The sequence below is a fragment of the Lactuca serriola genome, chromosome 5 (genome assembly GCF_051521515.1).
Source record: "Lactuca serriola cultivar US96UC23 chromosome 5, Lser_US96UC23_V15, whole genome shotgun sequence".
Taxonomy (NCBI): domain Eukaryota; kingdom Viridiplantae; phylum Streptophyta; class Magnoliopsida; order Asterales; family Asteraceae; genus Lactuca; species Lactuca serriola.
The window spans coordinates 192,787,797-192,859,885 of NC_136412.1; the positions used below are offsets into that span (position 1 = coordinate 192,787,797).

At 35.7% G+C, this 72,089-nt stretch overlaps 2 protein-coding genes and 1 long non-coding RNA gene across 5 annotated transcripts; 2 read left to right on the plus strand and 1 right to left on the minus strand.

Annotated features, from left to right (window-relative positions):
• Window positions 1-23,213: 23,213 nt before the first annotated feature.
• On the minus strand, window positions 23,214-26,078 carry LOC145051388 (uncharacterized). Its single transcript, XR_013683590.1, has 5 exons — window positions 25,980-26,078; window positions 25,441-25,551; window positions 25,231-25,358; window positions 24,464-24,768; window positions 23,214-23,462 (listed from the first exon to the last, which is right to left on the minus strand). It is a non-coding gene; the product is annotated as an uncharacterized LOC145051388 (long non-coding RNA).
• Window positions 26,079-35,633: 9,555 nt separating this feature from the next.
• Window positions 35,634-37,713, plus strand: LOC145053422 (ARM repeat superfamily protein). 2 transcript variants are annotated; one of them, XM_079001466.1, is made up of 7 exons: window positions 35,634-35,792; window positions 36,486-36,568; window positions 36,731-36,767; window positions 36,926-36,999; window positions 37,089-37,182; window positions 37,266-37,348; window positions 37,447-37,713. In XM_079001466.1, the coding sequence occupies exons 2-7, from the start codon at window positions 36,497-36,499 to the stop codon at window positions 37,621-37,623; spliced, it is 537 nt and encodes a 178-aa protein (XP_078857592.1). In that variant the 5' UTR covers window positions 35,634-35,792; window positions 36,486-36,496; the 3' UTR covers window positions 37,624-37,713. The 2 variants fall into 2 exon arrangements, with proteins under 2 accessions (XP_078857592.1, XP_078857591.1); XM_079001465.1 differs by having other exon boundaries at window positions 36,489-36,568.
• Window positions 37,714-39,178: 1,465 nt separating this feature from the next.
• LOC145053423 (sterile alpha motif (SAM) domain-containing protein) lies at window positions 39,179-42,566 on the plus strand. 2 transcript variants are annotated; one of them, XM_079001468.1, is made up of 11 exons: window positions 39,179-39,998; window positions 40,079-40,312; window positions 40,397-40,717; window positions 40,810-40,873; window positions 40,970-41,187; window positions 41,269-41,379; window positions 41,450-41,555; window positions 41,641-41,852; window positions 41,948-42,051; window positions 42,123-42,293; window positions 42,408-42,566. In XM_079001468.1, the coding sequence occupies exons 1-10, from the start codon at window positions 39,294-39,296 to the stop codon at window positions 42,265-42,267; spliced, it is 2,220 nt and encodes a 739-aa protein (XP_078857594.1). In that variant the 5' UTR covers window positions 39,179-39,293; the 3' UTR covers window positions 42,268-42,293; window positions 42,408-42,566. The 2 variants fall into 2 exon arrangements, with proteins under 2 accessions (XP_078857594.1, XP_078857593.1); XM_079001467.1 differs by having other exon boundaries at window positions 42,123-42,286.
• The last annotated feature ends 29,523 nt before the right edge of the window (window positions 42,567-72,089 follow it).

Sequence of the window (72,089 nt, forward strand, 5' to 3'; positions counted from 1 at the left end):
CAAAACTTTTCATTTAAATTCCATAAACTCATACTTGGGCCGAAAACCCCTTAATTGGGCTAATACCCTTCCTAGAATACTATTAGGCCGAAAACTCCTTAGACCAATTCAAGTTCGAAGCCCATAAACATTTATTGGGCCAACCTTGAGCCGAGACCCCCCTTGGCCGGTTAGGGTTTGGTTATAAAAAAAGAAAGAAAAGAAAAGGCTAAGAGAAATTATCTAAACATCCCACCTCAATATTGCACGGAAAATAACAATGCATTTACCATCCATTAAACTAAGCAACCCCACATCAACCATAGCTAAAGTCAACCCCTATCACCCCCTTCTTTTTGGATCAGCCGACTTCTGCCCCCATCCCCTCTCCACTTTTCACTTCCAACTTTCAATCTTATCTCATATTCTCTCTCAAGCACCCAAGAACTCTCTCATCTTCTTCCTTTGAAATTCGTAGGTTGTGTGTGTATTCTTCCAAGAAGTTTTCTTCAAAGACCATAAGTTTGGTAAGTGATAAGTTGAACTCCCTTGTTTTGTTTCAAGTTTGTGTAAGATCTTTCCCTTACTCTCTTGTTTTCGTGAATATGGATCTTAGCTAGAACAACCATCATTTCAAAATCTCTTCAAGGCACAAGCTAGGATTCGAAAATCCTTCATCTTCTTTCCTCTACCCTTCGAAAAATCCCCAAGGTGAGCTTTATACCCCTTATTTTTGAGTTTTTTTTCATTGGGGGAAGATACAAGTGTAGTATTGTGTAGAATCTTTGTATACTTGCTTGCATGTGTATGTTTTATATGTTTATGTGTGTTGAAATGTTGTAATCTTATGCTAAAAGTCCATGAACTTGAGATTTGTACAAATCTTAAGTTGTTGGAAACAAGTTATCTTGTGTAGCACATGTTAGTTGTTATGTTAAAATAATGTTTTCTTTATTGTGTGATAAAAATCACCATAATATCAAGGAAAATATTAAAACAAATTTTTGGTCATGAAAGCTTGAAACATGGAAAAATATGGAAATTTACACTTATAATGGTAAATTTGTGAATATATAAAATTTTACCACAACATTTGTAAACATGAGTTATTTGTGAGAAATTTTTGGTAAAATGGGCTATTTTGACAATTATGGTACAAATGGGCTATTTTTTACAAATATGGTAAAAATGGGCTATTTTTTACAATATGGTAAAAATGGGCTTTTTGACAATTATGGTAAGAATGGGCTATTTTCGACAATTATGGTAAAAGTGTGCTATTTTTTAAAATTGCGGTAAAAATGAACTAATTATGACAAAAGTAGTAAAAATGGGACAAACTCACTTTTCCACTAAAACTTGTGTGTCATAAATTGTGCGTCAGTAATGGCTTTTAAACACTCCTAGTAAACTGTGTAAACTTATGATAGAAATCATTGCATGTCATAAACCGCGGTTATAAAACTTACCATAAGAACTTCGTATACATTATTCTATAAATTCGCGTAAATTATATTGAGGCTTTTGTGAGACACTCCTTCGTCGTACCTACCTTGCGTACATCATAAGTCTTGTAGTTATAACCAGAGTCTCCTGGAAGGAGAGCGAGGTAATTATGTATAGATCTATATGGGGTTGACACCACCACACCTGAGTTGTTCGCTACAGCTAGACGGGCCAGTCTAGGGTAACAAATATCTTTAGAAACCGACACCTGAAGAACGTCAAGACAGGCGCATTAGTCATATTAGTATGGTTATAACGACTCACATGCAGAATAATAACATTAATTGAATTTACGAAGAATACGCACTCTACTAGTTTTATTAAAATGCACAATTATGTTTCGTCTATTTTGTAAACTAATTTCACCACTCTGGTCTTAGGGTTTTAAGACCACAACTTCTCGTATAATAGAAAATAGAGGATTTTCTAAGAACACTCTCTATACAATTTCAAACAAGGAAACAAAAGAACATGCATGCAATTACACATGATTTGAAACGAGACTCACAACTTTTTTTATACATAAAATATTGGGTTTTCTTGAAGTTATCAAACTATTACAAAGTTTTATGATAAATATGCTTATGAACTCACTAACATTCTATGTTGACTCTTTTCAAAACGAATTGTATTCTCAGAGACTCAGTAAGCATGTTTTGCAGCTATGGATTTTTGGATAATTGTTGTATTTTTGAAATATCATACATTGTGTTATTTTGGATGTAATTTCATGAACAAACACAGAGTTGTAAACAATGCATATTGGTATCTGAATGTATGATGTTTAGTTGCTATGTCTCATTTATAATCAACTGTTATGATATTACAAGATGAAGTCACCTGCCCCCGGACGTTTCCGCTATCCCGGTTCGGGGGTGTGAAAGATTTCCCTCTGTAACGACATAAATTCTCAAATCAAAATTTTCATTTTCAAACACATAATAACACATGTCACATTTCTCAAAAATCTCAAGTATCAAACATTAACACATTTTGTTTTTCAAAAATTGTTTATCACAAATGCAGGATCCTTCAAAAACATATCTCCAATACGGGGGTTTGCACAATCAAGTCGAGGCCTTCCCGCGATCCTCAGAAGTGCCTGAAACACATAACACGTAACACGGTAAGCACGAAGTTTACTGAGTTCTCCAAGATACCACACACATCTCATTAGCCATTCTAGGTTATAACTCAATAAGACCCTCCAGTCAATCTGTCTCAGTGGGACCCTCCGGTCCCAACTCAATAAGCTCATAATACAATACTCAACATAAATCACAAAGACATGATGCAGAATATTAAGATACACAGGTAAGCACAATAAACATCTCAATCACACAAAGGTACCACTCATGGTAAGTATAGTGAGAAGACTCACCTTGTAAGCTAGCAAGCAACAACTTCACACACGGAATCTCGAACTAGCCCCTGCCTAACACATAGAATAATTGTCTCTTATTAATATTCCACTCACACTTAAAATGTACCAAGTGTTGATCTCTCTCTCTCTCTCTCTCTTTCTAACTATTGGAATGGGTGAAAGACCATTTTACCCTTCCATGGTCTCTATTGCCCATGTCGACCAAAACCCTAAAGTCCACAGAAGTCAAACTCGAGTCAACAGTCCATGTTTGACCCGACTCGCTGAGTGCACCCATGTGACTAGTCAAGTCCACTCGTTTTCCTAAGAAGTCTATGGAAGGTCCAACTCAGCTCGTCAAGTTGACCCTAACTTGTCGAGCTTCCGCATGTTCAAGCTCATCGGGACAACCCTAACCGACTCGTCAAGTCGGCTCATCGACTCGGTGAGTCCATTCAGACTCATTCCTCATTTAGACGATTTAAAGGCAGATAACCATCCCCAACTCTAGATCTAAACTCTAAAGGCTCGTTTATCACAGAAAGCCATGAGCTTTACGTCCATGCATGTCACTTTGGGCTTGAAATGCCAAGAACATGCTCTAATAAGGGTTTTTCACTCAAGATCTCTATCAAGGCTGAATAAATCAGGGACCTTTGGACTCTAGGGACCTCACAAGGTCCAGATCTAAAGTCCAAACCTCCATATGAAGTCAATACCCTCAAAGTCCCAATATTAGATACAAAAGAAGCCCTAATTTCCAATAATATGAGATCTACCCAAACTAATGAGAAAGGTATAAACTTTATACCTCTTATAGAAGCTCTTGGATGAATAGCAACAAATCTGACAGCCTCCTCTTGTTCCTTGCTTGAAATCCTTATCTTCTCTTCCAAAGATGCACCAAGATACTCAATATTAGCTCACACTCTCTCTATTAGCTCAAAGGGTGAATAGTGTTTCCCTCGGTGAATGTAAGCAGTTGATGAGCCGCAAATGAGGCTATAAGTGCCCTTAAATCGGCCCCAAACCTGAGGATTTAGGGTTTCACGACACAGTGTCTACTCGGCGAGTCCACTCTTAGACTCGTCGAGTAGATCATTAATCCCATGTGGCATAACGTGACTCTACTCGGCGAGTTGTAGCACCAACTCGTTAAGTTGCTCAATAGCCCTCAAAAATAAATAAATAATCAATATACCTGAAAGTCTGGATGTTACACCCTCAAGAAGCGGTTCTAATGTGTTTTCACTGCATCCAAGTGGGCCACAAGAAGGCCGGATGTCTGGAGTTGATGAGAGGAGCAGTGAGGGCACCTGCTCTAGCCACTGTGAGGAGTACTGATGGTCGCAAGGGCAGGCTGGAGGTTCCTGTGGTGAGGAGCCAAGCATTGTAGTCCCAGGCCAAGGGGATCTGAGTTCCATCAGTTGGTATCGCAGTTATGTGATGTAAATACTTCTTTCGTGCTCTTAATAAATGTGTTCAGTAGGTAGGCATGTGGGGTTTGCATAACAGGATCGATAGGGGTTTTCATGGTTTCGAAGTAGTAAGGAATTGGTTCAATCATGGGTGTAAGATCCATAGTTTTCAAGTTCACACATTTGAAAACGGGGTCAGTTGCAAGTTCGCATGGGAATTGCTCTAAGTGCAAGTGGGTCGTGGAGTCGGTTGGGTAACTGCTTTGATATTTGAGATGTTGTTCTTTGTTATCTGACCAGACGCCAAGGACTTGTTGTGGATTCAGAAGAAGGTTCTTAAGGATCATGGATTCATTGAGGTATTGGGAATGATTCCCGGATCTTGGAATGTATAAGCGTTAGGCTTGGCTAGTCAAGGAAATCTAGGTATTGTAAGGCACGGGTTGTCGACTGATACCATCGGTAGGGATTGAGCAATGGTAACATATCACTCTTAAGTAATGGGGAAGTGTTGTTCGCATACCACTGGCATACATTACTAGCTTAAACTCAACATGCAAATAACTACTAGGATATCAAATCCAATGGGCTGGCCTTAGTGCCTTAGACCCCTTAGTATAGTGAGGGTAACTCACCTCGCAAGTAGCTCGGAAGATAGTGTCAAACTCCTCCAAATGTAACTCTAACTCCAACACCTATATTTACCAATGTCCCTTGCTATAATATCCAATTTACCAAAATTACCCTCAAAAGTCAACTGGTCAACCCTTGGTCCAAGTCAAAGTCAAAGTCAAATGCCAAGGTCAACAGTCCATGTTGACCTCAACTCGTCGAGTACCCTCAGCTACTCGCCGAGTTCCTTTCATAACTTGCCAATTCGCTGAGTCACTCATCTGACATGCCGATCCCAAGGCAATCTTCATTGGACTTGCCGAGTCACTCTACTGACTCGTCAGGTCTACGATAATCTTCATCGGACTCGCCGAGTCGACCATGCCACTTGTCAAGTCCCTTCGGTCCTTCATCCATACAGATGCTTTTTAAGCCATGCTAAGGCTCCATAATACAGATCCAACCTCCCAAGGCATGCTTATCACGTAAAGCTGCAAACTTTACGTGCATGCAAGGCTCTAATGACTCAAAATGCCAAAACCAAACTTGAAATGGGGTCTAACTCAAATGGAAGGTTTCATACATGACAAGGCTGGAAACTTTATGAACCTAGATCCCAAGGAAGGTTCATATCTGAAGTTGCAACTTCAGATCCAGCTCATACTCAACAATAGATTCATAATCAAGCCAAAAAGCCCTAAACTTCATCCAAATAGATATAGAAAGAAAAGAGGCCAAGATCATGAATTGATACCTCAAATGAAACTAAGTGATATAGATTTTGTAGATCCACACGATTCCCTTGCTGCTAGGTACTTGACCTTTAAGCTCCCTTCACAAGTTCCACGTTCCAAAGTTCAAAAACACACTCAAATGAAGCTCTCGCACGAAATAGGGTTTGCTGGACTCTCTAGAGGCTGTAAGGGACTTAGTGAGGCTAATGATTCCTTAAATAGGGTGCAAAACCCTAGAAATTAAGGTTTCATTCTCCAGCTCCAACTCGTCGAGTCACTCTTCCAACTCGACGAGTTGGTCACTGAACATGGCCCCAAATCCGCTGCTACTCGATGATTCAGGGCATCCAATTCGTCGAGTAGACCTTGAAACTTGAAAATTAAAGCTAATATTAATACCTGAGAATCGGGGCATTACAATTCTCCCCCAATTGAACTAGACTTCATCCTCGAAGTCTGCTACGATGAACACCTCCGGATAGTGCTCCCGCATCTCAGCCTCCGGCTCCCAAGTCCACTAGGAACCCCTCCGATGTTCCTTTGTACCTTTACCAAAGGTATCTCGTTGTTCCGTAGAAATTTCATCTTCCTCTCCAGTATAGCCACAAGCCTCTCCACGTAATTCAGGCATTCATCGGCCTGAATATCGTCCAATGACACCACTTCCTCCTGATCCATAATGCACTTTCGGAATTGCAAAATGTGGAAAGTGTTGTGGATCCGACTAAGCTCCTCCGGTAACTCTAGCCTGTATGCCACCTTTCTAACTTTGGAAATGATCTTGAACAGCCCAATGAAATGGGGACCCAATTTCCCCCTCTACCTGAAGCGGATCACACCCTTCCAGGGTGAGACCTTCAAGAGTACCATATCACCCACCTGAATCTCTAACTCGGATCGGCGTCTGTCAGTGTAACTCTTCTGCTGACTTTGAGCGGTCTGCATTCGCTGCCTAATCTTATGAATCTTCTCGGTAGTCTGCAAGACTACCTCCGTCCGTCTCATCACCCTGTGTCCGACCTCACCCCAGCAAACCGGGGTTCGGCATCTCCGCCCATACAACAACTCGAAAGGCGGGGCGCCAATGCTGGAATGATAGTTGTTGTTATAGGCAAACTCTACAAGGGGTAGGTGGGAATCCCAGCTCCCACCGAAGTCAAAGACACACACCTTCAACATATATTCGAGGGTCTGAATGGTCCGCTCGCTCTGACCATCGGTTTACGGATGGAATGTTGTGCTAAAGTGCAACCGCATGCCCAGTTCCTCATGGTACTTCTGCCAGAAATGGGAGGTAAATCTAACATCCCGTTCGAAGACAATGGAGACCGAAACCCCATGGCGAACCACGATCTCGCGGACATACACGTCGGTCAACATCTCAACCGATGAACTCTCCCGTATGGCCAAGAAATGGGCGCTCTTGGTCAACCGATCCACTTTAACCCATATAACGTCAAACCCTTTCACAGTCCTCGATAACTTGGTAATAAAGTCCATCGTTATTTGTTCCCATTTCCACATGGGAATCTCCGGGGGCTGCAGCTTGCCATGTGGCCTCTGATGCTCGGCCTTGACCATCCTACAGGTCAAGCACCTCTCGACGTACCAAGAGATTTCACGCTTCATGCACGGCCACAAATAGCTCAAACTCAAATCCCGGTACATCTTGGTGGCCCCTGAGTGAATAGAGAAGTGAGAATTATGAGCCTCCTCCATCACTATCTATCTGACCCCACAAGACATTGGAACCCATACCCGAATGCATCGGGTCAATAAGCCTCGGCTATCCTGCACGAACCGAGTGTTCTCACACCTAATCCTTTCCAGTTTCTAGATCTTTATTCGCATGCCCTCCACCTGAGCATCCCTGATCAAACTCACAACCGGAGAATCCACCGGTATCCTCATACATACCGTTGCCTAACAGACTTATGGCTCAGAGAGTCCGCCACCACATTCGCTTTACCGGGGTGGTAAAGGATCTCGTAATCGTAATCCTTGACTACATCCAGCCACCTACGCTGCCTCATATTCAGGTTCGGCTGATCCATGATGTGTCTCAAACTCTTGTGATTCGTGTATATGGTACAAGGGACCCCATATAAGTAATGTCTCCATATCTTGAGAGCGAACACCACCGCTTCCAACTCTAAATCATGAGTAGGATATCTCATCTCATGCGGCTTCAGCTGCCACGACGTGTACGCTATCACCCGTCCTCTCTAGATGAGGACCGCCCCAAACCTGTGATGGATGCATCACAGAACACCACAAATCCTTCACTCCCTCCGGGAGTGTCAAGACTGGAGCCTCGCACAAACGCTGAGGGAGGGTCTCAAACGCCCTTTGCTGCTCATGACCCCACCGGAAATCCACCCCTTCCTCATCAGACGAGTGAGGGTAACTGCAATCTTAGAGAAATACCGAATAAACCTCTAGTAGTACCCTGCTAAACCTAGAAAACTCCTGATGTCCGAAGGTGACCTCGGCAACTCCCACTGCATAACTGCCTTGATTTTGGCCAGGTCGACCAAAATCCCCTCCTGGTTAATGAGATGTCCTAAGAACTGGACCTCTTTCAACCAAAACTCGCACTTCGAGAACTTGGCATACAGCCATTCTCGTCTCAGAATTCCCAACAACTCCTTGAGGTGCTCCTCGTGCTGCTCTCGGGTCTTGAAATACACCAAGATATCATCTATGAACACGATGACCGAGCGATCAAGCATAGGTCTGCAAACCCGATTCATCAAGTCCATGAATACCGCTCGCGCGTTGGTGAGCCCAAATGGCATCACGACAAACTCGTAATGACCATAACGAGTCCGAAATGCGATCTTTTCCACGTCCTCCTCTCTGACCCGATCCTGATGATATCCTGACCTCAAATCAATCTTGGAGAACCAAGATACACCTTGCAACTGATCGAAAAGATCATCTATCCTCGGAAGTGGATAACGGTTCTTCACCGTCAACTTGTTTACCTCCCTATAATCAATGCACATCCGGTGCGAACCGTCCTTATTCCTGGCGAAAAGGATCGGTGCTCCCCATGGTGAACTGCTAGGTCAAATGAGCTGCTTGCCTAGTAGTTCCTATAGCTGTGAAGACAACTCCTGCATCTCGGGTGGCTCCAACCGGTACTGCGCCTTGGCGATAGGAGCCGCACCCGACACCAGGTCGATCCGGAACTCGACCTGCCTCTCCGGAGGTATCCCTGGCAACTCCTCCGGGAACACGTTGGCAAACTCCCTAACCACTAGAACCTCTACAACTAAAATCTGATCCCTGACCCGTGTATCTACCACATACGCTAGATAACCCGCACACCTATGTTGAATATACTATCCAGGCATGGCAGCCGAACGAAACCCTGATCCCACTCTGGTGCCCTCACCATATACAATCAATTCTCCCCCACTTGGGGTTCGAACTACCATTCGTTGGCCCTCACAGTCAATCATGGCACCGAACCGACTAAGCCAATCTATCCCTACTATCACACACACCTCCCACATGGGGATCATAATCAAATCTATTGGAAATGGCACCTTGAAAATCTCCAACTCACACCCTCGGTAGACCGAAGAAGCAAAAACCCCGTGTTCTTTGGCGATAGAGACTCGCAACGAACACTCTAACTCGCCTATTGGCATACTGAACTCCCTACTAAACAACTGAGATACGAAAGACCGACTCGCCCCCGAGTCAAATAAAACCAAAGCAGGAAAAGAGTTCACTAAAAACATACCTAATCACAGGTACAACAGATAAGCATAAAACAAATATAATAAAAGATATAAAGGATAGAAACATACCGACAACCACATCTGGTGCTGCCCTGGCCTCCTCCGCTGTAAGCTGGAAGGCACATCCCTGAGCCTTCGGAGGCTCTACCTTAACTGGCCTCCCATCAGAAATCCTCAATGTAGCTAGCGAGGGAACCTGCGTCGGCTTAGCGGCAAGCAACGGGCAGTTGGCCTTCATGTGGAAAACCTGATCACAGTGATAACATAACCTCAAAATCGGAACCGGGGTGGCCTGGAAATAGTCCTTCGCATAATGCCCCTCCTTTCCACACCTGTGGCACCCACTACCAGCTCGACAAACCCCAGAATGACTCCTACCGCACTTTCCACAAGGGCAGCTCTGCTGACCCCCCGGTCCTAGAATCAGCGGTCTTAGACCGCTTAGGTGCCGGTTGCGACTGTGTCGGGGTCTGCCGCTGCTCCCTCAACTGCAGCTCAATCTCCAACTCACGCCGCCTAGCGGCCTCCTACAACTCCAAAAGAGTATCATATCGCTGGGTAGACATAAACCGACGAATGTCAGCCTTGAGCATTCTTAGATAATGGGTCATCTGAGCCTGCTCAGAAGCAAACTCTGGGCAGAACATCACTCTCTCTGTGAACATGCGAGGGATCTCCGTCACCGACTCCCCTCCTGTCTCAAACTCAAAAATTCCTGAGCCAATCATTCCCGCTCGACCCGTGGGATGTATCAGGCGTGAAACATATCCTTGAACTGTTCCCAAGTAATAGGAGCTCTCTGCTCATCAGTGTACAACCCTGTCGTCAACCTCTACCGGTCCTTTGCCCCGAGCCTCAACATGTTCAGGACACACCTGACCTTCTGGTCAGCAGGACATGAACACGTGAAGAAATAGCCCTCCACGTCAGATAACCACCTCATAACCACCTCATGGCTCTAATCGAATCCTAGGTACCCTCGAATGTCGAGGGCTTCATGTTATTGAAGTCCCAGTACTGGAAGCCCCGATTGGCTCCACCTTCTCCTTCCGCTAATACGGCCGAGGCAGCTGCAGCGGCAGCCGTATCTGCAAGGCATGCATAACGCTCGTCGAAGTACTCAACCATAGCGATCTTAATAGACCCAAACATCCCCGTCAGTTGTGCCTGGAACATAGCAACAACCTCATCATGCAGGATCTCCCGAATCCTGGCATCCAACTCCTCTGTACCCATTTGCATCACAGGCTCAGGTGTTGTTGGCCCCTCCTAGCCTCTGTCTCCTGATCCTGACCTTGAACCGGATCCAGTCGCAAAGTGTCTCGTCATCACCATTCTGAAACATACCACAAGATATCAGATAATCCACATAAATAACTGGGAACCAACTCGCGACTAAACCCCAGGGGTTGTGACTTCCTTGATACGCTTATGGGTCTTGTGCTTTCAATAGTACGGGCCCATACAACCTTCCACACCTACCCATATTTGTCTCAAGTATCACCACAAAACCCTAAAAATATACATAAGCATAGCGAGCACTCGATCCTCACCCCTAGAGGAAGGCTAACTGCCTCACAACTGACCTACCGGTCCCACACAACTCACTCATCCATGAAACTTCCACTAACCCTGTAGCACTAGCGTATGCTAGCCATACATAACGATGGACCCTATAGACTTTCAAATATTCGATCCTACCCTAAGCCCTAATCAATAAGAACAGAACATAAGGTCAAATCAAACATTCTCGGGCTATAAGATCTTAATTATGTACAACCGTGATACATACACAAGTAACTACAATAATGATGTCAATCTCATATAAAGAAACCCTAGGCTAGTAGGCATCACATAATCAGACAATTCTATCATGAAATTCTCAAGGATCTCTAGCCTAGTACTAGCATGTTGTTCTATTATATCATAATATCAAATAAATGTATGGTATTTTGGGGTCTACTTACTGGCTCCGACTGATCGTACACTCTGCATCCTCCTTTACTTATTTTGAAAACAATTTAAAATTATTTCGAAAATCTTTTTCCTTAGTTTGAGACTAGATTCACACGAATGTTCCTCCAATTCACTCAAACCAAGGCTCTGATACCAACTTGTAACACCCAAAAATTTCAAGACAAATTTGAACTTTTCAAAACATTTAAAACCCACAGTTATTACAGACTTGTTTTCAAAATAGTCTATATCAGAGTTTTTCCCAGAAACATAAATAAAACATGAGGAGTTGTACGATCATGCCTTCGCCTTGTCGTGATCCCCCGATGTACCTGAAACAATAAACTAAAATTGTAAGCCCAAAAGCTTAGTGAGTTCCCCCAAAATACCGATACACTGAACATAACACATACAAATAACAACATATACTGGGTCCACAACTTTACAGACTGGGTTACCCCCTAGGCCCACATTGTGAGTCTGGATTGCCTTACAGACCCACAAGTCACATCTGGTTTTCCACCGAGCCCACAGTATGAGTCTCCCTCAGCTCGTATCTAGAATGTTCCCGGGTTTTCTGGTTACCGCACAGAGTAGTATCACCTCAACCCATCTCACATAATATGTCAACATATAACATAACTAATGCACATATAGACAATCATACATAATCACAGGTAGTCCTACAGATCTACTAGACTAGCATACCACTGACATACATTACTAGCTCAAACTCGAAATGTCAATAACTACTAGGATATCAAATCCAATGGGCCGGACTTGGTGCCTTAGACCCCTTAGTATAGTGAGGGTAACTCACATCACAAGTAGCTCAGAAGATAGTGCCAAACTCCTCCAAATGTAACTCCAACTCCAACACCTATATTTCCCAATGTCCTTTGCTATAATATCCAATTTACCAAAAATTACCCTCAGAAGTCAACTGGTCAACCCTTGGTCAAAGTCAAATGCCAAGGTCAACAGTCCATGTTCATCTCAACTCATCGAGTACCCTCAGCTACTCGCCGAGTTCCTTGCATAACTTGCCAACTCGTCGAGTTACTCGTCTGACACGTCGAGCCCAAGACAATCTTCATCGGACTCGCTGAGTCAGTCTACGACATCTTCATCGGACTCGCCGTGCCGACCATGCCACTCGCCGAGTCCCTTCGGTCCTTCATCCATACAGATGTTTTTTAAGCCATGCTAAGGCTCCATACTGCAGATCCAACCTCCTAAGGCATGCTTATCACATAAATTTGCAAACTTTATGTGCATGCAAGGCTCTAATGACTCAAAATGCCAAAACCAAACTTGAAATGGGGTCTAACTCAAATGGAAGGTTTCATACATGACAAGGCTAGAAACTTTATGAACCTAGATCCCAAGGAGGGTTTAGATATGAAGTTGCAACTTCAGATGCATCTCATACTCAACAATAGATTCATAATCAAGCCATAAAGCCCTACACTTCATCCAAAGAGATCTAGAAAGAAAAGAGGCCAAGATCATGAATTGATACCTCAAATAAAGCTAACTAAGATAGATTTTGTAGATCCACATGAGTCCCTTGCTGCTAGCTACTTGACCTTCAAGCTCCCTTTACAAGTTCCACCTTCCAAAGTTCAAAAACACACTCAAATGAAGCTCTTGCATGAAATAGGGTTTGCTGGACTCTCAAGAGGCTGTAAGGGACTAAGGGAGTCTAATGATTCCTTAAATAGGGTGCAAAACCCTAGAAATTAGGGTTTCATTCTTCATCTCCAACTCGTCGAGTCACTCTTCCGACTTGGCGAGTTGGTCACTTAAACACGTGGCCCCAAACCCGCTGCTACTCGACGAGTCAGGGCATCCACCTCATCGAGTAGACCTTGAAACTTGAAAATTAAAGCCAATATTAATAACTGAGAATCGGGGCGTTACGGTCGTGTTAGAGCCTCATTGCCTGTTCTGTTCTGATGAAGGCTTTGGGGATTCGAAGCATAATCCGAACACCTGGTTGAGATTTAGTCGATCTATTTTTGACTCGTGTTTGATAATAGTTGGTATGGTAGTAGGACAGTATTACCATGGGTTGGGTCCATGGCGGTTTGGAAGTGTTTTAAGACTGCGGGGGTGGCCGTAGCATTCACTGGATTGGCATCTAGAGGTAGAGGTGTTGTAATACTTCGAAGGTGGTCGTATAATTCACTAGGTTGGCAGGTAGTGTAGTAGTGATGTAAGACCACGGGGTGGTCCGTAGCATACACCTGGTTCTTGAGTGTAACAATTGGTAAAAGTTGGTCAGAGTTCGACGATCAAACCACAGCGAACTGCTATGTATTAAGGACTAAATATGTGTAATTTTATGTTTATAATCTATAGTAAAAATATTATATTCATAATAACCTTTAGAACGTCAAAAATTGCTCAACCAACCGTCTATTGTTAACGACCAAATCAAAAATCACCAAAAATTAATTTTATTTGTGATGATAAAAATAAAATTTTGCATTAAGTATACTTGAGAGACATGGATAGAATTTTTGAATAGATTACGTTATCCTAATTTCGTGGATATAAAGAACGTCCAAAATGGAGATCGTATGAGAATGTTACGCCTCTTTTAGGTTATAAAATTAATATTTATCTGATTTTCCTGAAACGAAGTGTGCACTGCTTTGTTTGAAATAGCTACGAACCTTGTAAATCACTTTTGAGAACGCTTTTGAGCACAAATTATGGTCTATTATTTTATCACATTTTTTATCTCGACCAAAATCAGATTCGTAAAATCTGTCGAATTCATATCTAATTAATCGCGAAATTTTAAATGCCATTTCATGAACTTCAGTAAATTAGAATTGAATTTTGTATGTGTTTCTAGAATCACCACAACCGGAACAATATGCAGGCATGATCTTAAAATTTTTATAAGACGATATGATGGCACGAGGATCAATGCGTCAGGTAATGACGTCAAGATGATGTTACCAATCATGGAGGATCTTTGATTTGTACTTATAAATCTTGATTTAATCTTCCAAAATGTATACAAAGATCAGATTTTGTACATCCGATGCATCTCCACTCTCAAAATTTTATTTCCCTATTTAGTTCTTTTTCTCTGTATCATCACTATATTTCCGGCGAGGAAGGACCGCCGACCGCCATCTTCACAACCCATCTCCACCCTTTTTGTTGCCATTAGAAACCTTACCCTCCATCTCCCCTGCGATTAGCTGAGGAACACCACCCAAACACCCTTGGTTCCTTCAATACCAGGGATGAGAAAGGAAGCCATGATGGGCTCGTCGGAGACGCCGACTGCAACCCCTCCCGTCGAAGAAGCATCACCCGAATGCCTCCTTTGCCCAAATGCTATTGCCAATCGATGCTAACAACCTATGATGAGGTGTTGTTGTCGAGTAAATCATTCCGGAAAACCAACCCCCTCCTTTCCTCGTTAACCAAGCAATTGATGGCAGCCTTCTGCCTTCCTTCTATTGTTGCAGGCCCCTGTTTTACACAACAAGAAACAAAGAAAAAACGGAGAGGGTATTTTTGGGGCAATTTTTTGATTATTCTTCACATCTAAAACTGGAACGTTACATGCTACATAACCTACTATTCAGCTAGAAATGTGGAAACATAAAACCACTTGATTACTACTTCCTAAAGAAAAGGGGAAATGGCCAACATGGCCTTTAACAACTTCCTACGTGAATAAACTGAAATTAACACAAATGGAAATAAACATAAATGGTCCCCAAACTTTCTGGATTACACCAACAAATTCCCCCCTAATCCAGAATGCTAGATGCTCTTCATTCCAAGCATGTTCCTCATCTCCTTGAACTTGTTCTTTGCCAGAGGCTTAGTGAGAATATCAGCTTATTGTTCCACACTTGCAACAAACTTAGCAATGACGTCTCCTCGTTCAACGCAGTCTCTAATGAAGTGAAAGCGAGTGTCTATATGTTTTCTGCGTCCATGGAAGACTGGATGTTTGACCAATTCGAGTGTGGACTTGTTATCAATGAGTATTGTCAGTGGACCCAACTTTTCACCTGTTATTTCTTGAACAAGTCTATAGACCCATATGCCTTGGCATGTTGCCAAGTTTGCAGCCATGAATTCCGCCTCGCATGATAAAAGTGCAACATACTGTTGCGTTTGAGAGCTCCATGTCACCAAATTTTTGTTCAAGTAAAATACCATGCTACCTGTGCTTCGCCTATCATTCACGTCCCTTGCATGGTTTCTATCAGATTATGTAACTACGGGCTTCTATTCCTTGCTTTGTGTGTATACTAAACCAAGGTTGAAGGTTCCCTTTATATACCTTAGGATTCTTTTCACTGCTTGATTTTGTTGTTCGGTGGGCCTTTCTAGGAAACGACTTACAACTCCAACAACATAGGAGATGTCAGGTCGTGTGTGGCATAGATATCTCAACCCTCCCACTATGCTTCTGTATTCAGTGGCATTCACGGGTTTTCCAGTCTCATCTTTGGTGAGCTCCATGTTATTCTCCATTGGGGCCTCTGTTGGGTTGCAATCTAGCATGACTGGCTTTTACAATAGTTTTCTTGCATACCCGTCTTGTTTTAAGCTTATTCCACACAGTTCTTGTGATACTTTAATTCCCAGGTAATATGACAGCAACCCCAAGTCACTCATTTCAAACTCTTGATTCATCTCCTTCTTCAAGAGTTCAACTTCTTCCTTGCTTCCTCCCGTAACAATAAGGTCATCAACGTAGACCCCTACAATCAATAAGTTATTACCTACTTTCCTTGTGTACACTGCATATTCATGAGCACATCTTACGAACCCAAGTAACTTTAGGTGTTTATCTAGACGTGCGTTCCATGTCCGGGGGGCTTGACGGAGGCCATACAGGGCTTTAGATAGCTTATACACCATTTCCGGTTTGTTTTTCTGCACAAATCCTTCAGGTTGGGATACAAACACTTCCTCATCTAACTTGCCATGCAGGAAGGCTGATTTCACATCCAGGTGATGAACAAGCCACCCATTGATACCTACGAGAGCCAAGATTATTCTCATTGTCTCCAAACGAGCCACAGGAGCGAATACCTCGTCAAAATCAACGCCTTGCTTTTGAACGTAAACCTTAGCCACTAACCTGGACTTGTGCTTCAGAATATTACCAAGAGGGTCTCGTTTCACTTTGAAGACCCATTTGAGACCAATCGGTCTTCGATCACGTGGTAGTTTAACTAATTCCCATGTGTTGTTTCTTTCTACTGTAGACAATTCTTCTTCCATTGCTTTCACCCACTTGCCTTCTTTTCTGCCTTGAGTGTATGATTCTGGTTCCTCATGGTCAGTTGCAAGTAACAGCTCATCTTCCTGTCTATAAATGTCTGACATCCTCATGTATCTTTTTGGATCTTCGCCTCTTGTTGATTCCGATGAAGTGGTTTTTGAACCCATTGAGTTGTTGGGTATGGTAGGGCTTTCTTATGTCGATGGTAATGGGCTGTTATGGGGATTATCTTGTGCTAGGTCCACTGAGTCATAATATTCTTCATCATGGGCTTGTTGAATTGGGCTCTATTGTGAGATATCTTCGTAGGTTACATCTCTCAAGTGGATGCTACCTTCCCCAATAAAAGATCCATTGTTTTGTTCTTGGCTTATAAAATCATCACCATACCCTTCTATCACAAACGGTATACCCAGGTTATCTTTGAACTTGACTGAGTTGCTCCATGACCATTCTCTATCCTCCTCAAAGCAGACATCACGGCTTACACAAATTCTTCCGGTGTTGGGGTCAATTAAACGATAGGCTTTGCTTCCAAGCTCCGTTCCTAAGTACACCAATGGTTTTCTTCTGTTTTCAAGTTTCCTTAAATGCCCTCTTACAACTTTTGTGTGAGTCGTGCAACCAAATACCTTTAGGTGTTCCATATTAGGTTTTCTTCCAGACCATGCCTCATACAGTGGTTTTTCTTTCAATGCTTTGGTTGTCACACGGTTCAGTACATAGACCGTGTGCCTCACAGCTTCCCCCACAAAGTTTCAGGAACTTTCTTGTGTTTCAACATAGTTCTTTCCATTTCAACCACCGTCCTGTTTCTTCTCTCTACAACCCCGTTTTGTTGCAGAGGGGAGGGTGCTGTGAGATGTCGCTTCAAGCCAGTTGCCTCACAGTACATAGTGAAGTCTCTAGACGTAAACTCACCACCACGATTTGTTCTAAACGTCTTGATTCTTTCACCTGTTTCATTTTCTACTAGAGAACGAAATTTCTTGAAGACATCAAAGGTTTCATCCTTTGTCTTCATTAGGTATATCCACATCACACGACTAAAATCTTCGACAAGAAGCATAAAATACCTATTCCCTGATGGCGTTGCAGGTGTTATGGGGCCACAAAGATTTTCGTGAACCAGCTCAAGTTTCTTTCTTGCTTTGTACGTGGCTTGCAGGGGGTATGTCGTCCGTATTTGTTTTCCAGCCAAGCACCATTCGCACGGACGAGATGAATTGATGATTTGGGGCAACCCATGGGCCACTTCATCCTCTAACATCAGTTTAAGAGCAGTGAAATTCACGTACCTAAGCCTTGCATGCCATAGCCAATCTTCCTTCCTTCATTCTCCTAACAAGCATGCTGCTTTTACCTCTTCCAGTGCAATCTTGTACAACCTGTTTTCTGATCTCTTTACTTTCATTAGTAATCTACCAGTTTGATCACGGATCCATAAGAATGACCCAAGCATCACGATCCTGTCATCGATTTCTGCCAGTTGACCCAAGCTTATGATATTGTTGCATAGGCTTGGGATATAGTATACTTCACTCAACAACATTTGTTCTCCCTTCTTGCATTAGAAGAAAATCGACCCTTTTCCTTTGATCCTCACCTTGGAGCCATATCTAAAACGAACGTACCCTTTTATTGTCTTGTTTATCTCACGAAACGTTTCTTCCTCCCCTGTCATGTGGTTGTTGGCCCCATTATCCAAGTACCATATCTTGGATTTTGTAGCTTCATCGCCATTTAATCTCAGTTTTGGAGTCACCCGTTTTTCATTTAAGTATACTTCCTCATGTTCTTCACCCTTACTGTACGAGGATAGCAAAAGTGCAGGTTTATGATTATCATTTCCCTGCATCAGATTGGCTTCTTGGCATCTCTCTTTACATGGGTTTTTGCACTCAGAAGCATAGTGGCCTTGTTCTTGACAGTTGTAGCACGTCACTGTACTCTTGTCTCGACTAGTCGTGTTACGCCCTCCATCGCAACTTGACTGAAAACCTCCACCACGATGACCTCCACGGTTTGAATTACTTCTTCCCCGGCCTCTCCCACATCCACGTGAACTGAGATTATGTTGTTTGGTGTCTCGCTGTGAAGATTTCGAGCCTTTATCCTTCTTTTTCTTTGTTTTTTCTAGCCACGCCTAATGTGTCAGGAGTAACTTTCCTTCGTTAGAGTCGCTTTGACCTCGCACCCATTCCTCATGTGCTTTTAGTCTCCCTATGACTTCTTCAACTTCCATAGTTTCTAGATCAGCAAATTGCTCTATGGTGGATGCGATTTGCACAAACTTTTTAGGTACTGCCCGAAGCAATTTATTGACCACGTATGCCTCTCCTATTGTCTCTCCTAAATCACGAATGTTGCTGACTATGTTCGTGACTTTGGTAACAAACTCGTCTACTGTTTCTGACTCCTTCATGCTCATCATTTCAATTTCAGTCTTCAACGTCTGAACCCTAGCCATCTTCACCCGATCAACCCCTAGATACATCGTTTTCAGGGTTTCCCATGCCTCCTTCGTTGTTTGCTTTTCTGCCAACGATAAGAGCATATCTTCTAGAATACCCTGGTAGATAACCGCCAATGCCATCTTGTCTTTCCAGACTTCAACAACTGTATTGGTTGTTCTTGGTTCTACTGCCTCCCAAACACCTTGGGCCTGCATGAAAAACTTTCATTTTGATTGCCCAAGCAGCATAATTACTTCTCGAGAGCATGGGGTAGTGTAAAGTGATAGAACTATCTTTGTCATTATTGTTTCCTGTTATTTCTATCACTCGTGGTTGATACTTTGGCATATACAAGATTTGCTCTGATACCAAGTATTGTTGTAAAAATCCTATTTTACACAACAAGAAACAAAGAAAAAATGGAGAGGGTATTTTTGGGGCAATTTTCTGATTATTCTTCACATCTAAAACTGGAACGATACATGCTACTTAACCTACTTTTCAGCTAGAAATGTGGAAACATAAAACCACTTGATCACTACTTCCTAAAGAAAAGGGAAAATGGCCAACATGGCCTTTGACAGCTTCCTATGTGAATAAATTGAAATGAACACAAATGGAAATAAACATAAATGGTCCCCAAACTTTCTGGATTACACTAACACCTTCATCACTTTCTTCGAATTGATCAGGTTCCTGAGGTGCTTCCAATGTTCTATTTCCGTTTTATTTTCTCTTCTCTAATCAGACAAAAAATGGAGAATCCCGTTCCCTTCCTTCCCCTTTTGTGATGAAGTCGATCAGACCAGAAGAAAAAGGAAGCCACTAGAGCAACCCTATGCTTTCGACCCCCCTCCTCACGATCTCCCAGCCACCTTCGGACCTCCCCACCGACTTCCATTGTCCCTTCCTTTCCTGGTCGTTGAAGACGGAGACTTGTTACCTCTTCGTATGGTTTTGACCAAAAACAACCCCTCAACTGTTTATGATGTTACCAAATCAGTCCCTTCATTGCTTTAGTTTGACCAAGTCAGCCCTTGTTTTCATTATTCAATCAAACCAGACCCCAATGAATTAGGTTATTACCAAAAGTGGTCCCTTTTGGATATAATTTATCACAAACAGTCCCTTGTGTTAGATAAATTACAAACCAACCCTTTTTTAAATATAAAGTATTTCAAAACAAGTCAATTTGATTTAAAATATTATAAAAATAGTCCTGAGCTTTGTTTTAGCTCAAAAGGTGTTGATTTCGATCTCTCACGCAAAACTTCACATGAATGAACCAGACAAGTTGAACTCACGCTTCAATGGTGAGTTTCTACGGTCCCTATTTTATGGTTTTCATATTTGGGGGAGAAATACATGCGTAGTTATCAAGTCTTGATGTTTTAGAAATTTTTATACATAAAAATGCATTGCAGTTTATTATTGTTTGAAAGTTGGGAAATAACAATCTAAAAATGTGATAAATCACCAATAAATATATTAAGTTAAATTAGATTGTTGAAAGAGGATATATTGATACCTTACGTGAAATATGAATACAATTATTAAGAAAAATCACAAGATTATAAGTAGATTGCTATAATAACACAAGTTGATATTATAAGTCACAAAAATGATGATTTTATATGTATAAGTTAAAGTATCTCATGGAAGCATGGAAAGATAAAAAAAAATGACCAAAAATATTATTCGTGTATAAAAATGAAAGTACATTGCCATATTTAATGGAAAAGACAAAGATTATGAAATTATATAATTAATAGTTAAATTATCAAAAATTAAATTTTAATATAAATAAGTTATGTAAAAATAAATGTAAAATTTATTAATATATTTTTATATTAAATATAAAAATATAACTCATTTTATTAAGTTATAGATTTTTATTGCAATAAATAACATGATCAACTTCAGGACTTAAGAGTCGTTATTTTGCGAAATATTATACTACATTAATCACATGAATTATAAAATATCCTGGAAATTGTTGGTTTCACGTTGGTTGAAACCTGAAAAATGTTATAAAAGCAGCCGTTATGTTGCCCAAATTTCGTCATAACAGACAATAGAAATTTGGAAATCCATTAATTCTTACAAATCTCAAATACTAAATGAATTCAATCAAATATTATTCCTAAACAACAAAATTATAAGTATTCAACAATCTTATAATGAGAAGTTTAGGACTAGGATGCCTAGACACATTGTTAGGATCCAACACTCTAGGATCTCCCTGTATTTTTATAATCGTTAATTCGTGAGTTAGGTTCGTTTCCAAAGCCATTTGAGCTATGTTGTTTGGTATACTAAGACTGTGTGTCTTGGTGAAAACCGTGTATTTTTATAATTATTAATCCGTGAGGAACAAAGAACGACATGTATAAGATTCATATTATTGGACTTATATAGTTCGATCGCCCACCTAAAGTTGCTAGCTACAACCTCGTCTGACGAGATGAATTAGGCGTTGACATTCAGTCTTTATTTATTCCACTACGTATTAAAACATTGGGGATGACTAACAGTACACTCAATTATGAAGCTAGTGACGTAGTGTAGTGTCATATTCGGTTATGGGCTGACGTTCAATCTTTAGTTATTCCACTACGTATAAAATTCAAATTTCCAAGGATAGACCATATCATTATGTAAACCAATCCATATATTTTATCCTTATAGATAAATTCAATATCTATCACATCCTAGAAGATTCTGCAATATTATAATTAGTTACGAACGAAGTGATCAATATTCAACCTATTTAATTAATTAAAACTATTTAACTAATTTCAAAATAAAATTCAATTAGTTTATTAATTCATAATAAATTGATAACTTATTTTCTCTTAATTGTTCATTGCTTAATTGGGTCATGAGGGCAACCCAAATGGATTCTGCTATTATTAGAAATATTATTTATTAGTTAATGCTATTAGATACCATTTCCAACATTTAGGTGAACCATGTATGATGTCTTGTCATTATGGTAACTTGCTAAACCGGAAAAAATGATCATGGTATAATTAGTAGGTGAACCGTAAGTTTAATGTTCTATCTATAAGAAAAAATGATTAGAAACCAAATGAGTAAAAATATGGTGGTTGCTTTTTATTATTATTATGTGACATTGACCCTTAAAAAATAATAACTTTAGCAACATGCATTTTTGGGTGATAATGTGTTTGGAAAACATTAGATCAAGACCGATTTCAATGGTAATGTGTTCTACCCAAAAAGTTAGGGCAAATACTCATTTTTGATTTTTTGTCTTTACAAAAGGCATAAATTTCCTCATCCTCAACAACAAATATATCCCTAGAAAACTTGTCCAATCACGTCAAACATAACAAACTCGACCCTTAAAAACTCTAAATCAATTCAATTGTTGTTACATTTGGATCACTATATATGATATACGACATTAATAACATCTAATCTCGAATTTAAAGCATCTACTTTCATATTTTATCATCACTTTATATTTAAGAGATAAGATTATATGGACATGGAAGACAAATGTAAAACAACTTGTGCTACCAATCCTTCACTATAAGAAAAATCCAATTTAGCTACGGAAAATTCCGTAGGAAAAAGATGAAATTCCGTAGTTAAAGTTGAATAACTACGAAATTCGTTACACAAATTTTCAATTAGACTCCGTAGCTATATTTCTTGTAGCAAATTGTTTAGCTACGGAATTATAATTTCGTAGCAATTTTGTTATGTCTGTTTCTACGACATCTATTTCGTTGCAATTTGAGTTTCATAGCACATTCGTAGCAATTTTTCCGTAATCAATTCCATAGCAATGTTTCCGTAGGAAATTCCGTTGCGATTTTTCCATAGCAAATGTTATAGCAATTTTTCCGTAACCAATTATGTAGCAATGTTTCCGTAGCAAATTTCATAGTGATTTTTCCGTAACAAATTTCATAGCGATTTTTCCATAGCCAATTGCGTAGCAATTTTTCCGTAACCAATTTCATAACAATATTTTCTTACCATTATTCAATAAAATCCGTTTATTCAATTCAACTATTTATATCAATTTATAAAAATACAATTAATATAACACAAAAAGTAGCATAGTATTTCTATAGAAACTAAGAGAAATATCCAACACATCAAAAGATACATACAACAAAATCAAAAGTCACTACAAATTAAACATAAAACGTTGTTCGATACATAATATTTTATCATTGATTAATAAAGGTTTTGACCAGTTAGCTCAAAGTATTAATTACAGTCATTGTTCATTGTTCGTGCAAGTTGTTATTCAAAATTTGCTTGAACATCCACATTTTTCTGTTGAATCTTCATATTCTTTTGTTGAGCATCCTCGTATTTTTGTTGAGCATCCTCATACTTTTGTTGAACAATGCATTAAGCATCTTAGAATCTGCAATCTTAGACAAAAAATTGAAGACAATAAACAAAAATGTATAAATCTATAAATAATATAAATAATATATATTGTAAGATAGATTTTGAAAGATTACAAATATCAATAACATGTCAAAACTAAAATACTAAAATACATGATCACTAAATGTGCTTTAGAGTCAAATTGTTTATATGAAACATTTTTTTAGTCTATAAACTCACTATTAGTTTGTACTTAGTCCACACTGTGAAAGCCATAAATCGCTTGTAAATCAAAATTACAAAACTACCCTTTAATGAGCTTTAATGACAACATGTCAACTAAACCAAGTCTTAACACTTTCTTGATAAAAAAGAATAAAAAAAGTAGTGTCAATCTACAAGTTCAGAAAACAATAGACATTGTATTGTTTTGATAATAAGTTGTTCAAGCCTTCAAGGACCAGAAAGCTTTTAACCCACAAAAGATCGTGAATTTTTTTCTAAAAATATATTTTGAAGAAACAATTATTAATGATATAATTTTACTACCTTCAGATAACTCTTTATCTTTGGTTTGTACATGCTATTTGTTCTATATTTTTGAAATCAAAGCAACAGAAAAACATCAAATATGAAGTTTGACTCTGGTGGTCAAACCGACTATTTTTAACACCTTTATCCTAAAATGTCAACATGTCACAGGCTAATATTTCATTTTTAAGGGTTGTTTATGAGTAATGATGTTAGTTTGGATAAAGCATTGTATACATAAAGTTTGAATCTTTTTGTCAGAATGAGACTAATTGACCATTTTACCCCTACGTTTTAGAGACAAATTTCACAATAGTCATCAATTCCAACATGAGTGGAGTTAAAGGGATAAAAAAGGACGGTTAGTTAAAGGGTAGTGTCTTAATACATTAAACCAAGTATTTTCCAACTTAACCATTAAGTCATTGTCCAACTTGAGTAAAAAAGAAACAACCATAAATAATTATCCAAATTAAGTTCTTAACCAATCAATTGCTCACATACCTGCAGATGACTTTTCACATGATAAATTGTAAAACTTTCAATATTCATGAGCTTCAAAACTCCTTTTGGTATAGCTCCTTCAAGGTCAAAGACAAAAGTCAGCCAAAATTATAAACATACACTCATAACTCCTTAATAACAATATTTTTAAAACTTATATGTAAATTAAATACTAAAACAAAACCATTAATACACACTTTCATTACCACCAAGTTGGTTGACTCCTTCCACAAAGAATTCATGGAGTTCTGTTGTCCAAATCATGCACTCCTATTGCAAAACCAAGATACTTGGCACATGCACTCCTATTACAAAACCATATGTATACACAATATATAAAAAATGTAAAAACTTATATTCTATTTATAAATCCATATTTAGCTAAAATTTTTACACATGGATAACAAATTTGTGAAGTCATAAGTGTTACCCGTAGCTAAATTCCAAATAAAGAAGCTAAATTTTCAACTTCATGATAACCAACCCAAGAACCATCATGTCTTTCAGGGTAAAGCAAATTATAGGACCAAGTCCACTATACAGTGCTTGAAAATCATATAGTTTAATTTAATAAAACAATCCTAAAAATCTTATTGGTACGCGTTACTAATACTCCCACTAACTTTTAAATAATGCATGTCATATAGAGTATATTGAAAACCTTCTCCCCGATTACAAGTGACAATCAATGTATGCCTAAAGAAAATATACAAACTTTTGTTACAATAGATAAATGCATGAATGAAAAATCTTGTATGTGTTAGTACCTTAATATGGTTGATGTGATGCTATATTCAAGAATGATAGTGTTCCATCTTCCAATGATTCCTGGAGACCTTCTTTTCTTTTCACAAAGTCAATGGCTCAATGACATCAATTGATGCATCCACTCTGCCTGTAATTATTTTTAGAGGTAAGCCAATTTTTATTTTTATGAGAATTTCAGAGAAACTGAATTTTTGGTTGATAAAACGAACCTCTGCTAAAGTAGGTCTTTAGTAGCTTTGCAGCTTCTTCTTTAGCCATAACAGTAGCACTATCTTATTAAACAAAGTGAATCACTCCTTTCAACATTATCACCAACCGAACTGAAAATTGAAAAAAGAAGAAATTGATGGTTAATTATAAGGTAATTTACTTTGCCAGCTACTGTAACAACTAGATCAATCTACACACAATGATTGCAAACCAAAAACAAGATGAATTGAAACAAAATTCATAGAAACTCAAAATTATCATGAAAAGAGATGATATGAGCAAAGAAATTGCATCTGAAGTTGAACCTTACAGTACAATTAGCTTAACAATGTTTTACTGTCACAAATCAGATAAGCAACATCTTGAGCTTCAAACTTAGAGGTTTAGTGATCACTGTTATGCATCCATTATGAAACATTGATACAGATCATCATAGCCTGATAAAAAAACGAAAGTTACCGCTAACAAAAATGAAATTCAATATAGTATCGATTCAGAATATATTACCTAGCGATTGACGAAGAATCAAGAAACGTACCTACTGATTCCAGAGCAGGCGGCGCATGGCGGAGTAGACAAGAAGAGTGAGAGGACCGCAAAATATGTCGAAGCACACAGAGCACACACGGAGCACGTCAATTATCTGAAAAATGGTAAAAGTCCTACGACTATGACGGAAGTGGGGGAACTGGGTAACGAAGATGATTTGGGGAAACTAGCTTAGGTCAAAAAAGTTAATAAGAGTTAATTAATTTTTTTCTAAAAGTATTATATAAATTAATTATTCATTATTACTAAATATATGTAGTTTTTATTAATATAAGTTACAAATAATATATATATATATATATATATATATATATATATATATAGGGGATAAGGAATATACATTACAACCCCACCTAAGCTTAGATACTAAACCTCTAAAATAAGTCGTTTTAACATGCTAAATATACCCGGTTTGGTTTCACTTGGTAAATATATCATTCTCCATAACATTTCTTTTTTTCATTATCATTTTATCATCTCCGTTTTCTTTCCTCAGTTATCGTTTATTACTTCATCCAAGTGAACATTACTAAACCCTAAACCTAAACCTAAAACCTAAACACTAAAGCTAAACCCTAAACCCTAAATCTAAACACTAAACCCTAAACCCTAAACCCTAACCCTAAACCCTAAACCTTAACCCTAAACCCTAAACCCTAAACATAAACCTAAACCCTAAAACCTAAACTCTAAACCCTAAACCCTATTGTGTCGATCTTGAATTTACATCTTGAAGTATTAATCGTGAATCCATTAACCGTAATCTTTATATAGCAAAACAATGTATTTTCAAGAGGTTTAGTACCCAAGCTTAGGTGGGGCTGTAATGTATATTCCTTTTTCCCATATATATATATATATATATATATATATATATATATATATATATATATATATATATATATATCCATTAACCGTAATCTTTATATAGCAAAACAATGTATTTTCAAGAGGTTTAGTACCTAAGCTTAGATGGGGCTGTAATGTATATTCCTTTTTCCCACATATATATATATATATATATATATATATATATATATATATATATATGGGTAAAGTGAATATACCTAACAACCTTATATAAGCTTAGGTACCTAACCACATTATAGTACATTGTTTTGCATTATATTTTCATTGTAATTGTCTAAGGTTCTTAAACTTCAACCCTTAACTTGATTTACTTCCAAAATTTTCAGACATTCACCATTATATTCCTCTTACATCATTTGATTTGTAACGGTAGTATATGAAGCCCACCAGAGGGTCTCCGACAGAAAGACGTCATTTGAAGGAAAATAATGGTGAAAGTCCAAAGATTTTGAAAGCAATAAAGTTACGATGTTGAATTTTAAGAACTTTGGGTGATTACAATGTATATATAATACAAAATTACGTAGTATGATGTGGTTAGGTACCTAAGCTTATATAAGGTTGTTAGGTATATTCACTTTACCCTCTCTCTCTCTCTATATATATATATATATATATATATATATATATATATATATATATATATATAACAAGATTGCTTAGTATCCGTAATATTATATTAATTAAAAAAGTGTCCAGTATCTTTATTTGAAATTACTAGTTTGTGTAATTGTGTTAGTTCGTGTTGATCATTTTCCTCTTTAAATTATCATGGATGCCTTTTTTTTCTTTGAAATATATTACTAGTTTGTCTTTAAAAACAACTTTATATATATTTTGCAAGGGAAACATATTTTATAACTACTTGATTACGGAATATTTCGTAGCCAACTAGCAACGGATTTGATTCCATAGTCAATTCTCTACCCAAGTAACTACACATAAAAATTTTATAACAAGTCTCGTAGCGAACTAGCTACAACCAAAATTTCATAGCATATTTTATAGTAAAATAGCTATGAATTTCGATTCCGTAACAATTATTTAAGATTTAACTACATAATGTAATTATGTAATTATTTCTGTAGCAAAATAGCTACGACAAGCCATTTTGTTGCATATTCCATAGTAAATCAACTACAAATTTTGATTCTGTAGCAACTTGCTATTCTAGTTTTAGCTACGAAATGCAATTTCGTAGCTATTTTCGTAACAAAATAGCTACGACAAGCTAACCTATTCCGTAGTAAAATGGCTACGGATTTTAATTCCATAGTAATTTTTCGTAGCTATTTAGGATTTTTTCTTGTAGTGATTAATGAATTTCAAGCTAATTGTTTTTAGAAACTATGTTTGTAGATATTGGGTCATAACATTACGATACATAACTCGTCATAGTCTATTGACGAGCTTCACAACCTTTAGTGCTATGAAACTATAACATTTTGATTTTGGGGCTAAAATTTGTAGTCTCTTTTCATTAAATTGAGGTTTTTTTTTTTTTTTTTTTTTTTTTTTTTTTTTTTTTTTTTGAAATAAAACTAAATAAAAACAGTTAAATTAAATATAATATTAAATGATAGGACATAGAGGGGGAATGAAAATTTTTGGATTTATATAAATGCTACTTAATTATCTAGTCAAATGATGGTTACACTTGAGAGACTTCCTTCCCTCCTCGTTTTGAATCGATCTAGAAGTTTGAGAGCTGGTTAGTTGGTGATTTTAACAAGGGATTAAGGATTTGAAGTGCTAAGTGAAGTTATGGTTCTTATTCTATCATACTCGACTCTTGTAAGTTACAATTAGGGCCGGTCCTGACGGTGGGCGACACGGGCGACCGCCCAAGGCCCACGACTCGAGGGGGCCCATAAATTCTAGAATATATATATATATATATATATATATATATATATATATATATATATATATATATATATATATAATTAGGGCCTAAATTAGTCCAAAATCACATTAACCTAATTACCCAAACAAATTAATAAAATTGGCTCCTTGAATCTTGATGTCGCTGAAGCCTGAAGTGCTGAACCTAATTCCGATTTCGGTGAATATCAAATAGGAACGAGACTAAGGATGGTAGTGGGGAACGTGGGAAATCGAGATTAGGGCGCCATATGAATCGGTAGCTAATTGAATCGACGCCTTCCCTTGATACTGAATTGTCGATTTTCTCTCACAATCTTTAATCTCTAACGGCTAATTGTCTCTCGAATCTAGATATAATACATCTCGTTTCTGGTTTCACAATACTCAAATCTCAATTCTCACTTTGTCTCTCATAGTCTCACACATCTCTCTACTCTCTTGCCTCTCTCGGATAATCATAAACTAATTGGTATTCGGGTGAATTTCTCATCTTCGACTGCTATAGTGCAACTTGCGAGTTCATTGCAGAAGGCTGAAATCGACTATTAGATTCAATTTCTAATCGATTTCAGTTGCAGAAGGCTGAAAATAAACTGATATTGACACGCCTACACAGGGACAAGTACACCAGGTAATTGTCTAATCGATTTCAGTCTCTTAATTCTCATTCAATTCGTTGGTTTCATTAGATTCATGTAAAGAGGAATATGAAGAATTAGAGAAGCAGATTTTTGTTTCACTAATTTAGGAAAAATTTTCTTCTGTATCAAATTGATTCAATTCAATTCAATATCTAGTTTTTCATTTTAATTTCTAGCCTTCAGTTTAGTAATTCAGTTTCAATTCTCAAATCTGAAAAAAAAATGGATGCTTTAGCAATTTACCAGATTTTGATATTGAGTAGTTGGCAGTGCCTTGATTTCCCATATTATGTTATGTATTTTTATTGTTGATTTATCATAAGACTAACAAACCTCTATTTGAAATCCATAATATTATTATTTTCTTTGGATATTTTGGATATTATGCTTAGTAATATGAAAGATATTTTGAATTTCAGGTTACCCATTTGACAATTTGTTCTATTTTTTTTTTACTATATCAGATTTCAGTCTTCAAAATTTCTAATGTTTTGCTTCTGACTTTATTCTTTTAGAATTTTAGCTTCAAAGTTCAAACAATTAAAGTATTACTACACTACCAGATATATGACATTCCTAATGATATTGTAACGCCGTAAAAATTTAAAACAATTTTTCGCATTTTCCAAACACATTTTTACAACTCATTCATTCATAAAATGTCATAGTATCATGTCTTTGTTTCACAAAACATCTCCCAAGATCGAAATACATAAAATCCCATGTGTGTGTACGAATCAAGTCGGTGTCTTTCCGCGGTCATCACTGGTACCTGAAACACATAACACGTAACACTCTAAGCATAAGCTTAGTGAGTTCCCCAAAATACCACTCTAACATATATTAGCCACTCGAGGCTATAACTCTGTTGACCCTCTGGTCAATGTGTCTCAGTGGGATCCTCCAACCCAACTCTCTGTGGGCCCTCTGGCCCTAACTCTATGGACCCGAAGGTCCTAACTCTATGGACCCACTGGTCCTACTCTATAAACTCTGAATCATGCATATCACATACAATAAATCACAACACATAAATAACATGCAAATACACTAGCACATAACTCTAAAATACACTGTCACATAACTCTGTTACCACACTAGGTAAAGTATAGTGAGAAGACTCACCTCAGGCGTCTATCTCTGACTCGGAAGAAATATTGCCTAGTCTCCGCCTATTCACATAAAGTAAATACTCTTATCAATATAACTCTTGAAGCTAGACTCAACCTGCCATTGGCACTCTTAGAAGGGTAAAAGACTATTTTACCCCCCTCTTGACACAAGTACTCCATTGTTGACCAAACCCCTAAAGTCAATAAAAGTCAACGGTCACACTTTGACCCTACTCGCCGAGTGCACCCTGGTGACTTGGCGAGTTCACACATGTTCTCTAACACTTGTCCCGCTTGGCACGCCGAGTCCCTCCCTATGCTCGACGAGTCATACCAGGCATGAATCGCGGGGCCACCCCGACTCAACTCGCCGAGTCTCAAGAACAACTCGGCGAGTACCGCCTTGAACTCCAGTCCTCTAACCCCCTTCTGACTCACTGAGTCATTCCCCAACTCGGCAAGTCTGCTCACTGAGCAATTTACGTGAAACCCTAGGCCTACTCACCGAGTCCCAAGAACAACTCGGCGAGTTCATGCCATGCACAAACTCTACTGGCCTCTTAAGGTCAGATCTGTTTCCCTAAACCCTAGATCTGGCCTTCCCAAGCATGAATGTCACGTAAAGTCCGAAACTTGATGCTTGTATAACAACAACAAGGCATCAAAAGGAGATTTAGTCCCAAAAATGGCAACCTAAGTCCAATAACCCCAAACTGATCCATAAAGCTCCAAGGGTTAAGGTCTCTGGACCTCTTTGAGTCTAGATCCAAGGCACAAACTCGAAGAGGGGCCATTTGCTCCACATAATCACTCTCCAAAGGGGTTAGAAAACCCTAACTCTAATGATCAACACCAAAACTAAAGGAGGTTCGAACTAATACCTCAAAATGAAGTCTTTGAACTCTGGAACTGCTAGAATCGCACCTCCTCTTGCTCTTGGTCACCTTCTTCTTGCTAAACCAAAGGTACAAGGATCAAAAGTGACTTCTTCTTCCTCACAGCGATTTGGCAGCGATTTGGCTCACTTAGGGTGTGACATCCCCATTTTCACGGCCAGAAAAGACCGATTTTGTTTATGCTTTGTTTGAAAATCAGAGTAACATTTTAAATAAAAGTGTTGCAGAATTTGTCCCAAAACAAAATATGATAAAGATTTATCAAAAGCATTTCCATATAAATGTATTTCATTAAAAGACTTGGGATGTCATGTTCGTACAGATCAAAAGCATAAACAGTACAATATAAGCCTTACTACATTATTTCATATCTACATGCCTATATCCGTAATCCCTCGTCCAAACATCATATCTATGCTTAAGCGCCACTACCTGTAATACATAAAACTGAGTGGGTCAGGCTTGGGAGCCTGGTGAGCACATTGGGTTTTCAACCCACAATAAATAAGTTTATTAATTTCATCAATCAACAATAACCCGATTAACCGTTCCCGTTATCCTAACTTTACGTGCCTAAACACCTATCATAAGGGACCTAGTCTAAGGATCATCATCGGGATGGACACTACTACTAAGGGGATTCCTTAACAATAAATGTCCTAAAGGCAACCATGTGGGGGATGGAGTACACCGGTGAACACATCGTTCACAAACACCTACAGGTTGCGAGCCTGCTAGTGTTCCACTGGACTGTCTAGAAGAGTCCGTGGTCGTCATCCATACTCCGCTAGATGACAGAATCAACAACATCAACATCGAGGCCTCTCATCATTTTATCACACATCACCTATTACATCTACCCATGTTTTACCCGAACATTTTCGTAGATATAAAATAAATATAGATTTTAAATCATTGAAAACATGTATAATAATGTTCATCCAGCATAGATAGCAAGTATTCAAGTAATATGCACACATACCACATAATTTGTATAAAATACTTCATATTTATGTGTAAGTTGAAAGTAACTATGCACTCACCTGGTAAGGTGGTGACTCGGCACTCGGATAGCTCTTCGTTACTTCTTAAAACAATTTTTCCTTGACCAAAACCTAGTATTAATACCACTAGAATTTAGTTTTAACGTTAATCGCGACTAATTAATAGTCTAGCTATTATTACTATTATATAAGCGTTAAATAACACTCAATATAACTCATAATAATAGCCCAAATAATTATTTTAAGGTCCTAATAATGTTACTATAATTAAATAAAAGCTATATTAAATATAGTATAGGCGTAACTCACTTACAACGGGTTTTTATTAAAAACCGGGCTTCGCTGGAGCAGCGTTTCCGAGCCGAAAGCTTTTCTTCTCGGAGCCGTCGGGCGCTCTGGGGCTTTCTTCTCGTGATAGGGAGGTTCCCTAGACTTGGGAGGGGTTTAGGGAGGTTAGAGAGAAGTTAGAGAGAGAAAGAAAGGTTTGAAGGTGTGAGGAAATAATGAAGAGTTCATCTCTTATTTATAGGAAGTGTATAGTAAAGTAGTCTCCAAGCTTCGTCCGTAACTTTTGCATACGAGCTCCGTTTTTGTCTGTCTTTTTACCGTTGAGTTCCTATTAATGAGATCTTCAACTTTCATTTAGACCTCGTTAGCTAATTCTCATTCTATCTTGGATTTACAAAACTGTATCGAATTCGCCGCGCTCGAAAAGTAGAGACTAAGCTTCGTCCATAACTTTCGCATACGAGCTCTGTTTTTGTCTGTCTTTTTACCGTTGAGTTCCTATTAATGAGATCTTCAACTCTCATTTAGACCTCGTTGGCTAATTCTCATTTTATCTCGGATTTACAAAACTGTATCGAATTCGTCGCGCTCAAAAAGTAGGGACTAAGCTTCGTCCATATCTTTCGCATACGAGCTCTATTATCGACGTTCTTTATATCCACGCGTTGGTATTTACGAGTACTACAACTTTCATTTAGATCCCGTCGGCTAAAAATCGACCAATCTAAAATTCAGATTTCGGGCTGTGCACTGTTATGCTAAATCTTAGAAAAATCATAACTTCCTCATACGAAGTCAGATTTGGGCGTTCTTTTTATTGATGTTCTTAGTTTAACATATTCTACAACTTTCGTTTAGAACGCTAAGGCTAAATCTCGCTCTATCGTAAATTCACTATTTACGCTTCCCGATATCGTGCCGGTTCTGTCGCGAAACTTCGACGGGTCATAACTTCTTCGTTATAACTCGGATTTCGGCGTTCCTTATATCACTGGAATCCTTGTTTCGACCAATACAACTTTATGTAGAGATATCGGGTTTATCTCACACTTTAATTTTAATGCTTATTTTTATTTTTTATTAATTATACATTTATAATTAAATAATAAGCACAATAACACACATAATTCATATAATACTCAAATATTTCATATTTATTACTTCAAAAAGAGTTACAATAGTTGACCTAGACTATTACATTGACAAATATGCTTAGCCCTGAAACCCGGGCGTTACATAGGGTTCTCTCAAGGGACTGGTAGCCGCAATGGGAGGCTATAAGTGCCCTTAAATAGGCTCCAAACCCGGGGGATTAGGGTTTCATTAAACAGCGTGGACTCGCCGAGTCCGGACGTGAACCCGGATGAACATCCGCGACCTTACGCGGCGAGTCTTGGCTCCAACTCGCCGAGTTCCTCCTCAAACTCCAAAACAATTAAATAAAAATAATATACCTGGAAGTCCGAATGTTACATATATAAATTCTGTTGTTGAAATTTTGGAGTTTGTTAAAGCTGTTGATTGTTACCCAAATACTTTTATTGCATATAGCATTATGTTAACCATTCATGTCACTGTTGCATCTGCAGAGAAACGTTTTTCAAAGTTAAAGTTATTGTAGAATTATCTAAGATCGTCAATGTCGTAAGAAAGGTTGAACAGATTGGCAATGTTATGTATTGAGAAAAACATGTTAGATAAAATTGATTTGAATAGTATTATTAATGATTTTGCATCAAGAAAAGCTAGGAGAAATATTTTCCTTTAAATTAGTTATTTTTGTAAAGTTGTGACAATATTTGTGTTTTTTAATATTAATAGTGAATTTATAGTGTTTTATTTTGAACTAATTTTTATTATATTTATGAATTTGGAGGGCCCATTTTTTCTTTTCGCCCTGGGCCCACAATAGCTTTGGACCGGCCCTGGTTACAATCTCTTCTTAATATTACCATTTCTTAAATTTAGGGCTTAATTGGAACCCAAATCTTATTCCTAGAGTTCAAATCAATGCTTAAGTTGAAATTCTAGTTTCATTCCCTCCCAAAAGGCCAACTCGAAGTTCTTGATCTAAAAAACCATTTTCTTTACGTCGTTTCAAGGATTTGTGACAAGTTCTTTGCAAAATATATGATGCAAAAGCAAAGGGTCCCTTTATACACTTGCATGAATATCTTAGAACCTAACAAAGCATGTCTTTCAAAAAATAGGTTTGTATGCTGGTTGGTTATTGATTTTTCCAAGAATATCCATAACATTGACATGTGTGTAAGATATTATAAGAGAAACATCGAAATGCATTTATGGTGAAAAATGAATAAAGAAATTAGTATAAAAAATTACGTTGAACATTAATCCAAAATGTTTATTGCATTCCAGATTGGATTGTTCTTCATATTCCAGATCCGTTCTTTGTATTTTGGAATATAGAATTAATTCAAGAGTTATCTCTAGACTGCTATAATAAACCAAACTAGTTATCTAATGTATTGGACTTTATTAAGGCAAAATAACTAGCTGTATAAGACATCGGATACGAATTAACACTACATTCCGAACATGATCTTTAACATTAACGGATTTCAGTTAATAAAAAGAAATATAAATACAAGTAAAGGAAGCAAGTACTTACACATGTAAACCCTCTTAGAATCAAATGCCATTTTTTGTTTGCAAAATTTCTATTTCTGGTTAATTTTGTAATACTTCAAATGATATTCAGGGGCTGTTTGGTAGGTTCTTAATTAGAAAATTAAGAGGGATCTTAATAATTCAGATGTAGATTGTTTGGTTGCATCTTATGTTAATTTTTACGTCTTAATTTTTCATAAAGTTCTTAATATTTCAGATACGAGGTTATGTCTCAAAAAAAATAAAAAATAAAAAGTAAAAATAAAAAATAAAAAATACACGCGTGTTCCTTTTTTATCCATAGTTGTCTCTTCTCGTTCTATTTCTCACGTATCCTTTTCCCCTCCCATCCCTTGTCGACGATTTGCTACCCTCCGTCAGCACTCCGCCACCAACCGGTCACCGCTTCCGCCTCTGCAGCGCCACCATTGACGCTATCCAACTCCGTCAAATTCGTCGACAACAGCCATCCGGTAAGGTTTTTTCATTTTGTTCTTACCCTAAATTTGTCCGTTTTCACTGAAGTAGTTTTCTGATGTTGCTTGAATCGATTTTTTTGATCACTTACTTAGCTGGAATCGATGTTTCTTTCCCATTTTCTCCATTTTCTTTTTATTTTCCAAAGTGTTCTTTTTTTGGTCTCTCACTTTGCTGAATCGATGTTGACCATCTGATCTTTGTTGATACATTCTTCAATCGATGTTATTTATGTCATTTTTTGTCAAAAAGATTAATATAAACGATTAAATATAAAGTATTATATGTAAATAAACTGATAGATGCTTAGGTGTATCCGTTCAATGTGGTCTACTACCTGTTCGATGAAATGCTTAGGAGAAAAATATTGGGCTAAATTTGTTATAGTATTCAACTAGAGGGTTGCATTATAAGCATGCTTTGGTGCTGTATGTGGCTGATTAAAGTTAAAAACAAAAAACATGAAAAATAGAAACTTTTTGTCATATTTGTTAATTGGAAATCTTTTTATTTTTTGTCATCAATTCAGTAATGAGAAAGGAACAAATGATGTTGAATTGGGCACATGGAGATGGAATATCAAATCACAAATCATCACAACATGATTGAAATGCACAGACCAATTTTTTTAGTTAATTTTCTTTAAATAATTGAATTATCAGAAAACGTTAACCTTTTTACATGTTTAGCAGACTTCTACATGTTCACTAATACTCAAAGACAAGAAGAACGTACTGGAAAATATGGTACTCCAAGGGTCCAATACCTTCAGGTATATTTCATTTTTTCTAATTTATTATCCTTATTCACATAAGAAAAATAATTGGCCATGAAGAACCGATACTTCAGCTTGATTCCTGTATCCTTATTTAGTGCGAATTATGTATATAATAATACTTGTATTTAATTATTTATATCTTTTTTATGTTTGTAGGAACTTGTAGCTCAGTTTCAGAATGCGTCTACTGAAGGTATGTTGTGGAGTTATTATTATAGGCCTTTTTGTGACAATATTTTGTCTTTCCTCATAGAAAAAGCACATGTAACTGTTTATCAATTTAACTATATTATTTATTTAACTTAATTTTGTTATCAATTTCTTCTTCTTTTTGATTCTTTGTAATTGCAGAGTCGAAGGAGAAAATCGTTGCTAATTTAGCAAACTTTGCATATGATCCCTACAATTATACATTTATGCGCCAGGTTAATTCTTTATTTATTTATTTACTTATTAGTTTATGATGCCAATTTCTTCTGTTTTATTTGACAAGTGGATCATAATTCATAAACAGCTTAATGTTTTGGAACTTTTCCTGGACTGCATAACAGAGCCCAATGAGAAGCTAATAGAGTTTGGTGTTGGAGGGATCTGCAATTCATGTGTTGGTATGTTAAAAATACGGAGGGCAAATTTGTAAAAAGTTAGGACTTAATAGTTAATACTAATCTACTTTTTTTTTTGTCAACAGATCCTGCAAATGCTGCAGTAATAATAAAATGTGATGGAATACCTCTTCTTGTACAATGCTTATCAAGTCCTGTTAAAAATACAGTAAGAATTACAAATATAACATTGTAATTTCAATTTTTTTTTTCTTATGAAGGCATTGTATTTTTTAAAACCTATTTTAATGTTTATGTGTTTGGTAGGTGAAGTATGCACTTGGGGCTTTGTATTATCTGTGTAATGAATCTACTAAAGAAGGTATCTTAAGACCTGAAGTGGTGGATGTGATTAAAAGATATGCAGCTGCTGATGGTGTTGGTGTTAGCTTCACTAATCTAGCTCAGGCCTTTTTAGATAAGCATGTCCATGAAAACCATTGAAAATATAATAAATTTTTTGGGTCCTGTATTTTAATTAAAAAACGAGTTATCATTTCATTAATATGTTTATTTAATTTACGGTTGTATAAATATATTTTAAATAGCATTTAATTTTTAATTTAACAGTATAAAATAAATTCATAGAAATACGATTATATAAATTTAAAATACTTGTTTTCTTCTCTACTACACGTGTTTGAGATGTGAGTTTACATTTGAAAATTCAATGGGCCAAAATCGAAACTAGAATTTTGGCAAACTGACATTTGAAAATAATTGGGTTCATTGTGCGATTAATGTTGGTACCATATCATACTAACGTGAGACCCGTATGTTATACGGGTTTGATATAACAAAAATTAAATATAAAAATTTAAATAAAATTTTATTTAAATTTGAAATTTTAGATTTAAAATTTAAAATTTAAAAGGAAATATATTAAATACTATATAAGTACTAATATTGTAATTTATTGGTTATTTTTAATTATGACAATTATTAATTGAGGTTTAAATATGATGTGTTAATTAAAAAAAGATAAAAATATAAGAAAATAACAATGGAAAAACCATTTAATCAAAAATACCAAAAAATGACATGTGTTCAAGTTAATAAGAGAGTGACATGTGACAATTATTTTCATTTATTAGAGAGGATAAAGATTTATATATTGAGTATCATCATCATGATCATCATTTGGGAACCTTGTCGGAAAAAAATTTAAATTAAGTTGGCTCTTTGATAAATCCACAATAAATATGGAAAAGTGAATTAGAATGGAATATTTGTTTTATAACTACAAGTACACCCGACAATGAAGCGGGTTCGAATTGGTCTTTGATCCAAACCCTTTTAACAAATTTTAAAATTTGATCAGCACCTGTGCCATATCCATGAATCAAACGGATATTCGTCCCATTAGTCCGACCAATGTACAAGATTATAAATTACAAAATGATTATGCATAGCACACAATATTATCCATAAAATACAACAACCAAAATGATTTTTAACTCATCTTGAATCATCAGAAAAATAGACTTCCATCTAGTGGGACAATCTAATAGTCGGATATCGATTGATGATTTTTTTTTTAAGTGGCAAGGAGACTGGAACGTTTCCTCATCTTCCCTTTGGATTATGAAATTAGAACTATAAAGAAACGAAAATAGACGAGGAAATCAAAGAATGTGATACTTAAATGGATCCACAGTCAGCCTGTTTAATAAAAAAGGTTAACGGATATATATCGTAAACAAACAAAAGATCAAAAACTAAAATTAAAACTCCTATAACTTTTATGGATTTGAACCGAATTAGGATTAGAATGTATTCCATTGACAAGTCTAACTACAACTCACTTGTATATATAAATGATTTGGATTCATGAAGCTAAAAAAATAATGAATCAAACATTTATAATTTGACATTACAATACTGGGCGAAATAAAAAATCGGTTATTTTTGAAGATTAAACAAAATATAATTAAAACTCGTTAATTTAAACAATTAAAAATTAAAAATCGATTACCTTATCCGGACACTTCCCTCCATTTGACTAGTTGTCATAAATTTGAAAACCCCAAATCGTCTTTCCTCACCCGAAACACCACAGGATCAAGAAGCCGTCTTTTCGAATCGTTCAAGCTCTTCTTTTTCAAACTACGCTCATGTCCAAATCGAAGAAGGTGAAAACCCCCCTATATTCACAATCCACTTTTAGTTTTTCTCATATCAACGACGATGACGACGATTTTCAGACCCCAACTCAATCGTTCCCACTCACCCAAAGAAAACCTAGCTCATCACAGCTAGTCAAATCCTCCAATGCCGCCAGCAATCGACAACCCAAGAAGCCTAAAAAGATTCATGCTTATCCCGGTAAGGAAAATCTCGAACTTCCACCTGATTTAGGTTTGGATACAATTGTGTCTCTAGAATCTATGGAGTCGACTGTATTCTGCAGCAATGTATTAGACAATGGTGTTTCATTTACGAATGATGAGAAAGAAACAAAACCAAAAGAAGGGTTTGGCTACTTATCGAATTCAATAGAGTCTAGGTTGTTGTCGAGGTCCGGGGGTGATTGTGGATTAAGTGTTTGTGAAAATGCTAATGAGAAGGTTGACGAAGATGCAGAGGAAAGATCTGATGACAATCAGGATGCTGGAACTACACAGCTTGATGTATTGCTTGATTTATGTTGTTCATCTGAAAATGAGGATATGCCTATGGACAATGTTGATAACAATAACATGGATGCTGTTGGTTTTATTAGCTGTCCCCTGTGTGGAATTGACATTTCTGACATGAGTGAGGAGCTGAGACATGTTCATACCAATGAGTGCCTTGATAAAGAGCAAGCTCATAGTAATGTAAGACCCTCTTCTTCATCCATTGTTTCTGATTAACTGTGTCAATTCATCTGTGAACTGTTTTCCATACTACTTTGTAGGCAGATGTTCCTAATACCGACAATTTAACCGAATGTCCTGGACAAGTTCTTGATGATTCCCCTTGTAGAGCCCCTGGACAAGTTCTTGATGATCCTTCTCCTGAAGCTGAAGGGCAAATCCGTCAAATTTCTCCTGTTTCTGAATGGCTGCACAATCTTGGCCTATCTCGGTATGAAGAAGTTTTCATCCGTGAAGAAATTGATTTGGAAAGTCTGCAATGGCTGACAGATGAGGTATGCAGTATGCTTCCTAACATTTTACAATTTTGCCCTCATCCAGTTCCATCATCAAGCTTCACTCCATATTGTTTCATGCAGGATCTATACAACATAGGTATTACTGCTCTTGGTCCCAGGAAGAAGATTGTTCATGCTCTTAATGAACTAAGAACACAAGGTTCAGTGAATACACCTCAAAAAGTGGTGAATACACACACAGAGAATACAAAAATAATCACAAATAAGAAGATTACAGATTTTTTTCCTGGTTTCACTCCCAAAGTGAAAACACAAGTGGTGAAACCCAATTCAAATGATGGCAATAAACGTAATATTGTGAAAAAGAATGTCTTAAATAGAAAGACCCGAGATATACCCCCATGGTGTTCAATAACAGGAACACCAACACCCTTCCGTGTGGTATGCTTAATGCTCTCTTATTCTTATTTATCAAAATGTGACTTTTCTTTATAACCAAAATGTTTTTCTCTCACATTAATACTTTCTATTAGGATGCATTTAAATATCTGAGAAGGGATTGCTTTCACTGGTTCCTTACACACTTCCATGCAGATCGTAAGTGTTTATAATTCTACTTTAACATATCATTTTTCCAATAAAAAAACACTATTTTTGACGATAAGGGTAAAAAGGGCATTTACGTCTTTTCAGATTACGGAGGTCTTACAAAATCTTTCTGCCACGGGAAGATTTACTGCAGTTTAATTACAGCAAAGCTTGTAAACTTAAAGCTTGGGATTCCATGGGAGAATATTGAAGTTTTACCTCTTAATGAAAAGATATGTATTTCTGGAGTTGATGTCACATGCTTTGATGCTAATCATTGTCCAGGTTCTGTAATAATTCTATTTGAACTTCCAAATGGTAAGGTGTGTAACTCTGTATCATGTTGACTTTGACTTTTATAACCTTTTACATGTTTTTTAAAACTTTTTTTTTATGCATAACAGGCTATTCTACACACAGGAGATTTTCGTTTTTGTGAAGATATGACAAAAATTATTGGTTTACAGAGACATGTCCAAACACTTATCTTAGATACCACTTATTGTGATCCTCAGGTATACACAAACATAAATTTTTTGAAAACATAAAGTTTTTAAAATTCATATTAACAATCAATCTTTTCAGTATGATTTTCCAAAGCAAGATGCTGTGATTCAATATGTTCTTGAAGCCATACAAGCTGAAGCTTTTAATCCAAGAACATTGTTTCTAATTGGCAGCTATACTATCGGTAAATAAATTTTTATCACATCCTAATTTCATCACTTTCTCTTTAATTTCTTTTCTGTCTTTGAAATTTTTTAAAAAAAATACAGGAAAAGAAAGGGTGTTCATGGAAGTAGCTCGTGTCCTTCGTAAAAAAATACATGTCACTGCAGCAAAAATGAGAATTCTAGAATGCTTAGGAATGTGTAAGGAAGACATGCAATTGCTAACTTTAGATGAAAGGGAAAGCAACATTCATGTTGTGCCTATGTGGACACTTGCAAGCTTTAAAAGATTAAAACACGCATCTAACACGTATAAGGTGATTGCTTTTATGCTTCAATCTTTAACCTAATTCAGTAATGTCTTAATAAATATAATATTAAGTTATTAACATAATAGAATTTGATTATTCAGGGTCGATATAGTCTTATCGTTGCTTTCTCTCCAACTGGTTGGTCTTTTACTAAAGGAAAAAAATCAACCCCAGGAAAGAGGTCACAACAGGGTACCATTATAAGGTGATATATATAATGGGTACTTTTATTTATTTGTTTATTATAAATTATAATGTTTTTTTTTTGTGGTGTAGGTATGAGGTGCCATATAGTGAGCATAGCAGTTTTACAGAACTTAAAGAGTTTGTGAAGTTTATATCTCCAGAAAATATCATCCCAAGTGTTAATAATCATGGCCATGAATCTGCGAACAAAATGATCTCTTGTTTGTTGTCTTAAGGTTAACTTGTCACAACAGGTATGAGGTATAATAGCAACCTACTTGTAAAATGTTTACATGTGTTAAATTAGTTATTTTGTGAATAAAATGATGTATTTAGACATTAGACTCATGTTTTTGACCTTTTTTTTTTGGACAGATTTGGATTTGAGGAGAGTTGGAGTAATATTGAGAAAATGTTTTTATTGATTACATTTGTATAAACGGGTTTACACACTTGTAAACTCAAAATGACAACTTTATCCTATATGTAAAATGTAAAATTTTGGACCTAATAAATAAAGATCTTTTTAACACATGTTATATTCTTATTTATTTTGTCACATGTAATTTTATGGTTATTTTAAATTATTTTTTATTCCACATATTATTTAAATCTAATAATAAATGCATATTAATTTCATTAATGGATTTTCCTTTTAATTTCAAAGTTATTAAATTAAAGTTTCATTAATTTCCTTTATTTATTTATCTAAATTGTAAAGAGAAAAAAAAAACTTTAAATTTTATAATTCAATATTTTTCTTACTTTTATTATAATTTCAAAATTTTTAAATATTTTGAATTTTATATTTAAATTTCATTTTAAATGAACACATGTGATATATGGGTCTCACATCTTGTGTTATAATAAACGTTTGTTATTCCTGTTTTTTATTTACTTAATTCTAATATATTTAAAGTTTATAAGTAATTTTGATTAAACAAAAATTTGCAATCAAAACATAAAAAAGTGGATTTCGAATGTCATCGTAAAAATAGGTGTTTTTGTTTTTGTTATTATTATTATTATTTGTGCATCGAAGTTGTAAATGTATTTACAAGATATTGTTTTATAGTATTGAGTTATTTATGATACACATTCATAAATACCTTCCTATGTTCGGCTCTACACATGTATATATGAATGTGAATAGATATATAATAAGATAATACAATATTAACTGAAGTTTGATACACCAAGAAAATATCAAGGATAAATGGCAAATTTATTAGCAAAGATGTAGAAATATCAGGCAACTGTGCAACATAATATTGAATGTGAGACCCATCAATATATTAATTGTTTTACCCCACACATCTTTGACTTGTGAACAATTGAAATAACGAAAAACTATCTTCCTAAGATTAATTTGTTATTTATTTTGTTCTTGCAATGGACTCTAGTGCAAAATTCTGTATAGTGCTCACATCTAAAGTAGTACATTTTTTTTTGTAATGATATAAATAGAAAAAAAAATGATTATAGATTTAGTTGACTTGATACAAATATAAATTGATACAAGTATAAATAACGATGAACAATAATTTAGATGCTTCTAACATATAAATAACAAAGAATGGGAGATGTGTTTCTCCTAGAAACCATAACACGAGGGCGTATTTGATACAGAGAAATAGAAAATAAAATATACAAAATACATACTCTCTTATAAATTAACTAGTTTATAACATTTGAGAACCACGGTTACAAAATGAATTAAACTTTTATAATAAAAACTGAAAATTATTAACCAATTATTTTAAACAAATTATTAATTAATAAATTTTTTTAGTTATATAAAATTATAATCGTCGATTTAAATAAATAAGTGAAATTATATCATCTTATAATTTGTATTAATTTTATTTTAATTTTTATTCTAATGTTATTAAATTAATGTAATTAAAGTGAGAAATTTAACATTTGGAATTTAAAATGGAAAATCAATAGGTCGACAAGTAAAATGATATTAATTAGAAGCCCTAACAAGGTGACACATGACAAAAAAATAAAAATAAAACTATTCTTGTATTAGAATAGGAAGATCTATAAATCACAAATGAATTATTGTCAAAGAATGTTGTAGGAAAAAATAAACATAATAAAACAATCCTTTCTCTAGCTTACGGCAAACAAACAAGAAGAGAATTTATGAAATATTTGTTGTAACAAATAATAGAAAAAAAAAATTCTATCTTAATTCTCTTTATCCCAATTTCTATTTGTGTCATAATTCCATTTCTTTTTTACCAAAGACATCCTAATAGTACTGATGCACTATAAGAAAAAGTACATGAATTATTATGGGTAAATCTTTCTCCCTTGCGATTCATTTCACAAAATTTTGGTCCATTAAACATATCATGTGGCCACTGCCCATCCATAATGTGAAACAATTATTGCCCTTTATGAGTATTTATGCCAAAATTTATACTAAGCCTCCCTGTTGTCCGAATCTTCTTTTAACTTGTCCCTTTGTTGGTTTTTAAGTTGCATAAAGGAATAAGAATAGCAATCCAATAGATTGACATGCTGAGGTTAAAACTTATGCATTTATAAAAAACATGTATGTTGAATTTCACAATACATATAAACAAAACATTGTAGAATTTTTTTTTTATCTAAAACATACCAATTAAAGTGGAATGAATGTTGAAAAGAACTTAAATAATTAATCAAATAAATAAAGCTTATACATATGTGTGTTATGAAAAGTAAAAACAACGTTGTGTGTTCTACAACCAACTTCATCTTAAACACTAAAATCAAACTAAATGCAACCAAAATCAAAAAATTAAACTAAAAAAAAATTCAAGATCCAAAAAATCTAACTTATTAGAGGGTGTTTGACTAAACTTAACCGGTATAAATTAAAATAAGTGTTTTGATAGACTGTTTTTTAAAAACAGCTTATATCGGTATGGAACCGAAGATAAGTCATTTTTAATTAGTTACTAACCCCTAACTTATCAAAACTCATTATAACTTATAGCCGTCAAACATTTCTAGAAAACTTTTTTTGATCATTTTGTCAAACACTAAAAAAAAAACTTATCAACTTATAACATTTGGACATCAGATAAACTAATCCAAACGTTTTTCTAAAAATTCCGTTTTAACATTGCGATAAGCTAATAAACTATAAATTAAAAAATAATAAGCATTTTTTTTTTTATAAACTTAGCCAAATATCCTTTTAAAATTACGATCCTAGTAAGAAATATGGGTTATATTGTAGTGAAAGGTAAAATTTAACGATAAAAGTCTTTTGGTTTTATGAAATTGGCAACTGTCAACCGCCCAATTAATATGGTCCATGGTTTGACTGTCATGGTTTATATGGACGGCTGGTTAGGTGGTATGGTCTCAACTCCAAGCCCATTATACGGCCTGCATACTTTTAATCTAATTAAGATATTACATTCTACAATTTCAGATGCAATAAGATGAAACTTTTATTTAAATAGAAGTGTCCAACGAAAATAATGATAAACTTTTATATATATATATATATATATATATATATATATATATATATATATATATATTACATAAAATATAAAAACTAAAAGCTAAAATCTAATGGATATTGAGTAACTGACCATTAGGAATAAGTTTGTTAATAATATTTACCTTAAATTTCTTAGTTATGATAAACGATCACGTTGTATGGAACTTCCACATTTTGTACTAATTAATGTTGTTTTGAAATGTTAGATAAATTGGCGAGACATTGATGGGGTGTATTCGACATGTAATTTTTGGGAGCTTGTATTTTTTAAGAAAAAACTTAAAAAAAAAGTTTCACTTGACTGCATGAACTTTGTTTTAGGTTAAACAAAATGCTCCAAAAGTCCAAAAACTATTTTGCTAATATTTTACAAAAAGCTCTTTTACATTTTAACAAACTGACTTAAATATCTTTTAAAATTTAATAAATAATATCAGTATTTTTGTTGGCTATTCTATATGATTATATCTAAATATTTTTTTAACAATTATGGTGTCTTTATTTGAAACAATCATATCAACAAATTTTTATAATTTATAATCAAAAATTAATATCAAACAATAATAATGTTTTTTTTTTTTTTTTTTTTTTTTTTTTTTTTTTTTTTAATATCGAAACACTTGTAATATGTAAAAAGTATTTGGGCTGGGATCTTATAAAATTGAAAAGTCTCATTTACTTTATTTGTAAACATTTACTAATATGAATAAATAAAGTTTTTACAAATTGAGAAGCTTAACGAGTGCACTTGTTATTAAAATTTGGATGATTTTAAACTTTTAATAATTATAGCTAAGAAAATTTAATTTATCATCATATTTCAATTTTAGTTTATATCCATGTGCCATTTTATGTAATTTTATATATTTCAAAAGCTTTCAGCTACTTGTGACAAATACTCTTACACAAATAAAAACTATAACTTCCAGCTTTCATATACTTTTATCGAACATGCCCTTGGAGATCTGCCTACTAACAAAACATGTCAGTGACATATTTGTTAATTATATAAGCCTATTTGACTCGCACACTTTGTTCAAGTCGAAAAGAAAGAATAATGAATTCAAATGACTATTTTGTTATTTATTGTTAATTAATGAAATAACTAGAGTAACAATTTATGCAATAAAGCTTACAAGTATCGTATTATGATAATGTTACCATAATTAGATCAAATTTGGAGACTAAGAAATGCTCATAGGGTTCGTCCCGTTTGATACGCATCTTTCCAGGCCCAAACATATCTTTCTGGCTGAATGAACTGAAAAGACTGCTTGATTTGGCTGAATGAAGGATTTTTGATGAACTCTGATGATGAAGCTGTAGGATTCTATTCAAACAACAGAGTTAAAAAGTTTTTCAAAAAGCCTTTTAATCCAAAAGGAAAGATTAATGATGCGAAAAATGTTGTCACAAGGACTGGAGGGGATGAGAGGAAGAAAATGGAGAAAATTGATGAAAAACAAAAAAATGCGAATGAAGAGAAAAAGTTGAAAGGTGATTCAGGAATTTATTGTCATTATTGCAATGGTGCGAATCATTTCGCAGCTGACTGCATGTTGCGAAAGAAAGAAGAGAAGAAAGAAAAAGTCAAAGATGAAGCATACTACTCCGAGAAGATTGAAGAATTACGTGCTAAGACCAAAGGAGTGTCATTGGTTGCTAAGGGAGAAACTGCTGAAGAAGATAGTGGAACTTATCAGATCTGGTCTTCAGGATCTGATGATGAAGAAATGAGGCATCCCACACATGGAGCAATGTTCGCAAGTTTTGAGGATTACAAAGAGAACATTTCAGGGAGATGTTTTGTGTCTAAATCCACTGACAAGTCACCCATGACAACCAAGGTACGTGCAATTCTTGAATCTTTTAATATTCCTTTATCTGCTTATGATGCTGAAATTGTTTCATTTGATGATACTGTGGCTTATTTTGATTATGTTATTGTGTCTGCTAGTAATGAAGCTAAGAAATTAAATGTGCAACTTAGTGAGACACGAAGAGATTTAGAAATTAAGAAGAGCAGAGTTGAAAAATTGGAAATGCTAGTCAAAAATATAGATTGTGATAGGAATAATCTTACTAACGATGTTAGGTTATTACTAGCACAGAGAAACATATATTGTAATTCTGCAAAACGTTTGTATGCAAAATTAACAGCTTTACATCATTCTTCTGATATTAGCAAAGAACAACATAGGAAATTTTTACCTTTTCTTGAGTATGAACGTGAAAAAGTTGATATTGTTTCTTATGATTGCGAAAGCACAATTGCTCAATTTGACAAAATACCTGATGATAGATATTCATATGGTATTGTCAAAATTGATGAATTTCTGAATGCTGATGAGTTGGTTAACATTGTCAATGAAAGTTTGACAAATAGTGAACAAGTGAAAATCATAAAGAAAACTGAAAATTCAACTCTTGCCTCACAGTTGAATTATGCTGATATTGATGAAAATTCTAATAATGTAAGTGAAATCAGTGAAATAGAAGAGGAAGAAGAGGTTGATTGTTCTCAATTGTCAATCATTAATATCACATCTAAGATCAAAGGTAAAGAAATAATAGTTGATTCAATAGTAGAGGATGAAATTGATAAACCTTCAACTTCGCAACATTGTATGTTTGATAATGTGGAAGTTGAAAGCTGGAAATCTGATGACACAGATGTAAATAAAGAAGAAAAGAAAGTTTCAAATGAAACACCTCAAAGGGTTGTAGTTGATCAAGTGTTTGAAAATACAAAAGAATTTGATAAAATTTTAAATGATAAAGGCGCACATTATTTGGAAACCAACACTGTGGTATATCCAAATTTTGTATGTACTGATAAAACCATTTTTCCAAATCAAGTTTTTGTCACTACTGGAAATGCTGAGAAAGTTCTTCCTGAGTTTAATAAAATGATTGAAAAAGATAATCAAAAGTCCACGATTGAAGGTTTTTTCGCAAATCAAAACACAGAAGAAAACAATTTAACCAAAAATCCTTATGTGTTTCAAAAACAAAAATCAGCACAAAAATGGGTGGTTAAAGGTGAAAAATCAAACAAAATTTTTGAAAAAGATGAAAAACCAAAGGTTGAAGTGAAACTAAATTGTCATGAATTCAAATTGATGGTTGGAAACTATTCAATAGAAAATAATGTTTCAAAAAGAAAAGCAAGAAAAGCAATTTTCTGGCAAGTTGTGTCTAATGAAAAATCAAGAGATGAAAAAGAACAAATTTCAAAAACATCATCAATTGATAAAAACACAAAAACATATTCAAGTTTTCGTAAACAAATAAACTCTGTTGACAAGGTTCCATATGTTCGCAAATATGACAACAATCGAAAATTTGAGAATTCGCAAAAATTTGCAAATAATCAAAAGTTTCAAAATGTTGGCAAATTCACGAATACTTCATCAAGTTTGAAGAACTCAACTCAAGTCAAAATGAAATTTTCACCAAAACAACCAAATTTTCCAAATCCTTCAATATCAAAACCAACCAAAGTTTCATATACAAAAGGAAAATCTGATGTTAGTACGATCAATCATTGGTTTGAAGGGAAAGGAAAGAAATATCAAAGTGGAAAATTTTCAGAAGAACAAATCAAAAGTGCATTTGATAAGTTCACAAATAATTCTTCAATTGAAAGTGCATCATCTCATAATTCGCGAGTTCCAGTTCAAAAATGGAAACCAGTTATAAAAAATGCGAATGTTGTGAAGGATAAGATTACAATTAATGGAAATCCAAAATTATTGAATGACTATATTTCAAAATCTAGAACTGAGGATGTTGATATAATGGATTCTGTTACAAACAAAGTGAAAACATGGTTTTTAAATTCCAAAAATTTGTTTCATTCTACTAATGATGGACCCAAAAAGTCTTGGGTTCCTAAATTTTTTCAATAAATGCAGGTGATATGTGACGAGCAATATGATATAAAATGGTACATTGATAGTGGTTGCTCTCATCACATGACTGGAAGAAAGGAAAATTTGTGAGATTACAGAAGCTTGGAAAATGTTGGAGTTGTCAAATTTGGAAATAATCACAAGTGTCAAGTGAAAGGATATGGGAAAGTCACAAATGGAAACTTCACAGTAAACAGAGTGGCATATGTTGAAGGACTTCAACATAATTTGATAAGTGTATCACAACTTGTTGTGGGTACTGGAAATCAAGTTGTATTCAATGAAGAAGGAAGTATCATTTCAAATGTCAAGACGAATGAAATACTCCTCAAATCCAAAAGATATGGTGATATGTTTACACTGGACATCAAATCGATTGTGGGAAAACCAGCTGTGTGTTTACTATCAAAAGCATCCAATGATCTCAGTTGGATTTGGCATAGAAGATTGTCACACATGAACTTTCGAAATATAAATAAACTTGTAACTGAAGATTTAGTTCGAGGGTTACCAGTACTAAAATTTGACAATGATTCTTTGTGTGCAGCTTGCGAACAAGGAAAACAACATCGAAAGGGTCATCCGATTGTGATAGATTCAAAAATAGTAGATCCATTGGAACTACTTCACATTGATCTATGTGGACCATCAACTGTTGCAACAATAAACAAAAAGCGGTATATTTTAGTTGTTGTAGATGATTTCTCTAAATTTACGTGGGTGTTTTTTCTCGAGTTGAAATCTGAAGTTGCTCAGACAATGATTGATTTTATCAAAAAGATTGAAGTTAGTCTGAAGAAGAATGTACGAAAAATTAAAAGTGATAATGGTTCTGAGTTTAAAAATCAAAATCTTGACAGTTTTCTCACAAGCAAAGGCATTTCGCATAATTTTTCATCACCATATACACCATAACAGAATGGTGTAGTTGAAAGAAGAAATCGATCTCTATGCGAAGCTGCCAGAACCATGTTGACATATGCGAATCTACCTCAATATCTTTGGGCAGAAGCTGTGTCCATAACATGTTTTACTCAGAATCGATCATACATTCATCGAAGATTTAATGTTACTCCATATGAAATAATCAACAATCGGAAACCTAATGTAAAATTCTTTCATGTTTTTGGTTGCAGGTGCTTTATCATGAATCTCAAAGATAATTTGTCCAAGTTTCAAGCTAAAGCTGATGAAGGCATCTTTTTAGGATATTCACAGAATTCAGTTGCATACAGAGTGCTAAATAAACGAACAAGAAAAATTGAAGAAACTTTCAATTTAACATTTGATGATTACTATCTTAAACAAATTGATAGTAAATTTGATAATAAACCAATACTTGTAGATTCAAATACTCCAATTGATAATTCTGAAATCAATGATTTTGATTATGACTTAATTTTTGGAATTCCTGACAGGGCCATTGATGCAGAAAATAATGCTCCTGATAATCAAACATCAGAATCCTCAAAACATACTGATGAATCAACGATAACTTGTGAAAGCACACCAGATGTTTATAGGGAACAAGAACATCAAGTTGAGGGGGATCCTTGGCAAAATCAATAAGAACATCAAGTAGAGGGGGAGCCTTCGCAAAATCAACAAGAATATCAAGATGAAGATCGTGTTGAGGGGGAGCATGATGAAACAGAGACAATTAATCTTGGTAATAATGAAGAATTTCATGAAGTTAATGATAACTTTTCTGTTGCAGGATCTGAAAATGAAGATATGTATGAAGATGCACCATTAGAATTTGATCCAAATTTTCCACCACTTGAGAAATGGACACGAAATCATCCAAAAGAACAGGTAATTGGTAATCTACAAGAAGGTGTGTTGACTAGAGCTCAAATTCGTGCGAAAAATGAGGTACTGAATGCAAACCAAGAACTTTGTATGTTTAATGTTTTTATTTCGAAAATAGAGCCAAAAACTGTAAAGAATGCTATGGAACACTCAGATTGGGTTGTTGCTATGCAATCTGAATTAGCTGAATTTGAACGAAACAAGGTTTGGAGATTAGTTTCTAAACCTTCTGATGTTTCAATTGTTGGATTAAAATGAATTTTTAAAAACAAAACCGACAAAGATGGCAATATTATTCGAAATAAAGCAAGACTAGTGGTAAAAGGTTATTCGCAACAAGAAGGCATTGACTATGAAGAAACATTTGCACCTGTTGCAAGACTTGAAGCAGTTCGCATATTTTTAGCCTATGCAGCTCACAAAGACTTTGATGTTTATCAAATGGATGTTAAATGTGCATTCTTAAATGGAAAACTTGAAGAAACAGTGTATGTTGAACAACCACCAGGATTTGTAAACAGTGAGTATCCTGATCATGTGTATGTCCTTGACAAAGCTGTATATGGGTTAAAACAAGCACCAAGGGCCTGGTACGCAACACTTACAAATTTCTTGAAACAATCTAAATTTAAACAAGGATCAGTTGACCCCACATTATTTCGCAAGAAAGTTGGGTGTCATCTAATGCTTGTTCCAATTTATGTTGATGATATTATCTTTGGTTCAACTGATCCAGCATTGTCAATTGAATTTGAAAATTTAATGAAAAGTCAGTTTGAAATGAGCATGATGGGAAAAATTAATAATTTTCTTGGTTTAAATATAAGACAGAACAGAGAAGGAATCTTAATCAATCAAGAAAAATATACGAAGAACTTGCTTGAAAAGTTTGGCATGCTAAATAGTACAATGCTCAGAGTACCTATGGCAGTAGGAACAAGACTAACTCCTTCGTTAGATGCTCCTGCTGTTGATCTAACACTGTATCGTAGCATGATAGGGTCTTTATTGTACTTAACTGCAAGTAGACCTGATATTATGTTTTCGGTTTGTTGTTGTGCTAGATATCAAGCTAATCCAAGAGAGCTTCATTTGACTGCAGTGAAAAATATTTTTCGCTATCTAAAGGGAACTGTTTCTTTAGGATTTTGGTATCCTGCGAAAACAGGATTCTTCATTCAAGCTTTTTCAGATTCTGATCTAGGAGGATGTACTTTGGATAGAAAAAGTACGACTGGTGGATGTCAACTATTGGATGGAAAGTTAGTGAGCTGGCAATCAAAGAAACAGACTTGTGTGGCTATATCAACTGCTGAGGTAGAATACATATCTGCGGCTGCTTGTACTTCGCAAATTATTTGGATTCAGAGTCAACTTCGTGATTATGCAATAAACATGAAAAAGATTCCTTTGTATTGTGATTCACAAAGTGCAATTCGCATTTGTCACAATCCAGTGCAACATTCAAAGACAAAACACATTGCTCTTTGATATCATTTTATTAAAGAACATGTGGAAGATGGGAATATTGAAATTCATTTTGTCAAAACAACTGCACAACTTGCTGATATTTTTACAAAACCTCTTGATGAAAAATCATTTGTTCGAATTTTAGCAGGTTTGGGGATGATTAATGCGAATTCTCTTTCGTCAACACAAGAATAAAAGTTTTGTTTAGCAGATAAGAGTCAACATCATTCAGAGGTTACTGTTCATTCAGAGGCTTCGCATGGCTTCGCAACCACATCTTTTCGCATATGAGCTCATAATCACTACGGTAAGGTTTACGCATACTGTTTTATTTTTGAAAAAAAAAATCAAAAATCCAAAAAAAGATTTTATTTTTGTTCTTTAATTTTGAAAAATCAAAAATACAAAAAGATTTTATTTGTTTTGTTCTTTCATTTTGAAAAATTCAAAAATCACAAAAATATTTTTGTTTTCTTTGTTCTTTAAACTGTGTGTTGAGAATTTAATACAGGGCTACAATGCGAAGAGGTCATACATTTGTGTTTCTATGGGAAGGTATTAAATTTCTTTTATAAACTAGTTAGGATGTCCCTAGAAGCATGCTGTTGTATGTAGACCTCAAGCCTCGAATGATTCTATGTGTGAGAAATGAAAGCCTTGATGAAATTATCTCATGAACATTTCTACCCAACAAGGCTTGTATTCGCATAAATCAACAAGAGCTACCTTACTCTTCTCAAAAGAGTTAAGAGTTTTCTGTTTTGTTCAAATATAACAGAGGTACAATTCGATTCTTATCCAATCTTTTTAAACCAAACTGTTCTTAAAATCCAATTTTTTTTTTGACGAAGATTTGTCCTTGAGGTTTTTGGTCAAACCAATCAAAACCTAGACAGATCCCAACTCTGTGTTAAAGATCTAACATCATGAGTCCGTGATGAAAGTGAAACCCAAAAATCATACACCTTAAGGAATTGACGGGGAACTTTGTTCCAGATTTTTACGAAACCTTTGTTTCAGTATCAAAAATTTCGAAACTTCAAATCATATTCAATTCGCATGCGTGGTCTTGATCAAATATTTACAACCAAGAATGTTTGTTAACCAACAAGATCCAAAACAATTTTTCTTTTGAATATGATTTCAGTGTAAGTTTCATTCGCAAATTCTTGTCATGATAAATATTTTCACAAGCTAACTTGTCACTGACTACACTGGTGAAACAAGTAATTTCATTTACAATTTCTCACCTTATGTTAAGGCTGATATGTAATGAAATTTCAAACCAACCCAAAATGACTTTTAAAAGAAGCCCTTTGATACTTCTTTACAAGTATTCGATTGTAATTCACGGGAAACTACACAAGCTGTTGATTATCTCTCTTGATGATTAACAAAGCAACCTTTGCCTGGGGTTTTTCTGCATTCATGTCAAATTAACTTTTTGACATCACAACATTTCAAAATTTCTTGATTCTTATCTTATTCCATTGGCACAATGCACACACGAAATCCTTGAGGTTCTGAGTAAAACCAACTCAGACTGATGATTTCGCAAGTCTGGCATATGACTTCACTTTAAATCCTAAAAGTGAAAGAGCCTTGCTTCCATGCGAAGGGTTTTATCGGTTCGGATTCTATAACGGATACTTGACAAGCTGTATACTCACAATGGTTGATATTCTATCCGGTTTTCGAGGAGATGTGACAGTTACTTTTTGAATCATAGTAATCTTTTACAGTCATGATCCGAGTTTCAAGGTGCCACATCGGATAACATTAAATGTATCCCGCTTTAATTTCAAATCAATTTTGAGTAACCTATAAAAGGGGGATTAAGAACACTATGTACGGTTACGCAAACAAGAACTCTCACAAACCTTCAAAGCTTACACCTTGATCCAATCTTCAAATTTCTTTCAAACCCTAACAATGGCAGCCACAAATTCCAACACTGATGAGGTTCTTTCTTAATCACTTATGAAGATTCAAAGCACCAATTACCAGGTTGATCCCACTGTTTCTGCGTATCCAGAAGACCTGAAGATGCTTATTGTGGCTTTGAAACGATCACCGTTATCAACTGCCATGTTTCGATCATTCCCAGTTCTGATGGTGTGGCTATCTCGTGCTGCTTCCACGGCTTCATACAATCACACGGCGGATGTGATTACTTTCAATCTTATCAACAACAAAAGGGTCAAACTGTCAAAGAATTTGTTCTTGGAGTTCTTGCAGATTCCAAACAACCCTCCCTTTGTTAAACCTGTAAACTCCCAGATCATTCACATGTTCAATGAGATGGGACATCAACCGGAGTTGGAGAAGATCAGTGACTTCAGGAAGTCGGGATTACCATGCATCTGGAATTTTCTTTTTGGAATTTTTCTACGATGCCTTACCGGAAGATCAGTCGGCTTAGATAGAGGAAGAGTCGAAGTTTATGCCATGGTAATAGGCATATACTATGACATTAATGTCGATTACGCCACTCAGCTGTGGAAAGAATTTGTGAAAAGCTTGGAAAACACAAATTCGGAGAAGGGGATATCTTGTGCCAGATACTGGAGTTTGATCCTGGAGAAAGTATACGAGAAAGAAGCAATTCCAATCATGACAGATGTCGAAGTTGCTGAATTTTCCTTTTACCAATTTCCAAAAGTGGTTGAAGATGATGAAGCAATTTTTACGCGTGTGGCTCACATTCCGGATGCGATGCTTCGCAAAGTTTCTCCCACTCACAAAGTTTTGGTGAGATATTTGCGAAACATTGATACAGCTGATCAGATCGGCGTATTACCTGATGTTGCTACTCCGTCGAAAAAGAAGAAGGTGAGTAAGAAAAGTGCGAAGGATTCATCCTCACCCATTGTACAAGATGAAGTTGTTCCAACCGCGGAAACTTTATCTAAATCGAAGAAGGAAATTTTACCTTCCAAGTCTGGGGTTTTAAAACAAATTCGCAAAGCGGAAATGAGTAGTAAAGGAGTTACTATTTGCAGTATTCCCGCCCCAGTCTTTCCAGGAAAGAAACACCAACGAGCAGAAGATGTTGCGAAAAACATGCAACGAACGCTGGTTAAGAAGAGGAAGATGGTGATTCGCAATGAATCATCAGATGAAGAAGTTGTCCTAGAAACTCCACCTGTCACAACTATGGTAAATGTCTCTTTACCAATCATTTCAACTTCGCAAATTTCTACTACCATTTTCAAACCACTCGAAATAGTTCTTACCAAGTCAGTTTCTGAGGAGGTAACTATTTCGGATATGGTTGTCAACGTATCTGATACGGGGGCACCTATCCCGAGTGTTGCATCCACACTACAAACATCTTTACCTATTACCACTTTATCAACCACTTCATCCATCTTTGATCATGCCCTTCAAAACCCATTCACCACACTTTTTCCATCCCAATCACCTGAAAATCCTCCACCTTCGCAACAAATGTCTGATCCTGAAGTCGAAGGAGGTGCGTTTGGAGGAATTCTAGATGACATTCCTTTTGATTCAGACGAAGAAGACATTCCTGATCATATGCTGATGACAGGAAAGCAGTTTAAAATAATGAATCAAAAGTTGAAGGCTATTATCCAATCGCAAGCCGATTCCGGGAGAATGTCTTCGATCTCAGCAATGGAGGTGGATGTCATGATTAAAGGTGCTGAGAAAAGAATCATGGAGAAAGTAGATCAATCTGATAAAAACAATGAGCTCAGAGTGAAAGCACAAGGGAATAATTTTACGTCTGCAGTTCAAGATCTTAAAGCTGCTACAAAAGAACGACACATTCTTTTTGTACAAGACGTCAAGAAAGTTCGTGAGGATGTCAACTTCAAAATTCAGGAATTGAAGTCTGAACTTGCCAAGGATCTTCAAGATGTACATACGAGACAAGAAGATCTTCAAAAGCAAATTGTGGAAATTTCTTCTCAACTCCACAAACTCAATAATATTCCTGTTGTTGAAGATCAGAAAGCTGTCACAATGGAGAAGTTTGATCACTTGATCAAATTAGTCACTGAGCTTAAATCAGCCGTTTCGCATTCATCATCTTCGCAAATCATTACTCCTAAATTCTTGACTCTAAAGATTAACACTTTAGAATAAGCTATTCAAAAGGCTCTTGCTCCGCTTTCAAATTTCACTTCTTTACTTCCGAAGAGTGCTCCAACCGTTTTTCACAGGGGTGCAAGGGGGAGAGAAAAGTCGAAGCAAAGAAGATGAAGCTAAAACAGTGGGAAAATTGATTTTGACTCAACTCGTTGCTACTCTTCCCATTCCTACAAAACCAATTTCTTCAACAACAATAACCACAAAAACAATTTCCAAGGGAATTGTTATTGGAGAAAATGAAGGAGGTTCTAGCTCAAAACCTCAGAAAGATGTAACAGGAAAAGGAAAAGGCATCTTGTACGAAAAGTCGAAGGAGGAATTAAAAGCTGATGCTGAGGCTGAATTGGAAAGGATGAGACAAGTTCAGAGCATCATGAGACAAAGGGCAAGTGATCCTCCCTCCATGAACAAAGGAGATCCTGCAAAACTTTACTCTTACGAAACTATAGAGTCGAAAGTTGTAGGAAGGGAGATGTATGAGTTCGAGAAGAAGCCTAAAAGAAGTTACGATATTGCGAACTCAGATCACTGTCAGTTGGACTTCCCAGTTAATGAAATGTTGTTCATTACGGCTCAATACAAGATCAGTGAGAAATTTGATAATCCAGATGATTATACTCATATGAAAATTAGATTTCATGCTGTTCTTGGGAAGAATCCTGATGAAGTTTGGTCCCTGATGAAGATCAAGAAGGTGCTTACAATAAAGAAGGATGTTCTGTTTGAAGACATGCTTCAAAATTTTCGATATTTTGTCATCAGGGCTGACAACAAACAATACGACTTCACAGTTGCTGATTTTCCGTTGATGAACTGCAACGATCTCATTCAAGTAACTCTTATTCTGAAGCATATGGAAGAAAACAAACTCAAAGGCTCAGAAACAGATGTGTTTAAAGTTGGATTTGCACATGTGAAGACGTTTATCGACAACTATTTCGATTGTCTGGCACTTACTGATGAAGAGTTAGCAAATGTGCTAGGAAGAGAAGTTAAAGTTCCATGGGAAGATACTTTGACACAATCTGCTCTGTCAAAGTATGTTGTGGGTGAGATATGCCTTAAACCTTTTGGCATGGTGTTTTCAGGAAGAGACACTAAAGGAAAACCGAAGAAATTCCTATTCAAAGCTTCAGAGATTGAAAGATACAATTCTTCGCAATATACGCACTTCATTGTACGTATGAACAATTGCAAGAAAAATAACGAAGGTGACAAGAGAGATTTGAAGAAAGTGATCTCCTGGTATGGAGAAGTGCGAAGAACAATTCACTCTGCAATTCAAAAGCTTTTGAGTTGAATTGCATCGACTGTTTACAAAGGGGGAGAATGTAGATGTATGTTGTAAAAGTCGAATAGTGTGTATTGTAATGATTCGCATTTTTATGTTATTTTACTAAGTCAATTTTGTTTGCGAAGTATAGTATGCGAAGTGTCAATGTATAGACTTAGTATATTTTTTGAATGTTCCCTATAAATAGGGACTTAGGCTTGAAGTAGAAAAACGAGATCGAAACACAATATCTCTCTTCAGCTTACTCTGTAATCAGTCTTAATAAAAACGAGATCTGATTAATATTTACTCCATGTGTTCATCATCTTTCATCATTCAAATCTATTGTTTCTTTTCTTAATTCTCGATAACAATTCACATCAATTACGCCAATTCTAAAACCCCACATAGATCAATCACATATTTTTTTTTTAAATTTATATTAGATCATCCGTTATACCCTTCACACACCACATATGTGATGGGTGCTACATCAGCACCACGTTCTCCTGCCACTAATATGGGATACATATCACTAACTTACCACTCCACCTCATTTTTTTTTTATTTAAAGTAAATTCAAAAATACATTAAAACACAATAACATATTTTTTTAAATTAAATTTAATTCAAACAAACAATAAAACATATTTTTTTTTATTAAACTAGCTTTTTATTTAACAAACAAGATTACATTAAATTAAAACAAACAACATTAAAAAAAAACATAAAAAAACCTTAGAAAATACAACCACAAACAACTTAAAACTACTTTTTAAACCTTATTTTTACTCACTAAATTTTGGACACTCTCTTAATATTCTTCAATCTTCAACGTGTTTAAATGGTGTGTTTCGTGTCTTCATATTGGTTCATGGCCACCGCAAACGGGTCGCCTTCGTGTACGTTGTTTATAACAAAGTTATAAATACCATTGAATTCAACGCATTTAACTCTCATATCGCAATACTTCGAACATATTTCATCAACACTACGATTTTGGCAACCCATTAATTCATGGAAAATGTTTCCAACCTTTATCCAAAAATTAGGACGCGCTACTGGGTCTTCTAAAGCCGCTACCCATGCTCGTACTAAGTTCTCTTCTTCATTTTCTGACCAATTCATCCTTTTAGGAGCCATTGGTTTTGGAATAATGTAAAAGAAATGTGTGATTTTGTGAGAAAAGAAAGAAGAAATTGAGTGAATATGTTTAATAGAAAGTGTGGTATTTATAGAAGAAGATTAATATGTTTGAAAGGTAAAAAATAATAAAATATTAAAAAATTCCGTTGCAATCCAAAAGTAGTCGTTGCAGTATCGAGCCAATAGAAATGCCCGTTTGATTTTGTGGTACACACAACGAACGAACACGACCAAGATCGACCACGACCGGCCGGGACGGTGTGCACGGTCGTGGCCGTGGTCCACGTATACCACGATCAACCTCGTGCTATGTATACCGTATGGCCTTACATACTTGTGATAGCACGACCATTGTCCCGTTAAAATATAAGTATATTTTTATTACATGCGCTCAACAGTAATCCTTCTTAATAAATGAATGTTTTTTTTTTGCCACATGTCAATCTCTCATGAGTTTTGACACTTGTCATTTTGTGGTATTTTTGAAATAAATATTATCCATTTGTTAATTTTTGGGTTGTTTCAATTGTACGTATGAACAATTGCAAGAAAAATAACGAAGGTGACAAGAGAGATTTGAAGAAGGTGATCTCCTGGTATGGAGAAGTGCGAAGAACAATTCACTCTGCAATTCAAAAGCTTTTGAGTTGAATTGCATCGACTGTTTACAAAGGGGGAGAATGTAGATGTATGTTGTAAAAGTCGAATAGTGTGTATTGTAATGATTCGCATTTTTATGTTATTTTACTAAGTCAATTTTGTTTGCGAAGTATAGTATGCGAAGTGTCAATGTATAGACTTAGTATATTTTTTGAATGTTCCCTATAAATAGGGACTTAGGCTTGAAGTAGAAAAACGAGATCGAAACACAATATCTCTCTTCAGCTTACTCTGTAATCAGTCTTAATAAAAACGAGATCTGATTAATATTTACTCCATGTGTTCATCATCTTTCATCATTCAAATCTATTGTTTCTTTTCTTAATTCTCGATAACAATTCACATCAATTACGCCAATTCTAAAACCCCACATAGATCAATCACATATTTTTTTTTTAAATTTATATTAGATCATCCGTTATACCCTTCACACACCACATATGTGATGGGTGCTACATCAGCACCACGTTCTCCTGCCACTAATATGGGATACATATCACTAACTTACCACTCCACCTCATTTTTTTTTTATTTAAAGTAAATTCAAAAATACATTAAAACACAATAACATATTTTTTTAAATTAAATTTAATTCAAACAAACAATAAAACATATTTTTTTTATTAAACTAGCTTTTTATTTAACAAACAAGATTACATTAAATTAAAACAAACAACATTAAAAAAAACATAAAAAAACCTTAGAAAATACAACCACAAACAACTTAAAACTACTTTTTAAACCTTATTTTTACTCACTAAATTTTGGACACTCTCTTAATATTCTTCAATCTTCAACGTGTTTAAATGGTGTGTGTTTCGTGTCTTCATATTGGTTCATGGCCACCGCAAACGGGTCGTCTTCGTGTACGTTGTTTATAACAAAGTTATAAATACCATTGAATTCAACGCATTTAACTCTCATATCGCAATACTTCGAACATATTTCATCAACACTACGATTTTGGCAACCCATTAATTCATGGAAAATGTTTCCAACCTTTATCCAAAAATTAGGACGCGCTACTGGGTCTTCTAAAGCCGCTACCCATGCTCGTACTAAGTTCTCTTCTTCATTTTCTGACCAATTCATCCTTTTAGGAGCCATTGGTTTTGGAATAATGTAAAAGAAATGTGTGATTTTGTGAGAAAAGAAAGAAGAAATTGAGTGGATATGTTTAATAGAAAGTGTGGTATTTATAGAAGAAGATTAATATGTTTGAAAGGTAAAAAATAATAAAATATTAAAAAATTCCGTTGCAATCCAAAAGTAGTCGTTGCAGTATCGAGCCAATAGAAATGCCCGTTTGATTTTGTGGTACACACAACGAACGAACACGACCAAGATCGACCACGACCGGCCGGGACGGTGTGCACGGTCGTGGCCGTGGTCCACGTATACCACGATCAACCTCGTGCTATGTATACCGTATGGTCTTACATACTTGTGATAGCACGACCATTGTCCCGTTAAAATATAAGTATATTTTTATTACATGCGCTCAACAGTAATCCTTCTTAATAAATGAATGTTTTTTTTTGCCACATGTCAATCTCTCATGAGTTTTGACACTTGTCATTTTGTGGTATTTTTGAAATAAATATTATCCATTTGTTAATTTTTGGGTTGTTTCAATTTTTAAAATTAAAGTCATACACATATATATGTAAAATATTAAATATCATATATATGATATTAAATTGCAATAAATACGTTTCTTTTTTTCTTATTTTAAAATTATACATTAAAAAATATTTTTTATTTATACTTTAATATTTAATTGTTTTTTTAAATCAACCCGTGTAATATACGGATTTCAAACATAATGAAATATATTTATTATAATCTATCGTCATTTCAAATTTTATCTTTTTTAAATAACATAGTATTAATTGTTCACTTCACAGTTTGGCAATTTATCATTTTGAGAGAATGTAATGTGGACCATGTCTAGCCCAACCTTGTCTAGTGTGCATTTAGAGTGCAGCTTGAAAATGGGGCGTTTTTTAACTTCCCAAAATCTATCTAGTATACTTTTAAAATATAATTGTATATATTTACTTAACTACGTTGCAATAAAACTAAAAAATAATCTAATTGATTACAACCTAAATCTTATATTACATATCCATCCAAATATTTTAGCATAGAATTAGGTGTGGTTCTGATTAAAGATTGACTAGGTATAACTTAGACCTATTGAAGTGACACTGCATATCACGGTGGGTGATGTGTCACTGCGGTGGAGCGGTGAGCACAACACCGCCTAGTAATGTGGTGGTGCGGTGTAGGAACCACATGAAGTTAGGTTACCACACTAAAAAAAACCAATAAATATATGCAACGGTCACTAACAACTACTTTTTAAATTTAATAATTTTATGCTTTTATTTCTAAAAAAAAACTATAAATATCATACTTCATACCAAACATTTCACACCATCACAATACATTCAATTCATACAAAACACAATTTTTTCTACTTCAAAAATGAATCCAAATAACTATTCATACAAACAACCATTTGGTCGAAACAAATTGTGTGCTAGTTGTTCAATAACACCGATTGCAAATGCTCTTCATTTGGGTCATTCGGTTTACAAATTGCAACTTCATGCATCTATAGTTTCATCCCGACACCAACATCTATCCCAAGTCCAACATTTTCACAACCAACAAATACCATAACAATATTTCACCATGCAACCCTTTAGTTCAACCTTATTCCAAAATTTTATACCATGTAACCCATTTGTAGTGTTTTTATTTAATTATTATTTTTACCCATATAATTTTTTTTTAGTTAAAATAATGAAATATTTCTTTATTATTATTATAAATATGTAATTTAAATATCTATATATTTATCAAATAATATTTCTTTTTAAAAGTATGATGAGGTGTGGTAATATATCGTATCACTTTTGTGAGATAAGGGATGAGGGTGAGGGGAAAATAATATGGTGTTGCCCTAGCAAGGCAAAAATATAATACGACTAGTCTTAATATTTAGTTGTATATATAGTATTTTTACAAATTATTGTCACACTGCAATTTCTTTACTTCTTAAAATATTGTTGGTGTATAATTTATGATACATGTATATATATTTTATTATAAAATTAGTTTATTTAAGTTATTGTTAAAAATATATTTTTAAAAACAATTTAAACACATAAATTAATATAACCTTATTCAAGTAAACGTTTTATAAAACTGCTTATATCATTCTTTGTTTTTGGAAGATGAGTTTTTTTTTGCTATAGCGGAAGAGTTGTGGAAATTGATGGAATTTGTGATGGTAATGTTATGGTAGTGTTAAAAAATAAACTCGGAAGCATTGAACAACACACTAAAAGGTTGGAACGTGGATAAGAGAAAGGTTTAAACTCTTTTAAACAGTGAGCTTTGAATAAATGTTACTTGACATTGAAGTTCGTTTTGATCGAGGTCAAGCTTCTACTACTGATATATAGACATGGGCAAATACGATGAATTTGATGTCTAATATTATACTATACTGAGCAGGTTGACGTCATGGATCATGCTCAAAGGACTCAGGTTAGATAGGATATTGAATGTGGTAGAATTAAAATACTAAGTATTTTCATGGTGTCATGAATAAAAGAAGGCGGCAGATGGCAATAAGGGTAATTCTTGTAGATGGAGATTGGATTGATTCTTTCGACAGAGTCAAGCGTGAGTTTCTTACATTTTGCTTCGAGCTTTTTAACCATTCGGCTGTTTCTCGACTTTCTATTGAAGTCGAATTTCTCAATAAACTTTCTTCGGATCATGTCATCAGGCCCTTCTGATAGAGATTGTGGTTACCAAGGAGGAAGTCAAGGAGGTTGTTTGGATTGTGGCTCGGAAAAATTCTCAACAACCTGATGGCTTCATGTTTAATTTACTTTTGAAAATGTTCTACTATTTGAATGAAAATAATATCTTCAAGTTGGTTCTTGAGTTCTTTTCATCTATTAAATTCCCCCGAAGTTGTGACCTGTCTTTTTATTGCACTTATTTCTAAAATGAAAGATATTAAAACTTTTGGTGATTTTGGCCTGATTAGACTAATAGGATGTCAATTCAAAATAAGTTGCAAACTATAAGCTAACTAATAGTTTAAGCTCTATTGGGTTAATCGGTTTTATTATTTTAGGAGTTTATTTTGTTTAGTTTAAATAATGGGCAATTAGGAAAGTAGCCATATTTAAGTTTTTGTATTTATATCCTGCATGGTTTTAGAATTCAAATAGGATATTTATTTGTCTAGTATAAATAGGATTAATGGTGTGGTATTTTCTTTTATGCAAGACATTTTCTAGTTTACTTTTGTTCAAGTAATATATTTATTTCAATCTCACGTATTCTTTTTACTTGTTGCATAAGGGTTTATTTTTTGCTTGTTATTTACACAAGTTTCAACCCAATTAATCTTACAAGCTCAATCAATGATGCGCTTGTGAGGGGTGAGCAATATACATTTATTAAAAGTCAGTAGATATTAGATTTTATACAGACCTACAATTTGTTGTGATGTTTTTTTAAAAGCTCTTTTTGACTTTTTTTTTTATGTCAATATTCGTTTTTGCAGTTTGTTTTTTTAAAAGATAGCAAATCTAAAAAGACATCTTTTGATGCTTTTTTCTTAATTTTAGATGCATTAACTAGTGGAAAAACCCGGGCTTCGCCCCGGGCTGTTTTTTGTGTTTTTTATGAAAAAATTTAAAAATTTTTACTGTAAAGATCAAAAGTGTCAAAATGGTTAAAAAATTAAAGGGGTTGAAATTAGCAAATTTTTAGAAAATTGACCAAAGTTGTCAATTCTTTAAAGTTTTGTGGCCAACTTTTTTATAAAAAAAATGTAAAAGTTTTGACTGTAAGGACCAAAAGTGTCAAAATGGTTAAAGAATTAAAGAGATCGGAATTACCAAGTTTTTAGAAAATGGACCGAAGTTGTCAATTCCTTAAAATTTTGTCGCCAAACTTTGAATGATAAAAGATTCCTAAAAAATATAAAATTTTTGATTGAAATAACCAAAAGTGTTAAAATGGCTAAAAATGAGAGGCAAAATTGACAAAAATACATACAAATTACTATTCATAAAGGAACAAAGTTTTAATATATATATATATATATATATATATATATATATATAGAGAGAGAGAGAGAGAGAGAGAGTGAGAGAGAGAGAGAGAGTTGGTTAAAATGTTTCTCACATCTATTGTGTGCTAAAATGCACCAATATGAATTTAGTATTAATTATATGTATAATAAATGTTATCCATACTTATAACTCATATTTATGGAAACTAATTAAATCCGTTATTAATGTCAGCAATAACATTCTTTCCGAATGAATTCGCATCTAAGTTTTTATATATGAGTTCGTATTTTGTTTCAGTACTCAGTCACTTAAAATACAATAAAGGTGCATGGAATATGAAGAACGACATACACTATCATTTTCTAGATATGAATTCGTTCTGAAAAAAATATTATTGTTGACATTAATGACGAATTTAATTAGTTTCTATAAAAATGAACTATAAATATGGATAGCGTTTAATATACATATGATTAATACTAAATTTTTATTGGTGCATTCTAACACACAACAGATGTAAGAAACATTTCAACCTATATATATATATATATATATATATATATATATATATATATATATATATCTCACTATTGTACAAATCCCGACTAGGTCCCGATTAATCTCCGATTAATCCTTAGGCGCTACTCGACCGATTAAAGGACGCATAGCGATTCATCCCTGCATACATAATGAGTGAAACATTATAAAACAATGAAATTTTAACATTTTGAAGAAGTTTTATCTTAATAGAAACTATTTGAGACATGATTAGTGTTGTATTAATCACATTAACCTATTTTGTTATCATATTAGTGGTATTTACGAACTTTGATATGATATTAGTCATATTTATTTTTTTAAAATTCAACAAATTAGCAATTAGTGGTACCCGATTAATTCCCCAATTAATCTCCGCCTAACCGATTAATCCCTTGACCCTAGTCCACCGACTAGCTAATGTCGAGCGTTTTTTGCAACCTTCATATATATATATATATATATATATATATATATATATATATATATATATATATATATATATATATATATATATATATATATATATATATTATAACAACCCGTCATTTCAGGTCATTGAAAATCGAGTCTTGTAACCTCTTGGGAAAAGTAATTGGGATACCATCGAAAAATGAAGTATTCAAAAGCTCTGGTTGGAGTACACTATGTAGTAGATATCGTCTTAAGATTCCCAAGCATTTAAAGAACACTAAAATCCGAGTTATAACGAAGAAGTTATGACCATTCTAAGTTTTCTGACAAAAACCGACAATACGAAGTTATGTAAAAACGCAAACTTTCAATAAAATACTTTTTGACCTTAGGTGTCTAAATGAAAGTCATAGATATCGCTAAACTGCAAAAGTACATAAAAAGAACGCCCAAATCCGACTTCGTAAATTGAATTTATGATTTTTTTTAAGTTCGGCTTAGCAGCAGGCAACTAAAAACTCGAATCGGAGATCGAGCGACTTTTGGCCGGAATGACCTAAACGAGAATCGAAGGTCTCGACAATGGTAATTCAGCGGTAAAAAGTCTGGCAAAAACCGACGTCAGATAAAGAAGTTGTGAATTTCTAAAGAAATTCCTTAAGCACGGCCTTTTAAAAATAAATAATAAAAATAATTTCGGAATTTGACGACGGAATCTAAACGAAAGTTGTAGATCTTAGTCTCACCTACGCGTGGATATAAAGAACGTCGAAAACGGAGTTCGTATGAAGGAGATATGAATTTTTGAAGTTTAATAAATAATTAATTTTAAACTCTTGGTAATATCCGAAGAGGAGTCAACAGATGGAACCGAGGTACGCCCTGCGTACCCTCGTACGCCCCGCATACTCAAATCAAGGGCCTCGGTTCGACCACGTCGCCCCCTATGCGAGCTATGCCCCGTCCCATCCGAGCTCTGGGACAGTCGAGGACTCGATCATGCATGACGCACGGGTACGCCCCGCGTACGCCCGTACGCCCCACGTACCGAGGCCTCTCAGCCCCTATAAAAGGGATGCGAGGGTTCCGGGAAAACTTGCTCATTTCCTCTCGTTTCTCTTGCGTTTTACCTCGTTTTCCGTGCCCGTGCTAACCCGAAGCCCTGGTCATTTTGCCCAAGTCCCGAAGATCGTTTTTACTCCCGAGATTCCCGAGAATCCCGAGAAAAATCCGTTTCCCGAGACGAAATTCTACCCGGTTTCCATCTCGCTTTCTTCAAACCATCAGGTGAGTTCATACCCCTACAAACACATTTTTTTTAAATACATTTTAAATGCTTTTTATACTCTATTAAGGGGGGAATACAAGTAAACATACGGTTAGTATCGTGTATTTCATAAAGTTTCACTGTACTCGTTTTTATCAAATGAATCACTTGTGATTCACTACTACTATGTGAAAACTCTTGTCACATTTTGCATGCACTAGATTTATACAAAGTATTTAGCTATTCCAAAGCATCCTTCGTTGCTAACCATTTTAATACATTTGAAAAACTTATGATTTATGCATTGTCGAACATTGTGAAAAAGGATAAACTTTGCATACGAAACTACTACTTTAATACAAACTTAGTTGAGAATCCGTGAGACGTGTACATCTTCAAATAATACCTTTTTGCTAAAAGGTACCGCTTCAAGTCCTGTCTATAACCAGAGTCTCCTGTTTGGAGAACGTGTCAAATGTGTATAGATCTATACGGGAAGTCATGATCCCGCGCCCTGACTGCTAGCTACAGTCCGTTCTTTGGGGTGACAGTTTGTCATAACGCTACGACGCCTGAAGAACGTCGCTACAGGCATATTATGTTTAGTATGGTTATAAAACTCATCGGATATACAATTATTATAGTACTTCTGATTGATGAATGAGTAGTTATCAAAACTATTCTTCATCTAACAAACTGAAATCTTCTAATAGGTTTTATTATATAAATCTATGCTCTAACTCCCTAAGGCATGTCTTTTGCTTTCGGTTTTTAGTCTGGGATATTTGGCTAACTATCACTTTAGGAAAATATGGGATTTTCCCGGTATACAAAACAAACAACTAATAGGAAAATAAGGGATTTTCTTGATTTAACTATCCATATTATTCAATACATATATTCTCATGCATTTCACACTTTTATAAAAAATAAGGGATTTTTTTGGAAAACATACACTCAATTTGGAATGGCATACAAACTTTCTAAACTACTTATGAACTCACCAACTTAATTGTTGACACTTTCTCTTTGAAATAACTTGTATTCTCAGGGAACCGCTAAGCAGGTTTGGAAATCAACTTTTGGGGATTAACGCGCTGGCGTTAATTACTTCTTTTGAAAGATGTTTATGCTTTTATCTTTTGGGCATGTAATGAATACAATGATGTAAACATTTTAAAAACCTTTATATATGTATGGTGGTGTGTACTTTCCTTTCTATGAACTGTTATGATACTGAATATGACGTCCTCCGCCCCCAAATGTTTCCGCCGTTCTGGTTTGGGGGTGTGACAGATTGGTATCAGAGCATCATTTATAGTGAATTAAGTATAACAAAACCATTTTTGGTATACAACTGTAAACTCAACTGGGCAAAAACACTCTGAGAAGAGTCATACTTTTGAAATTAAATTTATTTAGTTTTTGTAAAGTAAGCATGCATTCATTTCGTACTAATAACAGTTTCACATCGGACCATTTTAGAAGTATTATAAATAAGTTGTGCAGTGCAGGTACGCCTTGGGACATGTAATCGGAACTGGGAAGGATATAGCCTGATCAACTATATTTGTCCGAGAGCCGACTAACGTGTGCCGAGGAGTGTCTGCAGTGGACAACAAATTTATAACTTGCCAAAAACATATCGTTAAAAAAATACTAAGGGAGTATTTGAGGATCAACAACCATTAAACTTAAGGGTAAATTTCATGTACTCTAGCTTATAGTAAATTCTTAACCCTATTCTCGTACAGACTCAATGGCTGGATTCCACCACCCCAATGACCCCTACTACCCCAACCAAGGTAATGGAGGATGGATCGAAGAAGATCCCGAAGAAGACAAAGAACCTATAGAGTTGGATGAAGGAGATGACTTTGGTACAGATTTAGAGCCAGAGGTTATCAATCCACCGGCCCCACAACCTCCCGTCCATGTGAGGAACTTCCAAGGACCCACTCCTATGTGGGGGAGTCACCTCCACCATTGGAGCCAACAACAAAGCTTACGCCCTCCCTACGGCATGTGCCGAGACTTTTATGATGTCAGGGGCGGGGGATCGGCGGACCGAGCACTTCCGGACATGGTTGGAAAACTAGCCAACCAGTGCTATCAATTCGGAGTTCAAGCCAACCGGATCCGCGAAATCAACGTAGAAGTGCAGGTTCACACTTCTGACATCCGTAGGCTGGATGAGATTCAGGACCATGCCCAACTCCAAACTAAGGCATTTTAGGCACAAATGATTGCAGCCCTAGCTGAATTAAGGGAACAACTAGCCGCTTTTGATAGGCGTCTAATGGAGTCGAAGCAATCGGATGCGGAGTCAAGCTCCAAGCGCAACCTACGTCGCAAGTAGTGCTTGCCAAAAATTCCAAATTTTGTTATAAATTAGGACTTCGGATAAAAGTATTACTTTCTTTAAACTTTCTGTAATCGGAGACCTTTAGAAAGGTCAAAATTTTTTGTCTAAACTCGGATGTAACACAACTATATGTTTAAAATATATAGGGAAAACCTCTTTTCTGTTTTGATTATGTGCAGTTCGTCCAATTCATAAGTACATCTATTCAAACTTCATTTATAAATCAGACTCAGAACCCTGTGTTGGCCAAACCAAATCCTTAAACTATTAAAGGAAGTTAACTCAACATCATTCAACTTGCAATCACCAAAACTTATAATCTCTCATTTTCTTTTGGCAGCGCGATGCCTCCTCGTCCAAACCTGAGGCCCAGACCGGGCACGGTGCCACCACCACCTCCACCACCAACGTATGATCCGGCCATGGTCCAGGCGGCTATCACAACAGCAGTAACAGCAGCTCTCTCACAAATAAACTCCAATGCAAATGGAGGTACAGGAAGCAGCACGAATCATTCAAATCATGGCACCGGACGTGGTCAAGTGAGGGAGTGTACCTACAAGGAGTTCTCCAACTCAAAGCCAAAGACTTTTAATGGCATGGGAGGAGTCATTGCACTAATGCAATGGTTCGAAAAGACCGAAATAGTCTTCGAGATCTGCTCGTGCCAAGAAACAAGCAAGGTCAAGTTCGCTGCTTGCACCTTCATAGATCGAGCCCTCACTTGGTGGAAAAGCCATGTGAATTCGGTGACGCTCACTGTCGCCAACGCCATGAGTTGGGAAGATCTGAAGGTTCTACTACTGGAAGAATACTGCCCAAGGGGCGAAGTGCAAAAGCTTGAGCAGGAGCTCTGGAATCTGAAAATGACTGGGTTTGATCTAGTCACCTACACAGCTAGGTTCAACGACCTCGCTGCATTGTGCCCTACCATGGTCAACCCAGAATCAAAGAAGGTTGAAAGGTACATTTGGGGGTTGTCACCCCAGATTCAAGGGCATGTCCTAGCTTCCAACCCTATCACCTACAACAGCGCTAAACGCCTGGCTCAGCGACTCATCGACCACGGGGTAAAACAGGGTACCATTGCAACTACCGCCAATCCATCTAAGGAGGCACAGGGCCAGAATAGGCCTTGGAACAAGAGAAGGGGAAAACCCTACAGGAGAACCCCAAGAAACAACAAGTAGTAGCGATCCACGCTATTACTGTACCTACCAATACTGCCCCCACAAGCTCATACAATGGGAAACTTCCGAAATGCAACCAATGCAACTTCCACCATCACGGTCTCTGTCATGACCTTCAATGCACCAGGTGCAATAAGAAGGGACATACAGGCCGCTATTGCAAAGATCCAACCCAACAACCCGCCCCCACTACTAATACCGGAGTAAGTCGCGCCTGCTTTGAGTGCGGAGACACGGGGCACTACCGCAGGGACTGCCCGAAGGCAAACAACAAGAATACCGGCGGAAGGGGCCGAGTATTCGCAATGGGACAAGATGAAGCCGTTGCGGACCCCACTGTTGTTATGGGTACGTTTCTTCTCGATAACTCGTATGCATGCATTTTGTTTGATAGTGGAGCGGAGAGAAGTTTTGTGAGTCACAATTTTAAAGGTCTGCTAAAGCCATTACCACAATCATTAAGTGAACCGTTTATAGTAGAAATGGCCAACGGTAAAACCGAAGGCACCAAGGAGATATACTTAAACTGTACTCTAACTCTAAACGATAATCCCTTTACAATCAGCCTCATGCCAGTCTCGATTAAGAGTTTCGATGTCATCATTGGCATGGATTGGCTGAGTTCTCATCATGCATACATTTTATGTTACGATAAGGCCGTTCGTCTAAATCTGCCAACCGGCGAAACTTTCATTGTCTTGGGCGACAAACCCAGTACCACTCTTCGTATCATCTCATGTATCCAAGCTCAGAAGTGCCTACGCAAAGAGTGTCACGCATTTTTGGCACATGTTGTAGATGTGAAACGCGAAGTCCAGGACATCAAGAATGTGCCCGACGTATGCGATTTTCCCGACGTTTTTCCCGAGGACCTTCCGGGAATACCACCCGCAAGACAAGTCGAGTTCAGAATCGATCTGGTTCCCGGAGCTACCCCAGTAGCCAAAGCACCCTATCGATTAGCCCCGGTAGAGATGCAGGAGCTATCCAGCCAACTGAATGAGCTACTTGGAAAAGGATTCATCAGGCCGAGCTTCTCGCCATGGGGAGCACCCATCTTGTTCGTGAAAAAGAAGGATGAATCATTCAGGATGTGCATTAACTACCGAGAACTCAACAAACTTACCATCAAGAACCGATACCCCCTACCCCGAATCGACGACTTATTCGACCAACTCCAAGGAGCCAACTACTTCTCCAAGATCGATCTGAGGTCGGGATATCACCAGCTGCGAGTCCTGGAGAGCGATGTTCCCAAGACGGCCTTC

Excerpts from the sequence above, each read along its gene's own strand:
- LOC145053422 (XM_079001466.1), top strand. The coding sequence starts at position 36,497 with ATGTTCACTAATACTCAAAGACAAGAAGAACGTACTGGAAAATATGGT. Across the intron at positions 37,000-37,088 it reads ATTATACATTTATGCGCCAG|CTTAATGTTTTGGAACTTTT; the intron begins GTTAATTCTTTA and ends ATTCATAAACAG. Across the intron at positions 37,349-37,446 it reads CAAGTCCTGTTAAAAATACA|GTGAAGTATGCACTTGGGGC; the intron begins GTAAGAATTACA and ends TGTGTTTGGTAG.
- LOC145053423 (XM_079001468.1), top strand. The coding sequence starts at position 39,294 with ATGTCCAAATCGAAGAAGGTGAAAACCCCCCTATATTCACAATCCACT. Across the intron at positions 39,999-40,078 it reads AAGAGCAAGCTCATAGTAAT|GCAGATGTTCCTAATACCGA; the intron begins GTAAGACCCTCT and ends ACTACTTTGTAG. Across the intron at positions 41,853-41,947 it reads ACGCATCTAACACGTATAAG|GGTCGATATAGTCTTATCGT; the intron begins GTGATTGCTTTT and ends TTGATTATTCAG.